Below are 66,804 nucleotides of genomic sequence, written 5' to 3'. Positions count from 1 at the left end.
AGTAGCCTCTGTATGCACCGCCCCCCCCCCCGAAACGCATGCCGCGCTCCAAGCTGCATCCAATCAGAGCTGCAGCAGTGAGCGCGTCATCCTGTTCTTCCCCAGTGATTTGCTTGCTGGCACCATTGAGAGCAGTGCTGCGGAGGAGAGCTGAGGCAGGACAATATAAGTCCTCCCCTGAAAATAAGCCCTCTGGTGTTTTTCTTTCCAAAAAAAATAATAAGACTGTCTTATTATCAGGGAAACACGATATGTTGATGTTGATAATATAAATGGGCTTGTCATAAGTGAGTTAAAAACAATAGAATGTTAGACCAGGGTTTCTAAACCTGGGGTCTGTGACATGGTTTTAAAAAATATTTTGATAACGTCATTTCAATATAGCTGCTTCCCTTTTTAATCTTATCTATTCATTTAAAAACTATTCTAAAAAGGGTTCCATAGGCTTCATCAGACTGCCAAAGGGGTCTATGACTTAAAAAAGATTAAGAATCCCTGCTTTAGATTATCCCGTCCAACCTTCCTCCACCATCACTTCGATTTTAAAGAGAAAGAAATGAGGAAGTGACTTGCGTAAGGTAATATAGCCAGTAGAGACCAGAGTTGGGAGTAGAATCTAGGAAATTACAGGTGCATCACAGGCCATAGCTCTGAAGGGATCAGAGAGAAGATCAGGAGAGCTGCTAACAAAAAAGGACCTAGACACACAGACCAGCCAGAGTGGCTTCTAGCCATTCCTTGCTAGCAATGCTAGCATATGTCATTCCCAATTGAAATATTCTGCAGAATAGTTTCAGGTATCATGCTTTTTGTTTAACAATAGTTAGGTTTGACAATGGTTTAACATCTAGTTAGGAACCGTGAAAAGAAAAGGACAGTGGCCTTGGAACCCCAAGGCTTAGGCTGGAATCCTCACTCATTGTATGACTTTAGGAAACTCTGGGACTTAGAGCTTTCTCCTCAGCAAAATGGAGAGTTGACTAGATACTCAAACACCGCAGTGATGATATTCTATGGTTCAGTCTAGGAACTAAATTCAGGATCAGATCAGCACAGAGGGATCAAGTACACTCTTGCCTCAACCTACAAAAAATTCTGCAATCTTTCTGCTTTATTTAAATAAAAATGAAAATGAATAATAATCATAATGTTAACTTTTTCTAGACTTGGCATCTTTTCCCAGTGCTGAATACGGTACTCAGTCCATAATGGACAATATAACTTCTACTACAGTTTACAAAGTGCTTTGTATGTATTCTCTCATTTTATCTTAAAAGCCTGTGAGGAAGAGAATAATGGGTATTGTCCCCATTTTACAGATGAAGAAATAAAGGCACAGAAAGAGGACTTTCCCAAGGCAAAACAGATAGTGAATGGCTTTCAATTAGTAGCAGAGCCAGGAGTATTCTTTCTGCTCCGTCAGAATTGTACCTTCCCAAGTCTTCCCAAGTGCATGGATTTCCACCTCCCCAAACCATAAACGTACCAACAATTGGGTAGGTTGAGGGTTATGCTGGCTTGTATGGCTGGTCCAAACTTCAAGTAGCCCAGGCATGCCAGGCTGATGTAGAGGAGGGTAACTAGAGTCATCCCCCCATACAAGATGGCTGGAAAATGATCATTCTTTTTCATTTTGTTTTCTAAGGGAAGAACCTATTGGAAAAGAGGGTAAGGGAAAAACAAAAACAGAAATGTTAATCACTAGCAAGGGAGATAACACCTTCATGCCCAAGAGCGTTTCTATTCTTCCAGGACTCCACAGAATGCAGGTCCTCCCTTTTCTTCCTTGCAACCCTCAGCTCTGGGCAAACTCACCTTCTTGTTTTGTGAGCCCTCAATGTGGATTAACATTAGAAAAGCACTTTGAAGTGCATCCGCTGTTTGATCAAGGTGGTTGCTTGTTCCCTCTATGCAGCAGATCAGGAGAGCTCCAGCCCTTATTGGCTACACTTCATGAATTGCTGCCACAAAATGTATCCCCCCGGTGGGTAGCCAGGTCTTTGATGGTGAGCCTTTCTGCAAGGATGGTCCTCAGGTGACACACTTAGAGTCCACCCCCAGCTCCTACTCAAAATTTTGCCAGCTTTGTGTGAACTGTCAGAGATTGTGCTTCCCTGACATTGTTTTTGAGAAGTTGGGGAAAGCACCACATCCAGATATGGTGCCGCATATGTTATACTAATCAAAATCTTGTGCCGACAACTTGATAATGATTGGTGAAAAGGCTTACAGAAGTTCCCAAAGTGGATGATACTGCCCCTGGAGGATGCTGGAATGACCTAGGAGGGTGCATTTAGGGGGGTGGTAGTAGCCTTGGGTGCAACTGGAGGGTGTTGAATAAAAATAAAGGGGCAGTGGAAGCATAAGGAAAGAAGAGAAGAGAAGAAAATTTTGAAAAACCATTTGTATATTTTCATTTGTTGTGTGAGAGTTAAAGTCATGGTCATTACTTTATTTTCCCAACAAAAACACAAAATTCAAGTTATAACCTATCTTAACAAGCAGGCAAGTGTGTAGCACATTGGAGAAGTCTAGCATGCATCGGTAGGAATATATGCATGTAATGACTTGTTTACAATATGATACTATATGGTTACATGACACAATATTGCATCATCAAAATTTCAATGCATGAAAAGCCCCAAAAATTTACAGTAATTTACATCTTATTAAATTTAAGATGCATCATTTTTAAAAAACTTTTTTTGCTTTTTTTTGTTGGAGGAGGGAAGGTAGGGCAATTGGGATTAAGTGACTTGCCCAAGGTCACACAGCTAGTTTTTGTGTTAAGTGTCTGAGGCCAGATTTGAACTCAGGTCCTTCTGACCTAGGGCCAGTGCTCTGTTCACTGTACCACCTAACTGCTCCAGATGCATAAGTTTTTTGTTTGTTTGTTTTGTTTTGTTGCTTTTTGGAGGGGGGAAGGTAGGGCAATTGGGGTTAAGTGGCTTGCCCAATATCACACAGCTAATAAGTGTGCCAAGTGTCTGTGGCAGAATTTGAACTCAGGTCCTCTTGATTCAAGGGCTGGTGCTCTATTTACTGTGCCACCTAGCCACCCCATGCATCATCTCTTTTAAAATTTTTTTTTTGGGGGGAGAGGATGCAAATTTTTTAAAGAACCGCTAAAGGGTTAAAGAAAGTAGATTTTCAGGGGGGCGCTGAGTAATTTTTTTTTTTAAAGGGGGCAGTAGGCCAAATAAATTTGAGAACCTCTGTCTTGGAATCCAATCTCAACATAGGATTTCCTATCTCGAGTTTTGCTAATGGGGAAATAAGCATTTTATTATATGCCTATTATATTCCAAGAATTGTGCTAAACAATTATTATTATCTCATTTTATTCTCACTTTATTATCTCATTTATATTTTATATTATCTCATTTTATTCTCACAACAACTCTGAGAAGTAGGTGCTATTATTATTTCCATTTTATAGTTGAGAAAACTGAAACAAACAGATGTTAAGAGACTTACCTAAGGTCACACAGCTAGCAAGTGTCTAAAGTAGGGTTTGAACTCCAGGTCCAGTTCTCTATCTGCTGTGCCACCTAGTTTGTGATTAAACCTGCAGCCTGACTCCTCTCTTTGGAATCTCTTCACCTTGGAGAACTATCTATGTGTACCTAACCCCTGACCCCTTCAGAGATTTCAAGCTCACTTGACAGCTCTTGTGCTTAGACCACTCAACACAGGATACTGTCTGTCAGGTCTGTAGCAATGACAGGTCAAGACTCCCCCAAATCTTAGAGCTATTGGGGCTTGGAATACAATCATTCCCAATCCCTCATTTGATTGACAAGGAACCTGAGGCCTAGGCAGGGACAATGATTTACCCATAGCTACATTTTCAGTTAGTTATAAACCTAAGTCTAGAGTCCTGATAGCCTAACTTCCAATTCAATACTCAGCACTGATTGGTATTAATTAACCAAAGTGCAAAGCACAATTAACTCTCAAACCTCTATCTTCAACTTTTGACTTTTTCTTCTGATTTCCAGACTCACAGCAGAGACAGTTATGGTCTAGCAGCAGCAAGATTACTGGCTCTGGAGCCAAAGGACTTGGGTTCAAATCCCAAATCTTATCTAAATTGTGCATACTCTCCCAGTGCTCTGTATACATACAGCAGGTGCTTAATACTCAGAAGTGGAACATCACGGAAAAGTCTTAAAGAGAACTGGTGAGATGATGTGAAAAGGAAAGGTGTAATCTCCATTTCAAGGAAGAACGTTTGCATTCAAATACCCATCCGGCCAATTACTAGTCTCTTAATCCCTCTGACTTTGTTTTCTTATTTGTGAAATTTCTTACTTTCATACTATCTACCTCCTAGGGTCATTGTAAGAATTAAATGTAATAATATATATTGAAGGGGCAGGTAGGTGGCTCAGTGGATATAGTGCAGGGCCTAGAGTCAGGAAGATCCGAGTTCAAATTTGGCCTTACCAGCTGTGTGACCCTGGGCAAATCACTTAATCCCTATTTGCCTTAATCCACTGGTGAAGGAAATCCAGTATCTTTGCCAGGAAAACTACATGGAAGGTACTGGCATGCTGTGGTTCATGGGGTCACAAAGAGCTGGACATGACTGAACATGTTGAAGTGCTTTGTAAACTATAAAATACTGCTGCTAATAACATTACAAACCACTACATGAGAGCTCTACCACTCACGGAATGCTTCATGCCATTCTCTGTCTCCTCCCCAAGGCTACCCTGGATTGTTTATATATAATCTTATACATTGTTTATGTATTTCTATATTAATACAGGAATCGTTTAGCCATTTTGGAAGATGCAGTCATTTATTGAATCCAAGATAATAGGCCTACCTTGAGGGTCCCATGACTAGTCAGAAGTAAGGCAGGATGCTGGGCTTGGAGTCAGAAGACCATGGTGTTGGGACCATGGAGCAGATATCTTCTACCTTTTTGGGTCTCCGTTTCCCCCTTATGTGAAATGATGGCTTTGGAGAAGATAGCCTATAGGGTCCCTTTCAGATCCAAGATTCTATAATACTAGTTACAGAATAATTTTACATCTGTGATTGGTATATAGATGGATTCGACTTAAGCTACTTCTTACAAAGGAGAGCTAGAAAAGATAACTTGAAGGTGTAGAGAGGCTCCAAGGACCTGGGTTCAAATCTTGCCTTTGATGTGAACTTGGGACAAGCCACTTAGTCTCTGGAGGCCTCAGTTATCTTGTATGAAAATGAGAGGTTTGGAGAGGATGGCCTTTACTAGCCCTTTCAGTTCAAGCCCTACAATCTTCCTATCAGTTGAAGCTATCAAAGGAGGAGAATGGGTTACCAGGGGGTGCAGGTCCCCAAGGATCCCACCTTGTCCAGGAATGGGTTAAAATTAGATGCCTCTGAGATCCCTTCCAACTTTCCAATTCTGTGATCCAGTTACCTATGTAACTTTGGATAAATCACTTAACTTATGGGAACCAGTTTCCTCATCTATGAACTGAGAGGGCTAGACAAGATAGCGTTCAAGACAGTGGTTCTTAATCTTTTTGTGCCATGGACCCCTTTGTCAATCCTGTGAAGCTTTGGACCCTTTCTCACAATAATGTTTTTAAAAGCATAAAATAAAATACATAATACTACAAAGGAAACAAATACACTGAAATACAATTATCAAGATATTAAAAATCAAGTTCATGGATCCCCAATTAAGATTAAACTTAACTGCCTTAAGTTTAAGGCAGACCTGCACTACTTAGCCATAGGTAGGGGCCAACATTAAAATAGGCTAAACTTCTTCAGACTGCAGATAGATTTCTAATGGCTCACCTTCCAAGTAAAAGTATAACAATGGTTGGATGCCACAGGTCACGTGACAAACAGGAAAGCGTACACAGTGGCAACCTACCCACCCAGTTACATGACAGGCACAATAGTGACTAATGGAAGGAGGGTTAAGCAAGGCATGAACAAAGCACTCATTACATCCTTACTTTCTTTTATATCTTCTTCATTTTTCACAGGCTGCCTGAAATCCTTTGGCAGGCTGCAAGAAGCTCATAGGCCATATGCTGTGGAGGTCTGGTCTGATACCTCTTCTGGTTCTAAATGTATGAAACTAACTTATTTGACATACTCCAGTCCCCTCCCTGGTCCCCTACCTCAGTTTTACCATAGGTCAAAATTTCTGTCTCATGACTGCATGATTCCAGCCTTCCCTAAAAGGCCCAGCTCTCATTGATTGGCCAACAACAGGTCCCAGGCTAAGCTCTACTTGGTCACTGTCTGGGCCCTGATTGGCTCAGAATGAATGTAAATAGTAATTATTTCTGTTTTGGCCAGAAACCCTGAGGGTGCTCCCCTCCCAGATCAATTTGTTTTTTTTTTCACTAAAGAGGCCATTCTTGGGCCTCATTTCAGATTAAGCCTTAATCACTGAATGGGTGTTGCCTAAGTCAAACTGAGACTGGTTAAAGACTGTAGCCTCCCACTGCATCCTGGGCCATCTCCAGTTGTTCTGATCTATATCTTGCTACTGGACCTAGATGCTCAGTGGTAGAAAGTGAGGCTGGTGACTTTGCACAGCCCTCCCTCACTTAAATCCAATTCCCTTGCTTGTCATGGCGTCACCTCCCTAATGTCATGGGTCGCCTCCCTGACGTCATGGCGTCACCTCCCTGATGTCATGGTCACCTCCCTGATGTCATGGCGTCACCTCCCTGATGTCATGGCATCACCTCCCTGATGTCATGGCATCACCTCCCTGATGTCATGGTTCTCTTTGAGAATGAAAACAAACAACAGCCTTACAAGGAGCCCCAGGCTCCTCCCTAAGAGCTCATCATGGTCCCAGGAAGTAGTTAGTCACTTCAAAGCTTACCACACCAATGCTCTCAAAGGCAAAAACAGCAGTACCAAAGAACAAAGGGTAGGTCTTCCAATCGGCCATAAGAGGTAGGTTTTGGGGATCCGGGATATCCTGAAAGATAAAAACAGGAAGCTAGGGTGAGAAGAAGCCCTAGGACTCTCTAAGCAAACAAGCCCCATGAATAGTCCTGTGAAACTCTAGGGGAAGATGGCACAAGTTAAGCTGACCTCAGCATTGTTCTCGAACAGTTGGTGATGGTTTCTCTCCTCCCAGAAATATTTTATATTTGCTTATCTGTACACATGTTGTATCCCCTAATAGAATGGAAATTCCTTAAGGTTAGGGATTGTTGTGCTAATTTATTTTTTTCTATGCCCAGGGCAGTGGTATGTATGTAGAGGGTGTTTAACAAATGTGTATCTAACTAAGTAAAATTATGAAGTTCCTGGCCACCAGTCTTTACTGATTTGTGAAGGAAAGGTCAATAGGTTCCTCTGGAGAGGAAAGAAGAAGACAGACATAAATCAGGACTAAAAGTCCTAAGCAACAGTGCTGACAGAGGAGATGGGAGAAGTATGGGAATGGAGGGACCTTCAGGTGATCTCAGAGAGTCATTGATGAGCCCTCCTCTGCTTTGGGGAATTTTTAAGGCTCAAGCTCTCAAAAAACTTTGGGGTGTTATATAAATGGCACTGAACTAGGGTTCAATAAATCTCGATTCAAGCCCCACCTCTACCATTTTCTACCTGTGGGCCTCTGGGCAAGCTTCTTGGTCAGTTTGAGCACTGATTTCTACATTCACAAAATGAAAATAAGGCTATTACTTATACTAAGTGTTTTATAAACTACAGAACACTATGGACAGTAGTTATTATTTTGTTATACATTATCATCACTTTTGATCTAGAAGTAGTGTTGCAATTATTTCACAGTGAGGAAAGAGGAAGCATTTTGTTAGGAGCCTATGGAAATGATGCACAGATGAAATGTTAGCAACTACTGCATTTCCAAATTTGTTTTGCAGGACACTTTACACTTGCTATCTCTAAATTCACTTCAAGCAAAACATTCATTAATGTGCAAGGCACTATGTTAACTCCTGAGAATATAAAACAGTCCTTACCCTCAAGGAAATTACATTCTACAAGGGGGATCTAATCTGTACACAAGTCAGTAAATATAAGCCATAAAGAAGAAAATTTATTTAAAGTTATTTTTAAAAGGAAGTTATTTGAAGAGGGAAAAAATTTTTAATATTGTGTGTGAGTTGGAGTGATAAGGGGAGGAGTAAAATTAAGAAGCCCTGTGTAGGATGTGATACCTGATCTGTGCTTTGAAAGAAGTTAGGAATTTCCTTAGGTGGAGGAAATACATTCTAGATAGGGGCTCACCTATGCAAAGGGATGGAGGCAGGAGATGATGTCATCTACAGGTAATAGATAACAGGCCAGTTTGACTAGAATAGTGCGAGAAGGGTGTAATATGAAAAAAAAAAAGGCTGGAGGTAGGAGACAGAGTGTAGACAGTTTTAAATGCCAGGTTGAGGAGTTTGCATTTTATTTAATTTATTCAGAGAGTCACTGAAGATGTGAGTAGGAGAGTGACATGGACAGATCTATTAGTAATATCAACTTGGTGGCTTTATGAAAGATAGATTGGAGAGGTGAAGGGCTAAAAGCACAGAGTCCAAGTGGGAGTATATTGTAATAGTCCAGGTGTAGAATAATGAAGGCCTGAACTAGATAATCTGTGTGGGTGAAGAGACAGGAATGGTTGGAAAAGTTATAGTAAGACGAAATCAACAAGGTTTGGCAATAGATTGGATATGTGGAATGACAGAAAGGATGGTCCTAGAGGTAGAAACCTAGATGGTTGGTAAAAGTGGTGTCCAGTGGAAAGAGGGGAGTTTGGAAGAGGTATGCATTTTGAGGAAACTGTGAGTTCTGTTTTGGACTTGCTGTGTTCCAGGTGCCATATTAGGATGGAGATGTCCAAAAGGTGGTTGGTTGTTTATCTTGGACTGGAATTCAAGAGAGAATGGCACTCTACATATAGATGTGGAGTCATCTAAATAGAGTTAAATCAATCTGTGGTATCTGATAGATGACCAGGAGAATCCATATAGATGGTCTAGGACAGAGCTTTAAAGGATGTCCACATTTAGTGGACAGACGGAGGATGATCCAATACACTAAAATGAAAAAAAGCAGGAGAAAAATCAAAACAGCAATGTTGCAGAAACCAAGGAGGAGTCAGTCAGCGACCAGGAGGAGGGGGGTGGTCAACACTGTGAAAAGCTGCAGGAAGATCAGGTAGAATAAGGACCGAGAAAAAGCCAATGAATCTAGTAGTTAAGAGATGATTGAAGAGAGCAGAGAGCAATTTCACTTAACTGGTAAGGTCAGAAACCAGATCTCAAAGACTGAGAAGTGAGTGGGAGATAAGGAAATGAAGGAAATGGAGACAGACAGTCAATTCCAGAAGTTTAGCTAGAGAAAGATGAGATGATACCTTGAAGTCAAGTTTTTTGTTTTTGTTTTTTTTTTAATGCTCAGGGAAGAGACTTTGGCATATTTGTTGGTGGCAAAGGAGCCAATAGAAAAGGAGAGGTTGAATATGAGAGAGGAAATAATTGAGGACCTAGAACAGATGGATGGAGATGAGATCAAGAGTATAAGTGGAAGGATTTGCCTTGACAAGGACAAAAGTCACCTGTTCAGAGACTGAGCAAGTACAGGAATGATGAAGAGGGGGTTTGAAGTGTGAAATAGAAAGAGAAGCTTGGGACAGATAACATCAATTTCCTCAGTAAAATAGGAGGCAAGATCCTTTGTTCAGAGAGAAGGGAAGAGGTAATATGCAAAGTTTGATGAGAGAGAAGGTTTGGAGCTATTGTGGAGGGTATTAGAGAGGCAATCAAGGAAAAATTAGGGTACTATTATATGGCAATGTGGGTTGAGAGTAGATAACAAAATTTTAGTGAACCTACATGGCACGGTTGCATGATTTTCTCTCTTGCACCTTCAACAAGATGAATAGCAAAAGCAGATGGTAGTAGGGGCAATCCAAGGTTGAGGATTGACATGGTAAGATTAGGACAAAGGAGGATTTAATGGTAGCTAATGATGTATGCTTGAATTGGTCAGCAATGGAGTTAAGACTGACATAACAGAGAGAATAAAGGATATGGTGAGAACAAAGATTGGACTTGGGTGGGATAAGGGAAAGAAAGAAATTGAAGAGTAGACAGTCTCTCAGAGAGAGAATTTCAGAATTCTAGATCATAGTGGTAGAATCCTAATGGGTGTTGGTCAGATAAAAGGTTTTATCTCTGTGCATGACTGTGGTAGAGTGAAGATACTGGTCATGGAAGTTGAGGCTAAAGAAGTTGGAGGTCAAGGTATTCAAGGAGTCATCAATAAGTATATCCAATTCCTCACATTGTGAGAGCAGAGTTTGGGGTAGATCCAGGTACTGGACTCCTTGACAAAGGAAGAAGACTTTAAGGATTTGGATTGGACAATAGTGATAGGGTAGAATAAACTATCAAGGAGGAGAGGCTGCTAAGTGATTGATGACTAAGGAATAGTTTAGATGGGAGAGTGAAGAGTAAGGAATTTCTTCCTCCTTCTACTGCAGTACTCCTTGCAAGTCTTTTTTTTGGTGGGGGGGGGAAGGGAAATGCAGGGCAGTTGGGGTTAAGTGATTTGCCCAACATCACATAGCTAGTAAGTGTTAAGTGTCTGAGGCTGAATTTGAACTCAGGTCCTCCTGACTCCAGGGCCAGTGTGCTATTCACTGTGCCTCCTTACAAGTCTTCCAGAGAGAGATAGGTTTCCATTAGTGCAAGAAGAAAGGGTGTAAAAAAAAACAGGAGTATCAGGAAAAAAGGAGAGTTTGTCAACAAGAGAGTCCCAATGTTTACCCACATAAAATGTTCAAACCTTCATTATCATTTCAGCTAATTACTCTTAAAAGCCATTGTATTGAACAAAAAGGTTCCTAAGAAGGGCAAAGGACAAGTTCTTGCTGGTACTTTACCCACCTCAGAAGCTAAACTTCAAGGCCAAGTCTCTTAAACCAGAGGCCCAAGGAAGACTGATGTTCCTTTATGTGAGAGACAGATCTAGGAGGTATTGAATTCACTCAGGAATTTCTGAGTTGTGGCAGAGACAGTGTTCAGGAATGTGGGCTGTACTGATATTCCCATAGCTCACCTCTTTTCCAATAATAGGTCATGACTTCTTGCCAAGAATCTCCATTCTTGCTGATTACTGACTGTTGAATCTGGGCCACATCTGTGTGTAGCAATATTGTGCTAATGGGGCTCTTGATATAGATAGAGAGGGCACAAAAATACAACTCTTTAAACTAGGGTTGGTAACCTGAATGCTACAATGAGACACTTGAGTATGATCCTCAAGCAGTTTCAGAGGAAATGGATGCAGAACCTTTGTTCTGGTCTCTTCTACAGAAATCCTTCCCTCTATGTCATGTCAGACTAGCCAGCATGCACACTATCCCATGAAAGCTGGAATAACAATCAGTTAAAGCTGGCACTAACTGATCCAATGTCGATGGATTGCTCAGTCACCCAGGGACAGGGATGCAAGAATTTCAGAAGATATCCTTCCCTTCTACTCTTCGTCTTCTTTTTGCTTTTTGGAGGGCAGTTGGGGTTAAGTGACTTGCCCAAGGTCACACGGCTAGTTTTTGTGTTCAGTGTCTGAGGTCGGAATTGAACTCAGGTCCTCCTGACTCCAGGGCTGGTGTTCTATTCACTGTACCACCTAGCCACCCCTACTCTTCTTTCTTTAATTGACAAATGAAAAAAAAGGGCCCAGACAGCCATCTGAGGATGCCTCGGATGCACTGTTTTTCCTGAAATTCCAGAAACTACAACAATCTTTGGGGGTCTCTCTTAGCACTTTGTAAATAATTGGAATGGTAACAATGGAGGGAACTTCCATCTGGGAGCCTGGTGTTAAAGGCCCCAGTGAGGTTATGACTGTAGTCTGTGTACATACCCGAACAATGTACTGGTAGATCACAACCAGGCTGACAAACATGCTTATATTGGCCAACATGGAGAAGATGGACAGGACTCTGAGGTTACGGACAAATACCAGCAGCACTACAAAGGGCAGGAAGCTGAGCATGTAAAGTCGTGAGTCAATGGAAGGTGTCAAGGTCACGGTCTTATTGGCATAGCAGTTGGTGGTAGTTGTATTGGCTGCTTCTATCACCTGATAAGAGGAATAGGAGGTTATACATTTCCCCCAAAGAATCAAAAAAATGTGACCAGGTCAAAAACTGGTCAAAACTCTTTCAAGGACTTCCATTATCAACAGGACAAAGTCCAGACTCCTTAACCTGGTATTTAAGGTCTTCTATTATCTGGCTCTGGCCCACCCTTCCACATTTGCCCCAGTCAAACTAGTATATCCACTATTCTCCTGTAGTGACTCACGCTTTCCCACCTCAATATTCTCACTGCTCTGAATTCTTGCTACCTCAAATATCCCACCTACCCTTTTGAGTTCCTTCCTATCTCGATCCTACTTGTCCATCATTCAAAGTCTAGCTCAGAGGTGGGGAATCTCTGTGTTTGGATTCAGTGAAAGGGCCACACTTGAGGACCTAAAGGGCCACATGTGGCCTCAAGGTCAAAGGTTCCTGTCCCCTGATCTAGCTCAAGTCGCATCTACTGACCTGTTTTAGGAAGACTTCTCCAAGAATTATAGCACATAAAATCCTTCTCAATTTCCTTACCATCTGTCCTATTCATTGGGTGATTAATTACATATCACCTTGTGACATCTAACAATACCCTGAACTGTTTCTGAACTCCTACATTGTTATTCAACTTTTCATATTAATATGAACTCAATTGTAAGCTCCTTCAAATCAGAAATTGCATATTATATTTCTTAGTATTGCCCACAACTATCAGGGAAGGGCTTAGTAAGAACCAGATGCTTACAATACTAAGTGTAAATAGATGCAGAACATGCTAACACAGGTTCTGTATAAGGCACTATGCTAGAGAGACAAAGGCAAAAATCAAACAGTTCCTATTCTCGCGGAGTTAACTGCACAGAAATCATACTCTGCCCAATTTATATTCTCAATAAATTTGTTGATTTGGTTTAGTGATGAGGACTCTGGATTTGAAGTCAAAGGGCCTAGATTTTAAATCTCTCTCTCCTAGCACAGTAGCAATGACTTTGAAGTCACAGGTCTGGATTTAAATCCCTTTTCTGACTCTTAATACTTGTATGACCTGAGGCAAATTATTACCTCCTTGGTATTATTACCTCCCTTCCAAAAATGAGATCACAGATCTAGAGTCGGAAGGGATCTTAAAGATCATCTTGTTCAATCTTTCACTTTACAGTTGAGGAACTGAGGTCTGTCAAGGTCAAGGTCCATATAATGACTTGCTGAAGGTCAGTGTCAGAAGAGATTTGAACCCAGGCTCTCTGATTCCAATGTCAATGCTCATCCATTGTATTGTATAGCCTTCCTTAAATCTATAAACCAAGTAATTGTTAAGTTTCTTTTTAGTTCTTAATTCTATGATTTATAAAAAAAATTGTCATGAAATCAAGTACAATTTAGTTAACTTTTTTTGTGTCTATTTATTCATAGGATTACAGGATTTAACAACTGGAGGGAAACTTAGAGGTCATCTAGCCCAACCCTGTCTTTCTGTAGTTAAGAACCTGACTTCTAGAAAGGTTAAATGTTTGATCCAAGGAAATGCAGGTATTTCTGCAAACCAAGAACTTGATTTGTGATTCTAACATCACTGTCATCATATGACTTTGGTCTTGCTTTTAAGCCTCCATCTTCCTAGATCCACAAGTAGCAGAGTTTAGAGTGTGTAAGAGGGGTGGGGAAGAACCACAATTATTTTGCAACATTTTGATGGACTAACAATATAGAAATCCCTCAGCTATATGGTGGCTTAATATCAGAAAGTCCCTAACCTCTATGCAAGGACATAGTAAGGCAGATGATCTCATCCACTGTTGTAACAACTAATTGCTGGCCTTGGATAAGGGACTCTACAGTTTTCTCTAAAAGTACTTCTTTCACAGTTGTAAAAGTATTTGGTCCCTTCACCCTTGTCTCCTATCCTTGAACAAAGTTTTCTTTTTCTGATAATAAATCCTGCCAGTTGCATTCCAAATACTTCCCTTTTCTTCCTTTACTGATCCCCCTATTTCTCTACCCTTTCCTCTTCTGTGAAATGTTTTACTTGTCTATTTCAAGCAGCCACATGTTGATTGGCTATGTATATTAAATGGGACCTGAAAGGTTAATAGAAACAAGATCTGTACCCTAGGAATTTGAATTTGTTATCAGCTAGAGCAGATTCCTTAGCATGCTAATAAATCTCTTTTCTTTCAGTTTGGCCATTTTTACCCACAGTCATCCAACCCCAACTGATGCATATACTTGTCCTAAGGGGTCAAGAGAATTCCTTAAAAGTGGCCAAAATGTTGAGTTCCAAGAGTCTCTTTGGGGGGCTAAGGAATAAAAAAGAATACTTACATCTGTCGTTAAAAGATCTAGGGCTATGCTTCAGCGTCTACCACTTAGTAATATCACTCAGTGGCACTCAGTTTCCTCACTTAAGAAATAGGAATACTATTTTTTGAACCACTTCACAGGTTAGTTGTTAGGACCAAGAGTAATAAAGAATATAAAGTACTTTATTAACAAAAAATTACATAAAATGTGAGCTGTTATTGCTATTAAATAACAGTGAAACCGTTTTGTCTTACTACTACCATAGCAATGACTAATGTAATTTTTAAAAGTTATATAAAATCCTAGAAAATCATAACTATTCACTCTAAATTCGAGGTACCCCCAAATTGCATCCTAGTTTGTGTTCACTTAGCAAAGATGCCAAAAGACTGCAGTGAATATCTGCCCAAGACCTGAAAGTTATGGGTCTCCCATCCCTGGCTTAGACCTCTTAAGATTCATTCATCCCAACTCTAAAACTCTAGGCCCCAGCCAAATAGGGCCACATACCAAAATTAGACAAATGCTTTGGGTAGCTGCATGCTTCAGAGGCCTTTCATTCAGTAAGAAGTCTGACTCTAAGCAACTCTGTTTTATCAAAACAAGAGCAAGAAAAATCCTACCTGTTTTAAATTATCAGCCATAAAAACAAAATATACACAGCAGAATCCCAACTGAGTTAGGATCAGGAAAAAACCTATGAGATGCCTAGGAAAGAGACAGAAAAACATAGCCACTTTAAAAGCTATCATGTTCATTTAGATTTTCTTCTACAAATTTCACCCCGAAGTCCTCTGCTAAAGCCCCCACCACTCCAGCCCCATGACAAGATAATGCTATATTAACCTTCTTCAGGGATCACTAATAATGAAAATGTTTCAATAAGAAAAGGCATGCCAAAAGTTTATTTTTAAGAAAGCTGAGACAAGATACATTCCTTATAATCAGGTGGCACTTCTTGTACCCCACCCCTCCCTCAACAAATGATCAGCAAGGCAGTATTATTGTGTTCAGTGTGGTGTCTCAGATGGCAATAGCCATGTGTTTGCTTGACTGAAGTCAGGCCTGCCAATTGTCAACTGTTAACAGCTCTAGCTATCAACCCAGGGAAGGAAGCAGTGACCTAAACCCAGGAAGCCAATAAATCATGATGCCCTGCCTGGAAACAGGTTAGCTTCGAGGAAGACCCTAATTTGGGGCATCTGATAGTGTTACCTTTCTAAGACTTCTGATGGGGATTATCTCAGAAGGAAGACCATGGAATTCTGGAGGTAGGATGACTATATCCTAGGAAGTCCTATCTCTACAGCATTTGGCATTCTTACTTTGATTGGCTCTCTGAGTTTTGACCTCTGAATCCTTTATAGCTTGGGTTGAGGCAGAACATGGACCATGGGGGTCCTCACAAGTGGAACCTACTAGTCTGTGGGCACCTAGAGGAGGTTAGGAGGCTGACTACTAAGGGGGGATGAGACTATAATAAAGAGTAACAGAAGGCAAAGCTACTCCTGAGAAGGGGAAAGATCTTTGGACTGGGAAAAATAAATGTGACTACACATAGTTGACACCCAAGACAGGGGATACCCAGGAGAACAATAGCTGCCCTGATGAGTTCAAGTCACCTAGACCAAGTGAATTACATCCTCTGATACCGAAAACAAGACAACAAACAAAAACAACTGGCAGATTTGATTACTGAGCCATTATCAGTCATCATTGGAAGAAAAATGGAATCATACCATTGGTGACTGTTACAATGATTTTCAAAGAAGAAGAGAATGGGGTCTCTGTAAATGAGTGGTCAGTAAGACTGACTTGGCATTGTTGCACAAATCTAGAATGCATTAAGAGAAGGGTAGTGAATATCTTGAAAGGAAAAATCTGATTACAAAGAACTAGCATAACTTTATCCAAAACAGGTCATGATCGTCAAACCTTGTTCCTTTTTTTTTTTTTTTGACAGGAGTGATAAACTGGTAGAAAAGAGTAATGTTGTAGAAAGTTTTACTTGTATTTTAAAATAAAGTCTCTTATACTGCTCATATGGCAAAGATGGAGAGATGAAGGCTAGATCTTTAGATGGATTATTTAATGGAAAGAGGTTGTCATTAAAAGTTAAATTTCAATTTGGAAAGAAGTCCCCAAGGGAGCATAGGTGTTTGACCCTGCTGTTTGATGTTTTTAAGTCAATGATTTGGATAAAGGCATAGATGCTTACCAGATTTTCAGATGACACAAAACTGGTAGGGAGAGCAAACACACTGGATGACAGTCAGGATTTTTAAAAATTTGAACAGGTTAGCATCTGGGTTGAATCAAATAGGATTAAATTTCAGCTTTCTACTTGGGTGAAAAATAAATCAATCTCACAATAGAGGATTGAACATGCAGCTCATCTCACAAAGAGGCAGGAAATAGTATGATATGTGATCTAAAGTGACATTGAGAGACAAAGCTTCAAGAAATAAGGAAGAAATATTTCTCTGTACTCTGCCCTTATCAGGCTACATTTGGACTATTTCATTCAGCTCTGGACACCAGAGTACAGTATAACCCAAAATTTCTTAACTTGGGCTCTATGAATTTTTTGAAAAATAATCTTGGTAATTTTAACAGGTTTCCTTTTTTGTCCTATGTATTTTATTTTATGTACTTAAAAATATTGTTCTGAGAAAGGGTCCATAGACTTCATCAGGCTGTCAGGGGTCCAGGGATTCCAAAAATCAAAAGGTTAAGAACCCTCAATCTAGACTTTCAGTTCCCTGGAGATGGGGCAGAAAGATCACTAAAATTTCCTTTTTATTATAACAAATATGGCCAGTATTTATATAGTACTTGAAGGTCTGTAAAGCTACTTATATGCTATCTCATTTAGTCTTCACAACAACCTGGAAAATAAATACTATTATGGTTCCTATTTGACAGATATGAAAAACTAAGAGCGGCAGGGGTTAAGTGACTTGCCCACACTAGTAAGTGTCTGAAGCAGAAATCAAACTCATGTCCTTTTTTTTTTTTTTAAAGCAATCGGGGTTAAGTAACTTGCTCAAGATTACACGGCCAGTTATTTTTGGGTGTGGTGCTAAGTATCTGAGCCCAGATTTGATCCCCAGGTCATCCCGACTCTGGGGCTGGTATTCTTACTCGCTGAGCCACCTGGCCGCCCCTCAAACTCATGTCCTTCTGATTCCAAGTGTAGCACTCAATTCACCATACCACCTCCCTATGTACACATTCAAATATAGCATAGTGTATGGAAAGAGACTGGCATTTCTGAAACTTGAATCAGCACTTGTCTCTATAAAGTATTTTTGTAAGAAGGATATGTCAGCTGGGAAGGAAATGGCAAACCATTCCAAAATCTTTGCCAAGAAAACCCCAAATGGGATCATGCCCAATCGGATATCAAACGACTGAGCAAAGAGGTAAGCTGGAAACGTGAGGCAGTGGATCACCAGGATGACCAAGCGCCTTGGGATCATGTTATGTGAAAACTGAAGGGGTCAGGTGTTTAGCCTTCCAAAGAGAAGATGTAGGGGAAAAGATGCTCCCTGCCCTTTGAAGGGATGTCATGGGAAAGATGAATTAGATTTGTTTTCCTTGACTCCAAAGGGCAGTACTAGGAGCAATCACAGGAAATTTCAGAGGGATAAAGGCTGGTGTGATGTAAAGAAAAAGTTTCCTGATAATTAGAGTGATCCAAAGAGGAACAGGCTGCCTAGAAAAGTATAGTCTGGCTGCAAATGTCTCTCTAAAAATCTTTATTCTAAGCTCCCATGATGCCCTGTTTGAGTAGGTACCCAAGAAGCAAAAATTCCAATTATTTCCATGGAGCTGAAAGTCTTTAGAGGGCAGCCAGGTGGCACAGTGAGCACAATACTGGGTCTGGATTCTGAAAGACCTGAATTTAAATCTGGGCTTAGACATGACTAACTATGTGACTCTAGGCAAATCACTAAAAAAAAACCCAACTGCTATTTGCCTCAGTTTCCCCATCTATAAAATGGAGACGATATAGCTCCTACCTCCCGGAATTGTTGTAAAGATTAAATGAGATATTAATTATAAAGCGCTTAGCACAGTGCCTGGTACATAGTAAGTTCTATATAAATGTTAGCTATAATTATTATTATAATTATTAGAGAACAAGGGCAGAGACCAGGCAAATTTAGTTTCCTAGGAACTATATGTAATTTACAGAAAAAAATTTTCATAAATCTAACATTAAGTGCCCACTGCTTATAAAATCCACTTAGGTGTCAAGAATGATATATAGTTTAAAGACATGGTCCTTGCCCTCAGGGAGCTTACAATATAGGAGCGAGAAAACTCCTGTACAATTTTTTGTGTTACCAGTGTTTTCTCCCATCTGGTAAAGAAGCTTCACAAAGAGCTCCCTGGAACCCCAAGGTATTTTATTCCCTTCCACGCAAAGGGATTGTGCCTACTGTTACCTTCCCCACAGTGCATGATTCTGGAGCCAGGAGCTGGGACTGGTCTTTAGCCCATACATCACTGCATCTCCATAGTCCAAAAAGGGCTTCTGTAACCTGAGGGGAAAGGATAATACAAAACATTAGTTGTCAGCTAACATTTCTGTAGCACAAGAAAGTTTACAAAGTCTTTGTGTCATAACGAGCCTGAAGCAGATAGTGGAGGTGCAATTGGCCCCATTTTATAGATTATCTCTGAGTTTCAGTTTCTTGAAGTGGTTTAGTCCTGGGTCACAGAGCTAAAACTATAATAGTCAAAATATGTCACCCTCTAATAGTCACATCCCTATGATGTGACTATTATTGAATTAGGAGGGGTTTGAAATCATATGTGACTTTGCAGGCAGCTAGGTGGCACAGTGGATAGAGCACCAGGTCTAGAGTCCAGAAGATCTGAGTTCAAATCTGGTCTCAGACATATTAGTTATATGACCCTGTGCAAGTTACTTAACCCTGTTTGCCTCAGTTTCCTCATCTTGTAAAATGAGCTGGAGAAGGAAATGGCAAACTACTCCAGTATCTTTGCCAAGAAAACTCCAAATGGGGTCACAAAGAGTTGGGTGTGACTGAAATGACTGAACAACAAAAATATATGAATGTGACTGTAATATGAATTAGGGAGTTTTGAAAGAAAAAGAAAAATCTACAGCTATACGATATCATCATACAACTATAAGATATTCAGGTTGATACAAACTCAATTTGGGGAAATAGTGTGGCCTAGGTTCAGATTACTAAGGGTGATGCCAGGCTGACACCCAAACTCAAATCTTCTGAACCCAAATTCAGTGCTCCTTCCATTGTATGACCTGCCTCTGTAAAATGGAGCCAACAAACTTGCTTTTTCTACTTAAGGCTTATTGTGAGGCAAGGACTTAGTAAACGAATGTGCTACAGAAACCATTCAATTAAACTAGAAAGACATGTATTAAACACCTATCTTTGTTTATCTTTGTTACCTAGCAAGTATAAAAAAGAATACCTGACTTCAAGGTTCTTACAGTTCTACAGTTTAGAGTCTGGCAGGGCATCACATATTCTAGTAAGTATCATGCAAAGCAGACTATGAGAAGGGCAAAGTCAAAATCCAGTCAAAATATTTTAGGAAAATGTGAGAACATAATTATTTTCAGTTAATTATAGTCAGTTAGGTGAGTTGAACCTTTATACTTGGAGTCAGGAAGCCTTGAATTCAAATCCTGCTCTTAGATGCTTACTTCTTGTGTGACCCTGGGCAAGTCCCTAAACCTCTCACAGACTCAGTTTCCTCATTCATAAAATGAGAATAATAACACCTACCTCCCAGGGATTGTTGTAATGATCAGATGAGATGGTTTTTGTAAAGCACTTTGCAACCTTAAAGTACCATATATAAATGCTAGATAGTTAAGTGGATATGGGCACAGCTGAACCTCTAGACTGGGAAGAAAGATATGCATATGTTCTCATTGCAAGATAAGCAGAGGTGGTGTGTCCAGGGAAAGTTTGGCCCTGGAAGAATTAAGAGAGTTTAATTGGTATTGCCAAGCATTGACCTGTTTCCTGTGTGTCGTTTCCATAGAATGGGGGCACCAAATCCTGAGGTGCCCTAGATGAACTTTCTGATTCCTGAAGATTCCAAGTTCTTGGAGAAGCTAGAGACCAGACTAGTTCCGAAGTAGGGTCAATGAAGTGAATTACAGTTCATAAAAAAAAAAAAAAAACAACTTCTTTGTACTTGTATCCTAAGTGCCAGGCACAGGGTAAGCACTTAATCGATACTTGAATAATAATGCTCACTATAATGAGGTGTTATTGTCAGGCAAAAGTCAGGTGTGTAGGGCACTATCCATGTCTATGGGACCTCTGGGCAGGATACTTATGGAGAAAAATTGCCAAACATGATGTTGTTTCACTAGTGGAATCATGCAATATAGTAGCTGAAAGGATCCTTGAATATTCTATTTATTCTAATCCCTCACTCTAGAAGTAAGAGTTGGGCCCAAAGAGAGCAAGCAATTTGCTAAAGGTCACATAGCCAGTTAGTGGTAGGTAGGGGATTAGAACTCCAGCCACTACTCTTTCAATTATACTATGCTCCTTCATGGATACTAAATTTTAGGCTAAACAGATCACTAGTCTGGCACAATCCTAATAATAATAATAGCTGACAAATGTCAGTGCTGTTAAGGTTTGAAAAATACCAACCCTATTAGATAAGTATGATCCCCATTTTTTGATGAAATAAATAGAGACCTAACTACTGAGTGTCAAAGGTAGAATTCAAACTTGGATCTTCTTAGGCCAGGTCCAATCTGTTATTCACTTCTAAAGGGGAAGGTAAGAGTAAGTAGAAGTGAGGTGGGGACAGTTTTGAGAGAGTAGGACATTTGGTGACTAGACAGGGTCTAGTTTTGTTTTCTGTGTTTTAGAAAGTTTTTGAAGTAGGAATGGCTCAACAACTTTTGTTCTACTTGAGAAACAGTAATGAGACAGTTTCATTTAAGTTCTGAAAAAAACATACATATGTCACATTAAGACCAGATAGGCAAATGAAACATGGTCACATCACACAGGGAACATAGACCTAAATACAGAACCTTTCATTCAAGAGCAGGGAGAAATAAATGTATCTTACCTGTGGCACAAGTGGTGAGCACATTTCACAAGCATGCCCATACAGTGAACAGCCACAATGCCCATCAGCAACAAACTAAGAGGACCCATCTTTATAGAAGGTTTTGTTGTGGGAGGAGGAGAGAAAAGGAGACATAGTTATTAAAACCATAAGAGGCAAGGATGGCTGAACAAAGACAACATTGTTACAGTTTACCCTTAGGAAACAATCATCTGAGTGATCCAATGAAGGGGAAAATGGTGAGATTGAAGAGGAAATTGCATGAAATGGATACAGGTATGAACTCTAGTAAGTCTCCTCAAGAAAAAAAGAAAGTAGTATGTTCATAACATATCAGTGGTGTAGTAAAAACAGACTTAGACTAGAAGAGACCCCGATTCTAGCTCAAATCCTTCTAACTCACTTTGTGATCTTCCCTTCTCCAGGCCTTAAGTCCATCTGGTTAAAAAAATGGGGGAGGGGAGGAGGAAGTCTAGATAATCATTATCTCTAAGGTTTTTTTCAGTCCCTACATTCTGATTCTAAGTCTATCACTTCAGGGACCAGCCAAATATACCCAGTGATTTTTTTTTAACTTGGTTTAATAAAGATTTAGTGTTCTGTTTACCTTCCAAGTCACTCTCAGTGTCCAAAAAGTTCTTATCTTTTGGAAGTTCAGTTAAAGAACAAGCTTTCCCATTTCATTATTGTAAATGAATGAATATGAATAAACAAACAAACAAATGAAAGTGACACCACCCCCACTAACTGCTTCCTACAGTGATGGGGTATTCCTCCCTCCCACAGCACAGCTGCCTCTTACCAAAAGCCCTGCATTCTTCACCGCCAAGGGCAGTCCCAGAAGACCTGTGCCAATATTCCCTTTCAACAGGTGAATCAAAGTTTGGAGCCATCTGCAGAGAAGTAGACAAGAGATGATCAGTGTGGAGGGAAGGGTGACCCATTCTCAGTTCCCTGACTGTAGTTCCAACACCCAGTTGGACAAAGCAACAGAACTGGTTTAGGTGATACCTACTGGTGCAATCTGTGAGCTCCATTGTCCTCTCCTGTAATATCTGCAACTGATGCCAATTACTACACTGACTATACTAGAGCTCTGTCCCCACAATTAGAGCACAGGCAGCCAAAGTCAGGTGCAAGGAATGTCCTACTGCATTCCAACTTAGAATTCATGTGGAGACACCTTGAAGAGGGAGAGTCATTCAGGATAAAGGTCCTGGGGGGAATCACCTTGACCATGGAATTGATCTCAGGTGACTATCCTAATAAATCAATTCCCTATGAGATTGAAGAGGACAAAAACACGTACCTGAGCAACTGCAGATCTGACTGCTAGACCTGCTGTGTTGACTGAAGGCAAAACAAACACAGGGAAATATAGTCTAACCTTTATGTTATATACCACTCACTCCCAGGACTGTAGGTATTTTAAAAGAACAAGACATCTTTTCCTGACCATTCTGCATCCATAAGCAAATTCCTCTTTCCAATGCAAAACCTATCTTATTCTCTTGCTCAAATTTTTCAATGGCATAGCATGACCTAAGGATAAAGTCCAGATTCCTTGGTTTGAAATCCTAGGCCCTTGACATCTGGTCCTATGTGACCTCTTCATCTTTTGTATCATACCACACACACATACACATACGCCTCTAATATCCTGTGATCTCCAGCTAAGTTAAAGAGCTCAGTTTCTTCCTGATGCAACCTGTGCTTTGCCGTCTCTGTTCCCAGAGTTCTTCATCCCTAGAATGACCTTCTCCCTATCTTATTTCCCTGTCTGTCCCATCAAGGTCCAATTCAAAGGCTGTCTAGTCTATGAAGCCTTCTCTGATTATTCTTCCCTCCCCACTGGATTGGAACTGGAATTGATTTCTCTCCTTCTTTGAGATCTCATAGCACTTAGGTGCATGACAGGAGCAGAACATATTTTATTCTTCATCATAGTTATTTGTGTGGGAGCAAAACATGTTTTATATCATAGTTGTGTGTGTGTGTACGTGTGTGTGTTATCTCACCTGGTGCAAGCTCCTTGAGGATCAAAGACTGTGTATAAATGAATTAGCGCATGCTGAATGTATGGAAGGGTGAACAAGAGAACAACAAAGAAAAGATTGCTAAAGTAAGAAGATGTGCATTTGTGTCCTGGTTCTGCCACTTGTATGTACCTTAGGCAAATCACTTTATTTAGGAGCCCCAGTTTTCTCTTATGTAAAAAGGAAGGTACTATTTGAACCTCTTACCTCACAGGGTTGTTATGAGATTCAAATGAGATAGGGCCTATGGTTCTCTTTTCAAAAAAAATCTCTAATAATCTTGAAAGAGTTGTGAAAAAAACAGTAATATTTCTCGAATGTGGGAGATATGTTACTGAAGCAAGAGAAATATAGAGTCCCAGAATCCTAGGGTTTGCAAAGATCTTAGGAGGTCTTGCAATACATTTCCAATTTCTGAGAACAAGGGACCTAAGTCAGCCTACAGAAATGACCCTGTGGGGAAGGAAGCAGGAGACCCCAGCATTTGTAAACAACCAAGAAAAGGGCCTAGAGCCTTAGTTCTCAAATTGAGTGGGTGATTAAGGAATTACAGTGACAGGTACAAGTTAACAGCTGCTTTTGGCCTTAAGGCTTCTCATACAGTGAGAAGTCTTCTCTACAGACAGACAGTGAAAAATCAAGACCCAGCCTCCTGCCCTAGAGTGACCCTAGTGCTTTTGAGTGGATAGAGATTCCTGTTGAGCTTCACTCCAACTCAGGTGCAGTAGGTTGAAATGTCAGAGCAACAGGAGCCCTGAGAGCAAGGAACTCAGCTGGCTCTTAGAACAAGGAATATCCCGGCTAAAAGGGACCTTAAAGGTTGTCTGGTCCAATCCATTTTACAGATGAGAAAACTAAGGGCCAGGAGTTTACAGGAAATATCTATGATCACCCAGGTAGTAAGGAGAACAAGCATTTGAATTTTGATCCTCTGATTTGAAATTCAGTGTTCTTTCCTTTGTGAACCATTATACTATCTTCCAAAGGCCCAGAGAGAGGAAGAGATTTGTTGAAAGTTACCAGTCTTGTTCCCTGAGCTCTCACACACACACACACACATACATGGTGAGGGAGAAGGCAGAAGATTGGTAGTATTCCTGGAAAACCCATAATAGGTACTAAGGACAAATTGAGTCTAAAATAAAATTTCAACAAGTGTACCCTTACACTTTGTTAGCTGAAAAATAAATATCCACCATGTCCCTCCTCTTTTGGCTCCATCCACTCGGGCAAAGTTAAACTGAAGTGGGCTTCAGTTCATATGTAAAAATGGTATTTCTGAAGACATGGTAGAGAACTGATCATGGGCTAAGAAAACATATTTGTTTTGTCAGTACAGTGATTCCCTTTATCCTAGCAACCCCAGACTCTCTCTTTATACATCTAAATCCTCTAATGACTGAGGAACAATTATTCGGCTTGTTAATTGTTAAGGAGAGCAATGAACAAAGATCACAACTAAGCAGATGCCCCTTTTTATTTCCATAGGCACAAATATCACCCATATAGCCCCTGTATTACCAAATGCTGGAGACAGGTTTCTTTTGCAACTAAGAAAGGGTAAATGGTTCACTTTTGAAATGTTTACCTAAGAGCCTGGGAGCTTAAACTGAGCTAATATGTTTCTCTTGGGAATACTTAATCTTAAACACTCTTTCTGCCCCTCTCCAGCAACAATTAGAAAAAACCCTCGACTAGCAATTGGGAAACCTAGAGTTTAATCTTGGATGGATCTTTCACTTCCTGTGTGATCTCAGTAAATCTCTTTTCCCTCCCCAGCTTTGTTATGTGAAGAGATGGACTCGAATAGACCATTTCTGTGGTTTATTCCAGTGCTGTCAATCTATGATTCTAGGTCAGCCCTGTCTACTGCACACTAGTAGCCAAGTGTCAGTTTGCGCTCCTTGTGAAATACTTCTCTAGGACAGGGAGCTAAATTAGATCTCAAGTCAGAGCTTGGGGAATGTGCCCTCTGTCCTTGAATTCACTATAGCCCCAGGGGCTTTCTTTGCAGGTTACCAGCATATGCAGATGTTGAAGAAACAACCTTCTCTTTTGGGCAGCAATTCAAACTGACTATTTTCAAAGACTGCCCGGTTGGTTAAGAAACAAAAAACATTTCCCGAAGGAAAACCCTATCCTTCTGCTTAGGATAGATCCAAGATAGAGTCTGAAGGGGAGAGAGGGAGTCAGAATCCAGTGACCCAGGACTTTCTAAGAGGAATCCTGCTCACTGACGCTTGGTGGAGTCTCTATAATTCCTATCCTATGAGAAGGGGGTTGGGTAGTCAGACCTCACTGTCATCTGCAAAATGGCAGTTATCATAATATTTATTCTCTCTGCTTTATGGGATTATTTGAGCTATTAGCACTAATACCAGAAGTCCTCAGGCTCTCTCTGATGCTCTAATGGTCCTAAATTCAGATACCATTTTTCTCTAGATCAGCCATTTAACCTGGGGTCCATGAACTCATTTTGAAAGTCAAGTCAACAAGCATCTATTAAACACCTACTATGTGCCAATCACTATTCTAAATGCTGGAGATACACAGAAAGGCAAAAAATAAAAATGGTCCCAATTCTCAAGAAACTCACAGGCTAAAAGGAGACAAACAGCATGTAAAGAATTCTAAACAAGATGCGCGTAGCATAAATTGGGGGCACTCCGAGAAGAGGCAATGAGATGAAAGAGGCATGGGAAAGTCTTCTATAACATAGGGAACTTTAAGACACAGAAAGTCAGGAAAACTATGCATTCAAAACACTATTCTGAGAAGGGGTCCAAAACCCAAAAAAGGTTAAAGACCCAGGCCTGGCCTGGACGCTTTTCTCAGAGCAGCCTGGGTTTCTGCTCTGCACTCAGAACCTTGCAGGGACAGCACATGCAGGAAGAACTAAGTCTACAAAGCAGATCGGATCGTCAGGGGCAGGCAGTTCTGATCTTAGCTTTGCAACTCACTTAGTCTTCCCACACTTCCATTTCTCCATTTGTCAAATGGGGAGAATGAGACACACTTGCCTCTGAACACCACCTACAAAGAACCAAAGGACAACCCAAACAGTATTGCAAACACAACACAGAGCAGGAGCCAGACCGAAAATGAGAGACAATGAGCCACTTACGTTATGCCCTTGACCTTCTGGTAAGAGCTTGGGCCAGAGCCATTGCTCCCTCCCTCAGGGGTGCTCCCCTCCTTTGAGTTGTTGTTATATTCTTTCCAGGTGTTGTCTGGTGGGTTGACTGGACTAGAACTGGAGGTCACGGTGGCGTCGGTCTTGAGCTCCAGGTTCCAAATGGGATCTTTATTTGGAGTAGCCATGGCTGCAGACTCCAAAAGTAGCTTTTAAAAGTATTGATAAAGTATGGGGAAGGTGCCTGGTATGGAGGCAAACAGGTGCTTAGTGCAGATGGACAATCACAGCTCAACTGACAGTGCCTTCAGAGGCTGTCTTCAGGAGCTTAAATAAGGCCCCACCCATCTCTCCTGGGCTAACACCTACTCTCCTTCCCTGAAGGGACCCAATGGTAGTGCCTTTTGATTTCAGACTCTCCCAGGGCCCTAAAGATAAGAAACCAGAAGTCTCTAAAATCAATTAGACTAAAGTCCCTCTGTCTCCATGTCCAACTTCTCTACCCCAAATCCACATCCCACAGTGATTCTGGGGAGGTCAAACCTAGAGCTTGTTTCTCCTGAAACAATCAACAGGTGTTTATTGACTACATACTATATGCTGTACACTGTTCTAGGGGATAGAGATATAAAAAGAACGACATGTATATATATATATGTATGTATATATATAGGCATATACAAAATGGATACAAAGTAATTGGGAGAGGCTGGCCTCAGACTATGTGACCTTGGGTCAGTCACTTAACCCTGTTTGCCTAGGTTTCCTCATCTGTAAAAGGAGCTGGAGAAGGAAATGGCAAAACCACTCCAGTATCTTTGACAAGAAAACCCTGAATGGGGTCACAAAGAGTTGTAGAAAGCTGAAAAATGACTAAATAGCAAAAATTGGAGGAGGAGTCCCAGCAGGTAAAAGGATGAGGAAAGATTTCAAGTAGAATATGATACTTTGAAAGAAACAAGAGATTCCAAGAGCAATCAAAGATCTTGTTCAAGAGGCCCTTCCTGACTCCCTCAGTGGTTGGTGATCCGCCCCCCCCCCCCCCTGCCAATTACTTTGCTTCTATTCCACAAACCTTCTGTATTGACACATCTCTCTGGACATGTTCCCTACCTTCCAGGAGAAGATGAGGTTCTTAAAGGCAGAAACTCCATCCCTTTTTTATCTTCAGCTCCTTCTTCTGAGCCTAGCACTAGGTAGGTACTTAAAAGATGCTAACTGGTTGATTGAATGGGACCCCCAAGGCCTGGGTTTGAGTCCAGATTCACTAAAACGTCTTGGAGGAATTATTTTAGCTTTGGTACATCGGAAAGTATTGGGATACTAGAATTTAAAGTAGATCTCAAAGGGAAAAGGAAAGAGCTCCTTCAGCTTCTTCCTGGGAATCCTGCTTTCTTTCCCATTCATCTGATCCACATTATACAAGAGTCTCCTTCTTCCAGGTAATTCTTAGGCCAGATCCCACCCACTTCCTTCCCTAAAGTCATAAGGCCAAAAAAATCACAAAGAGTTTTATGCCAGTGATGAGAAAGGTAGTCATTCATGCTTCTTACTTCTATACCATCAAAAAACACAAGCGAATCCTACTACTAGAAAGGAATATCACATTTAGAACTGGCAGAGTCCTTCAGGATCATTTAATCCAACCCTTCATTTTACAGATAAGTTAGTGAGGCGAAGAAAAATCGAGTGACTTGGCTAGATTTACACAGGTAGTAAGTAGCCTGTCTGGGACGGTGACCTCAGTGTTCTGACTCTAAATTCACTGTTCATTCTGTTCTACCATGCTGCTGCCAAACATGGAATGCCAGAACTACAATGGACCAGAGAGATCGAGTCCAATAGCCTCATTTTACAGATGGGGAGGCTGTAGAAAAGAATGCTGAATTTTAAATCAGAGGACCTGGATTCAGTGCCAGTCTCTTGTACTTATTTCCTTATTTGCTTTTAAGTGGACAAATCACTTCACCTCATTGGACTTCAATCTGTAAAATGAAGGAGTCACAGAGATATTATCTAAGGTCCTTTCTGGCTCTACAGCTTATGGTTCTATAAAGTGATTTACTAAAGATCACGAAGCTACCTATTGAAAAAACTGGGATTAGAAGCCCAATTTTTAAATTCTCAATCCATCTCCAACGGGATCTATGGGGAATAAGGGTAGGGGCAAGAAGATACAAGAGTCCATTTTTCTCCCACCTACATGAAGAAGGGATCTCTAAATAACACAGACACAAAAAGCATTCACCAAGGTGGAGACATTGCTGGTTAGGTCTAACAATATCGGAGGTACAAGGACTGATGTTATCTTGCAGGTTTCCTTTAGCAAATATTTGCATGTTCTCAAGTTAGTTCAGGGAAACAGTTACTACCTGATGTCTGTTCCAGTAGTGGTGAGCAAACAAGGCCAGCCTCAGAGAGGAAAGGACCCTCAGAGGTACCAGGATGCAGTGGAAGAACATTAGATTGGCAGTCAGGTCAGGTCAGTCCTGACTTTGATGCTACCTGTGTGACATTGAGCAAATTATTTCTATTCTCTGAGCTCACTTTCATCTACAGTGAAATGGAGGTAACTCTGACCCTACTTCAGACAAAGTGTGAGAAAAGTGGTTTAGAATGCTACATTAATTTACTGCCAATCTTGTATTTAATCTTGATGAAGAGATGGATTTTGGTTTACCAGTGAGAAGGAAATAGATGCAATGATGATAGGCCCCTGGTCTGACCAAGATAAAATTGTTTTGCCAAATACATTCCTGGATTTGCCACACCCAGCGACTGGCTTACTATTGGCATTTGCAACACTAATTGCTATCTTCTGGAATTCACCAAGGGCTGGTATGATTTTTTTTTTTCCAGTATTTTCACCAGACTCTGGTGAACACTTAAAACCTAACAGCACTGACTGGGAGGTTTTTTTTTTCCCTGAGTCTCCTGCCCTCCTGAACAAAAGCATGAGGACAGAGAGGCCACTGTTTAGGAAAATACAAGAAGAGTCAGAGCTCATACAGTGGTATAACTAGACCCACTGGACTCCCAACTGCCCATTTCATTAGGATTCCTCCCTGTCAATAACCAGATAGATGCTCATTCCTTGATTCTTCTTTCAGCTCCACTCCTGATTCTCTGGACTTGTCCACCATGCCTCCTTCACCTTCTCACCCTGGAAGATCTCTCTGCTCCTGTGGTCCCTTCCATTGATTGGTGAATTCCTCCATGAATTTCCATTTGGAGATTGTGCCAAGGCCAGCCATATTCACTCCACTCCTCTCCCAACTCCTGACTCTTCAGCCTTCTCCCTCCATGTTACTTCCTATCTTTTCTTTCCTTCTCTCTCCCTCTGCTTCTCAACTGTCTTTTAAATATTCTTTCCTGATTAGAATATAAGCTCTTTGAGGGCAGCTTTCTTTTTATTCGTTTGTATTCCTAATGCCAGCACATTGTATTAAATGCTTGTTGACTTCACTTGAATTTCTCTTTCCAGTCATCTCTTGCCCTTCTTAAACTCTTTGGAGTCCTGGGAACCCAAGTTGCTTCCAGGCCTGCCTGTTATCTGTTTGCCTCTTACTGAAGTCCCAACCTGGGACCTAGCACAGAGCTCCACTTTAATTCTATGCACACCTTCTGTTCTGCCTCAGATTGTCCAACTGCCTCAGGCCTTCTTGGTAGTGTCCAGCAGTTCCAGCGAGCTGGAGAGTCTTAGAGTCTGGGCTCTGGGAACAAAAGCAAAGCCTCTATAGCACCTGGCTCATCCTTATGGCCCTGAAGTTACTCAGTCTCTGGACAAAGTCAAAAGAACTTCTGACAACCCAAGCTAGGCCATTCCTTTTCCGTAGCCAGGAGTTAGGGGCCAGGGGCTGACAGCCTACCTTGCTGCATCGGCTGTCCACCCTTCAGGGATATCTTTCAAAATAAAGCTCCAAATGCCACATTGTTAGGACCCACCAGAGCTTGTGTCCTGCTAGCATAGCCTTGAAAAACCCAAGTCCCCATAATATTAACAGCCTTCTTTCCTATTGTGCTTTAGTGTTTATAAAACTGACCCTGAAAGTAAGCAACTCAGTTAATTAAATCCTTGAAGGGCAGGGCCTTGCATAAATACATTGTGAATGGTATAGTGGACAATGTTTGACTATTAAATCTGAACAATGGGGCTTAAACAGAAAGGAGCTGTTGGATGGAGTACACTCCTCTCTCTGTGGCTGAGCTTATAGAGTTGGATGGAAGCCATGTTACATCAGTAAATTACTCCTACTCACTTGAGGAAAACCGCCCTCTGACACCAATGGGTATCATCTGTAATGTACTGGCCCTACTATGGCAAACATGGAGTTAAAGATCAAGACAAGATGCCTTCCCTCTACAGTGTTCTGACAAGCAGTTACATTGATTGGGAAGGCACTTTTTCACTATGCAATTCATTTTCAGGGTTGGATAGCTGTTAATGCTAGTAAATTCCTGCTTAGATTGAAGACAAATCTATCACCCTGGACATTTCTCCTTTTGGACCCAGCCTGCCCTTCTTGGGCCCAGTAAAATAGGTCTAATTCCTTTCCAACATGAAAACCTTTCAGATATCAGAAGACATAATCATATTTCCTCTGAATTCATTCTTTTTCAGGTTAACTAACCCAGTGTCCCCAACCAGACTTCCTGGTCAGCCACCTTTGGATGTGTTACAGAACATACCTGAGGTGGTGTGTTGTTGTTCAGTCATGTTTGACTCTTTGTGACCCTATTTGGGGTTTTCTTGGCAAAGATATGGGGTCATTTACCATTTCCTTCTCCAGGTCATATTACAGATGAGGAAACTGAGGCAAACAGGGTTAAGTGACTTGCCCAGGGTCACACAGCTAGTAAGTGTCTGAGACAAAATTTGAACTCAGGTCTTCCTGACTCCAGGTCTAGAGTTCTATCCACTGCACCACCTAATTGCCCCTGATGTGGTATAGAGAGGTGGAAATAACCACGGACATGGAGTCAGGAGACCTGGATTCAAATATTGGTAGTAATACTTACTAGATTTGTGACTCTGAGCAGGTCTTGTCATAGTGAATGAACAAAGAGAGAATGGGTTTCTGTTTATAATTGTCCACTAGGGTAGCAATTGGGTCTATCCTCGTTGAACTTGGAGTCAGGAAGATCTGAGTATAAATCCTGCCTTGTTCATTTACTAGTTGTGTGACACTGCACAAGTCATTTAACTTCTTTGTGCCTTAGTTTCCCTACATGTAAAATAAGAGGACTGGCTTAGGTGGCTAGGTGGTACAAGTGGATAGAGCACCAGGCTTGGAATCAGTTCAACTCTGACCTCAGATATTTACTACCTGTGTGACCCTTGGCAAGTCACTTAACCCTGTTGGCCTCAATTCCTCATCTGTAAAATGACCTGGGGAAGGAAAAAACAAACTGCTTCAGTATCTTTGCCAAGAAAACCCTAAATGGGGTCATGAAGAGTCAGACACAACTAAAAATGACCAAAGAACAACCTCTAAAGACATGAACTTATGATACTAATAACGCTGACAGTGGGGCTGCTGGAGGGTCTGGAAGTCTGGTCAGTTCACTTACACGTGCGTTCCTGAAAATGTGATTTGAGGTAAAATGTCTTAGCATAAAAGTAAAAACATGAAGATGGTATATCTCTAAGTTACTCTCCAATACTTTCCAGGCTATAGGACAATTGGCTGAGATGATGTTTTAAGTGAGACAGAGGAACCCAAGAGACCTATAAAATGTTTCTTAATGTTATCAAAGATGAGATAATTCACTAAAATCATAGATCTTAGAGCCATAAGGGAGTGAAATAATTTTTTTTTGTTCTAGTCCTGATTTCAGGAAGATAAAGTATTATTCCTATTTGCAGATGAGGCAACTAAGACTCAGCTCAATATATGAGGACACATGGTTAATAAGGGGGAAGAGAGGTGGTCACAACTAGAAGTGAGATCTCTTTACCTTCAGAGCAGATTCCAGTTACCATACACATAATGAGCTGCCTCTGTCTCAAAGCTTTTCCATCTATTGGGAGGGTGTGGGAGGTGGGAGTGGGGATCACTTGAGGAAGTGACAGAAAGTGGCAGAAGTCAAGGAGTATTGTCCCTTCTTTGATAATTTTTGCATTTTTCAGCTTCATGAGTTAGTGTTTCCTTATTCTCTCCCCACCCCAAACAAATGTTTCCCATAATTTGTCACATAGTCCAGCAGAAAGCCTACCCATGGCTTCATTTCAAGTGAACAATGAACCAAGGAGTCAAAACAGCATCAGAGCACATCTAGAGTCTAGATGTTACTATTTCTCTCATGGGAAATCCACAGTTAGAAATGAGAACCCAGGGGCGGCCAGGTAGTACAGCGAGTAAGAGCACTGGCCCCAAGTGTCAGGATGACCTGGGGATTGAATCCGGGCTCATACACTTAGCACACACCCAGAAACACCTGGCCATGTAACCTTGAGCAAGTTACTTAACCCCAATAGCTTAGGGGAGGCCAGGTGTCTCAGCTAGTAAGAGCACCGCCCCCAGTGTCAATCCAGCCTCAGATACTTAGCACCACACCCAGAAATAGCTGGCTGTATAACTTTGAGCAAGTTACTTAACCCCAATTGCTTAAAAAAAAAAAAGAAAGAAATGAGAACCCAGGCCTCACATGGTTCCCCTGGGATGTGAGGTAGTAGCTACTGGTTTTGAATCCTAACTCTGTTGTTTACTCTTTATATAACCTTGGGCAAGTCACTTCCTCTATTGGGACCTGACCTCAGTTTCTCCATCTGTAAAAAAAAAAAACGCAAAATGTCCTTGTAGATCCCTTCTAACACGAATCCTATAGGAATTTTCACTTCTCAGTGTTCCCATTAGTTTTAAGTAGAAAGGGTCAAATGGGGTAGCCTGATCAGTTTGATGAGGTTATGGAGGTGAGCTCCTGGTTTGGGATTCTAATTATATCTCCCTTTAAAGGGAATAGGTATATACCCCTAATATTTGGCTGAGAAGACTAAGGGCATGTCCTGATCCTGAGTACTTCCCTACTCCTTCATGAGGATGAGTAATTAAGTCTCAGCATCTGGGAGATGATTTGATTGCCTGAAACAATTGTGGATAATGTTCTCTCTATCTACTTAATTTAACAATTTTGGATAAAGTTCCTTTTTTAGGTCCCTTTGAACTGGTCCTAAAAAAGAGAGAAATGACATCTACTCAGTCAGTTGGAGAGATCCAGAGATACCAGACGGTGGAGACCAAACACTAAACATTGGTCACTGTGGGGCTGAAGTCTGGGCATCAGCATAGACCAACGTATGTGACACCTACTACACATATACACCTAACAATTCAGCCCCAAAGCCCATTTAGCAGCATTCATTTCATGGATTTAATTTCTAAACTCCTTCTAAACACATTTAATTTCCAAATCTGTAAAATGAAGGAGTTAGTCTAGATTATCCCTAAAGGCCCTTTCAGTTCTCAGTTCTTTAATCCAGTCTCCATGGTCAGTTATGGGAAGAATGGTATAGTGGAAAAAATTAATAAATTTGAACCCTTAAGCCAAGGGTAAGGAGAGGCCTGACTTGTAGCCCGAGGCCTAAGGTTCTCCACCCCTGCCTTAGGCTATTTGTTTGAGTCCTAATTTAGATACTTAGTACAGTGTGACCTTTAAATCAAGTCATTTAAATACTCTGACCATCAGTTTCCTTACTTGTAAAATGGGATAAGATCTACCCTGCCTACTTTATAAGGTAAAGAAATAAAATATTATACAATCTTAGAACTGATCTAATCCTTATACCCTAAAAGATGGGCATCTAGCTTTCACTTGATGGCATTTTATTTTGGCTTTTTTTTTGGAGAGGGGAAGATAGGGCAATTGGGGGTAAGTGACTTGCCCAAGGTCACATGGCTAGTTATTGTGTGTGTTAAGTGTCTGAGGCCGAATTTGAACTCAGGTAATCTTGACTCCAGGGCCAGTGTTCTATTCTCTGTGCCACATAGCCATCCCTACTTGATGGCATTTTAAGAACATTTTCAGATGGCACATATTCAGAGGAATAGCTAATTAATTGTATGACAGAATCAGGGTTCCAAACAATGTCAATTTAGAATGAGGGCTTTTAAAATTTTTGTGTCTCATAGATCCCTCTGGCAGTCTGGAAGTCTGAGAAACTCCTGCCAGAATAATGTTGTTAAATGCAATAAATAAAATACATAGGATTACCAAAGAAACCAATTTTCAAATTTTTTTAAGTTCACAGGCTCCAGGGTAAGAACCCATGAGTCTTAGAATAATTGGCTAAATCTACTTAAATGGAATTTAATAAACATATATTCCTACACTTAGATTTTAAAACTTAGTTCTACAAATTCAGGATGAGAGAGAACTGGTTTGATAAAAAATCATGAGAAAGAGACCTGAGTTTTTTGTGCTTTTTTTTTTTTTTAAAGCTCAATATTAGTCATCAGTGTGATAAGACTACCAAAAAAAAAAAAAAACCCACTGTGGTCTCTTAGGCAGTCGGTAAGAATTCCATTGTACTTTATCCTAATAAGACCTCACCTGGAATGCTTAGTGTTTAGTTCTGGGCACAGTACTGATGACATTTAAAGGTGTCTGGAGGAAGTCAAGACATATAGAAATCATATCATTTAAAAATATATTACAAAACCCTCAGAGATTATTGAAAAGACTAAGGACATCTCCTGATCCTGGGTACTTGTCTATTCATTCACACTTCATTGAGGATGAAAAATATGGATGATAGCACATTTACTGTCCTTAAATATCTAAGAAGTTATCATCTAGAAGAAAGAATCCTACCTGACTCTAAAGGGAAAAAATAGAAATACTATTGTGGTTTAAGAAATGATGAACAGCATGCTTTCAGAAAAACCTGGAAAGACTTATATGAACTGATGTAAAGTGAAGTGAGCAGAACCAGGAGAACACTATAGAGGGTAAAGGCAATATTGTAGGATGGTCAACTGTGAATGACTTTGTTATTCTCAGCAATGTAATGATCTAAGACAATTCCATAGAACTCATGATGAAAAATGCTATCTACCTCCAGAGAAAGAATTTAAAAATCTTAATGCAGATTGAAGCATACTTTTAAAAACTTTTTTCATTTTCTTTATTTTTCTCTTTTTATTCTGGGTTTTCTTTCACAACGTGACTAAAGTTGAAATAAGTTTTGCAAAACTGCACAAATATAGCATATCAACTTGCTTCTCAGGGAGAGAATTTGAAACTCGAAATAAAAAAAAATGTTAAAAATTTTTTTTACATGTAATGGGAAAAAAAAATTTCAAAACCAAAGGAAAAAGTAGGACAAATGGGTAGAATTTAGAGTAAAAACAGGTTATATGAAGATGAGATTTTTCATAATTAGAAATGTTGGAAATTAAATGGGTTTCCTTTTGAGATAGTGAATCTCCTCTAAGCAAAAGCATTAAAGCACAAGTTAGATGACCACTTACCAGGAATATTGTAAAATGAGAATGCCTAGGTGAGATAGGGCGAGAAATTGTATTAAATGACCCCTAAGATTCTATAATTTTAGGGCTGGTATTGCTATAGCCATGCAGAAACCATTTCAGAAGATTAAGTGACTTGTTTAAGGTCATACAGCTAAAAGAACTCAGACTTGGGTCTTCTTCCTAGTCAATCCAGTGTTCATTTCAGTACCCTCAGATAACACAGGATCAGCTCCTTCCCACCTCCACCTGGGGCCAATCCCAGTTAATAAATTCTCTGGAAGTGGAGAAACAGGTTAACCAAATTAGTACATCTTCCCCACAGTAACAGGAAATACTTTCAACTCACCTGTTATTCTCAGGGCCTCCCTCATCCTCAGCCCTTAACTGAAGATGAAGTTGTTCGTCCAAATCTGTGTTGAAAGCATTGGTTGCTTAAGTTTTTCCTCCTCTTTCCCCCTCATCTTCACATTTACCTCATCATCAGATTTCTCCTGATGCAAAGTGAGATTGCAGTCCAATAGAGCCTTACAAAGCATTTGCTAAAAGGAAAATTTAGTAGGGTAATTCTCTTTCCAAAAAGGAATAGAATTTTGTTTTCTTGAAAACCAGGCGCTTCTAATGTTCCCATTATGCCGGTGAATGAGAATGTAATGTAAAAAATCCAACTTACATAAATACTGTACTTAAGCACTTCAGTCAAAGTGCTAAATTATCACTAGGACAATGAGGTCCTCTTCCCATTACGGATTTTTATGGCCGATTGGCAAACTCATTCATTCATTCAACGACTGCTGAGCAGCTGAGAGGGCTCTAGCCATAAATAAGACATATTCCATGCCTTCTACTCCTGTCTAGTGGAGGAGACGTGATGTATACATAAATGCAACAGGCAGTAGAATATAAGGGCTTGAGAGATTAGACTGGGAGCTGTTTGAGGGCAAGGACTGTCTTTACCTCTTTTTATATCCCCAGAGCTCAGCAGAGTACCCGGCACATGTTGCTGTTCAATTGTTTCAGTCCTGTCTGACTCTTCATGGCCCCATTTGGGGTTTTCTTAGAAAAGATACTGATTTGGTTTGCCATTTCCTTCTCTAGCTCATTTTACAGATGAGGGACTGAGTTGAGTGATGTGAGCAAAGAACAGAATTAAATAATTTTCCCACAGTCGTATAGCTAGTAAGTGTCTGAGGCTAGAATTGAACTCAGGAAGATGAGTCTTCCTGGCTTCAGGCTTAGTGCTCTATCCACTGTGACAGCTAGCTATCCACCTGGCACATAGCAGGCCCTTAAGAAATGTTTAGTGACTGCTTATTAAGAGGGATATAAAGTACCTCAAGATCAAGTGCAGAAATCATTTCAAGTTGGAAGTATTCAGAGAGTACAAACCACTTGTCCAAATCTCAAAGCGAGTCAAGAAGAAAAACTTCTTATAACATTTGCGGATGATAGGAAGCTGGGAGTGATAGTTAACATCTTATAGTCAGGATAGAAGATGATCTTAACAGCCTAGAAATGGGTCAGTAGAGGTACATGTAAAGTCTTACGCTTGCTTTCAAGTAAATCAAATGCACAAGTGCAATGTACCTAGATAACAGTTTTTGTGAAAAAATATGTGGGGATTTTAAGCTTATTAGAAATCCACAGTGTGACATGGCCCACTCAGGCTGCATTAAGAGAGGCTAGGAGGCTCTAGAGAGGGAAATAATAGTCCCATTGTTCTCTGACCTGTTCAGACCATAACTATAATATTGTTCAGTTCTAGGTGTTGCTGACATTGGCAAATTTGAGCACATCTGGAGGAGGGTAACCACAATGGTGAGGGAACTAAATGACATGTGAAGATTAATTGAACAAAATGGGAATGTTTAGCCTTGAAAAAGAAGATCTAGGTGAGACATGATAGCTATCTTCAAGAATCCAAAGAGTCATCATGCAAAAGAGAGAGCAGATAGTTTCAAAGTTGGAGAAGCTATAAATTGGTCCAATCATTTTGAAAAATAATTTGGAAATATCTTTAAAAGTTAGCAAACTGTATACAACCTTTGACCTAATAATACTACTTCTAGGCATATACCCCAAGAATATCTAAGACAGAAAGGAAATATTTATAGCAATACTTTTGTAGTAAGAACAAAAACAAAACTGAAAACCTAGTAGGGTCCCATCAGTTAGAGATCAGCTAAACAAACCGGGGTAAATGAATGTAATAGACTATAGTTATAAGGGAAAATAAACACAAAAAAGTCAGAGAAACTGGGGAAGTGTTGTACACACTGATACACTGTGAAATGAGCATAACCAAAAGAACAATTTACTTATGCAATGGTCATAATAATGTAAAGGAAAACAATAGTGAAAGATACTGGCACTTTGATTAATGCAATGACCAATCGATTCCAGAAGACTGATGATGAAATGTATCTTAATGCAGGAGAAAGATGGTAAACTCCAGGTACAGAATGAGGCATATTTGGCAGACATGGCCTAATGTGTGGTTTGTTTTGCTTAACTGGGCTTCCTTCTTGTGATAGGATTTGGTTGGGATACAGAAACATTGGGAAGTGTCTGTGATATGTTTTTTAAAAATATTGACTTTTTAAAAAAAATAAAAGTGATTAGATTTGCTGTATCAGCAATGCCATATTCACAATGCCTATAGAGATTACAAATATGCTGATATAATTATCCATCACAAAATATGTCAGGTTTGCCATTTGGGGAAATAAACTAGAAAATTTATTAAGATACCAAAAGACTGAGTCCCAAAACCAGAAAGTGAAAGCCATCAGAGTAGTTATGACATTGGCACAGGTAGATAAAGTAGAAAGCACCCACATTTTCAAGCCTTTAAAACAGAACAGGCTATCTCAGGCAAAGGTCCTCCTCTCCCCACTCACAGCAACCACCCAGTGTCCTGGAAGAGCGCTCCCAGCAGCTCTGGCCCCTGGCAGTGCTCAGCCGGAGTCCTAACTCAAAAAAAAAAAAAAAAAAGGCAACCGCCACCAACTGCCAACCGCAGGACCGTTAGCTCGGCTTTTCACTTTCTCTTGCTCTGCTATGTCAGCACGTCCATGGGGCATGGGAGATCTTTAAATCCCATAACCCTTACATTCGGCCCCAAGATCTCTCATGTCCCTTACTTGGCAAAAATACAGTAGGAATAACTGGTGTCAACAAAATTTCACAACAATATAACAAGAATAGCACACAATAAACACAAAAAACCATATTTTAGGGTGGGGCTTGAGCATAAGCTCCCCATCATTCCCCCCACCCCAAACAAATGGGGCCCCAAAATCTTGTGGTAAAGGGGTGAAGATCTCGTCTTCTATGGCTACTTGCTGCTGAAATCGGATGTAGAGCTGTCCCTGTCCTTAGGGGTCCCATTTGAGAGGTCAGTTCTTAATATTCTTGATGCCAGGTCCAAGGGTGACACATCACAGTTGCAGACAGGGGGTGACATCCAGCTTAAGCTATCAGGCATCTACAGATGGAGGGTACCAAGCCTGTGGAAACAAATCTAACAAACAAGGTGAACAAACAAAAAATCAAGAAGAAGCAAAGAGACAATAACCAGACTATTGTAGCCTCACTCACGGTAGAATAAATGATTTAAGGGTACAATTTTGTAATCATCTTCTCCAGAATAAACAATAGTTACAGTGTTATCCTTCCCATATGCTATAATCTCTGCAGCCTTTGGAACATCATCTGGCTTCCGTTTTACCCATACTTTAGCTCCTGATTTTATTCTATCAGTAGAACCAAATCCTTTAGTTCCTGTGACAGTTATTTTGGAAGGAGGGTCAGTTTTTACAAGTGGCATTGTTTTACAAGGAACGATAATCACTTGAACTATCCTATCATTCTTGTGAATCTGTATGGGCCCTTCACCTAAATTCTGGAATGTTACAACAATTTCTCCTTGATAATTAGAATCTATTACTCCAGCCAATACATGTATTCCTTGAGCTGCTAATCCTGATTTGGGTAAAATCTGTCCAAAGTGATTTTTAGGGATTCTTATGCATATCCCAGTGGAAATTTTTATTACTTCTTTCCTGTCCAACCAAAAGTCCTCTAAACAATGTAAATCATACCCCACCGAACCAGGTGCTCCTGGGTACGGTGCTGGGACATCTGGCCTCAAGGTCCAATACTCAATATTTGGGATCTTGTGTGTTTGTTGTTTTCTAATTTGCAGATTGGGGGTCATCATTCTGGCTAGAGGTGTACTTCCTCCCAATGGTCTATTATTCAAATTACGCAAAGCCATGAACAAATTATCCTTCCAATGTTGATATGAATTATTGGAACTTAACTTCCTCAACTGTTCTTTCAGTAATCCATTCATTCTTTCAATTAACCCAGATGCTTCTGGATAATATGGAATATGATATATCCATTCTATATTGTTTAGTATACAGTACTTCTTCATTTCATTGCCTTTGAAATGTGACCCATTGTCACTTTGAATCTGCATTGGGATTCCATAATATAGACTTATGAGATCTAGGGTTTTACAAGTGTTTTTCTGGGTTGCTCTTATAAGGACAAGCTACTAGTACACCTGAATAGGTATCAACACAAGTACATATAAATCTGCATCCTTTATCCAGTGGTAGTGGACCAATATAATCTATTTGCCAGATTTGGGCTGGGACTTTTCCTCTTGCTATCTCTCCAGTTACTACCCGAGGAACAGTTCGCTCCTTTTCCAATTGACATATATGACATTCTTCTGCTATCTGTTTTAACAGTGAATGAGAGATACTAATACTTCGATCTTGTGCCCACTGGTGTGTGGCCTGGACCCCCAAATGGCCTGCTGTTTGGTGGACCCATTTTGCTAATACCGGATCATCAGTTGTTGTCAAAGTAGGAACAATATGTTCAGTAGCAATCTTTGCCAGTCGATCAGCATGAGCATTGTACTCACGTTCTGGTGTGGTGGGGGCCACGTGAGCATCTACATGAAAAACTGACAAGTCAGTGACCAAAGACATGTTCCAGATATCTTCCCATAATTCTTTGCCCCAGACTTGTTTACCATGAATTTCCCAATTTTCATTTTTCCACATGGGCATCCATGTAGCTAACCCATTAGCTACTGCCCATGAATCAGTGAATATATGACACTGTCCTCCTTGTTCTATTTTGATGGCTTGATATACTGCCATAAGTTCAGCATATTGGCTACTTGCACCTATCCCAGTACTTTCCAAAGTCCTTCTAGTACATGGGTTATAGGCCACTGCTTTCCAATGTCTTTTTTGCCCCAAATATTTTGCTGTCCCATCAGTAAACCATGCATGTCTCTTTTGTTCCTCAGTTAATACATCATATCCCTCATTCCATTTTACAGTGGACTGTACCAACTGTTGCTTTGGCTCAGGGGGTGTGTCATTCCTCTCAATTTCTATGTTTGCTATAGATTCATGTAGAGCAGAGACTCCGCTTTTGCCTGTTTTCGCTCTATTTTGAATATACCACTTCCATTTGATTATACTAGCCTCTTGGGCATGTCCAATTCTGTGAGAAGCTGGGGTACTCATTACCCAGGTCATAATTGGGATTCCAGGTCTTAATATCACTTCATGGCCCACAGTCAGTTGTTCAGTCTCCACCAAAGCCCAATATGCAGCTAACAACTGCTTTTCAAAAGGTGTGTACTGGACTCCAGATGAAGGGAGTTTCCTACACCAAAATCCCAAAGGTACATTTCAGCTTTGTTGTTTTTGCCATAAGCTCCAGTTTGCATAATCATCTTGTACAGTCACTTGCAATTCCACTGGACCATTTTGCATGGGCCACAAATCTAGGGCCAATTGTATGGCAGCCTTGGCTTCTTCAAAAGCTTTACTCTGGTCAAGTCCCCAATCGAATTCATATTTCTTCCGTGTGACTCTATATAAAGGTTTTAAAATCTGTCCCAAATGTGGAATGTGGTGCCTCCAGTATCCAAACAATCCTATGAACTTTTGGGCCTCCTTCTTATTGGTAGGGGTAGGAAAATCCTGAATCTTTTGTCGGGCTTGAGGAAGAATCTCCCTTAGCCCCTTGTTCCATTGTATACCCAAAAACTTCACATTCTGAGCTGGTCCTTGAACCTTTGCAGGGTTAATTTCCCACCCTTTACTTCTCATATGCTCAATTAGAAGGGTCAAACTCCTTTCCACTACTTTCACATCTTTTCCCTGTATCATGATATCATCAATGTAGTGGGTAAGCTGTACACCAGGTAGCTTTAATTCATCCAACTGTTCAGCCACAATCCTGTGACAAATAGTGGGGCTATGTATGTACCCTTGTGGCAAGCGGGTGAAAGTATATTGTCTACCCTGCCAAGTGAAAGCGAAGTGGTCCCATTGTTTAGGGTTCTATTGGGATGGTGAAGAAGGCATTTGCCAAGTCAATAACTGCATACCAAGTCCCATCATATTTCTGGATCCTTTCTATTAAGGTGATGGTATCTGGAACAGCAGCATACAAAGAAGGAGTCACCTTATTCAACTGTCTATAATCCACAGTCATTCTCCATGTCCCATCTGATTTTCTTACTGGCCAGACAGGATTATTCCATCTTGTGGTTGTAGGGACTAACACTCCTGCTTCAACATATTCCTTTATAGTAGTGGCAATTTCATCTTGCCCACCTGGCACACGATACTGTTTTAAAGTAATTACTTCAGAAGGTTCAGGTAAAGTGATTGGGTCCATTTTTAGTTTTCCTACTAAAACTGTATTAATTCCTATCTTCCTCACAGCAAATTGGTATCTTCCTTCAGGTAAATTCAGAGTCATGCCTCTCAATACATCTATTCCAATGATGTATTCAGGAATGGGTACAACAACCACAGTATATTCCTTCTTAGGTAACTGCCCAATTTTCATTGTTATTTTAACCTGTCTGGCTGATATTTCAGCGTCTCCTAGACCTGTGATGGTAATAGGAGTTCCATGTTTAAACTTATCAGGGTTTCCATAGATAAGTGTGGCCTCAGCCCCAGTATCAATCAGTGCCCTAGTCACAGTAGTTGATCCATTCTTCCAATAGATTGTTAAACCAATATGGGGTCTGCAATCTCTTCTGCATATTTCTTTTATCTGGGCTGGGGCTTGGCCTATCTCCTATTCCCCCTGAAGGTGGGGCAAACTTGGATACAAAGATTCAGATTCAGAAATACCTGTGGGGGTGGTTCCTGCTTCCCTGTTCATTCTAATGCTAAGTACCTTTTATTGGTACAGCTTATGCAGCTCTTCAGTTGGAATACCATCTATTCTTCTAAAGTCCACCCCAGCTCTTAATAGAGCAGTGAACAGTTCCCTTCTTGTGGGTCTATTTTGTCTCTGAATCCTCTGGCTGTTTACTCTTCTCTCTCGAGGCAATTTGTCTTTTTCCCATTCCCCTAAATCGCTTAATTGTGAAATCTTATCCAGCACCTCTGAAAGAGGGTGCCCTATTTCTCCAATTAAAAGAGTCAGAATTAGGTGCTTATATGCAGGAGGAGCCGTCTTCACTATGATATTTCTATGAGGAACTCCTAGGGGGGTATCATAATATGCATTTGCATCTCCAATCAGGATAGCAGTTTTCATTACCTCCTCCTTTAGCTTTCTCATACAGTCTCTAAGTGAGTACCAGGGTCTGTCTCCCCTAGGCCACATAGATTCAGTTGGATATTGCTTTTTGCAACCTTCTGCAGCTAAAGCTAGAAGATTCATTTTGTTATTTCCTCCTTGCATATGGTGATCCCTAAAAGCCTGGTGTACAAAAGGATTCTGACTGATACTTATGAATTTTAAACAGTCCTCATTGTCCAGTGTTATTCCTCCTGCGCCTTCATCAGTGATTCTTACTATCCAAGACACTAAAGACTCCCCCATTCTTTGGGTAAATCTACTCAATATATCAGTGATCTCCTGTTGAGTGAAATCCTCAATTATCTCCCTGGACTCTGTTTTGCCTCAGTGGTTCTCCTGCCTTCTTCTTCGTATGGGGAGAGCTTCTACATTAGGAGACTCCTCATCTAACCTTGTTCCATTCTCCTCACACACATTCTCCTGGAAGCTGTCAGGGCAACTCTGCCCAGCCTGTACAAAAGCTGCATGCACATTCCTTCTGCTAGTTTTTTGCTTCCTTTTAGCTACATGAACAGTAGCTTGCTCCTGGACCACATGAGTCCCTCCAGTTTGCTCTTCTGAGTGCTGTGACACAGAAGAATCCTCAGGCAAACCAGCTGACTCCCTAGCCATCCTAGCTCTTTCCTTCAGCAGCTTATCCCTACTTTTACACATAAGGCGATAACTTGTTAGCAGCACCCAGCCTCTCCTGCACACTCCTGCCAGTTCTTTGCCTGGTTCTATGGGTATTGCTTTCAAACATCTTTCCAAATCTCCAGGTTCTCCCTCTTTTAGCCTTGGTTCCCAGTTTTCACAGGGCCCTGTGCTTTTAGCCCATTCTCTGGCTAGAGAGGAATAAGGCAAATCCTCCCATCCTGGAATAGCCATTTCTCCCTCTAAAGCCCCACTGCTTCCAAATAGAGGCCTGACATTTTGTGATCCCATCCTCGTCACCAAATGTATCAGCAATGCCATATTCACAATGCCTATAGAGATTACAAATATGCTGATATAATTATCCATCACAAAATATGTCAGGTTTGCCATTTGGGGAAATAAACTAGAAAATTTATTAAGATACCAAAAGACTGAGTCCCAAAACCAGAAAGTGAAAGCCATCAGAGTAGTTATGATATTGGCACAGGTAGATAAAGTAGAAAGCACCCACATTTTCAAGCCTTTAAAACAGAACAGGCTACCTCAGGCAAAGGTCCTCCTCTCCCCACTCACAGCAACCACCCAGTGTCCTGGAAGAGCGCTCCCAGCAGCTCTGGCCCCTGGCAGTGCTCAGCCGGAGTCCTAACTCAAAAAAAAAAAAAAAAAAGGCAACTGCCACCAACTGCCAACCACAGGACCGTTAGCTCGGCTTTTTTTTTTTTTCTTGCTCTGCTATGTCAGCACGTCCATGGGGCATGGGAGATCTTTAAATCCCATAACCCTTACATTTGCTTTGCTTGACTCCAAAGTCAGCCAGTGAATCACTAAGCATTTATTTAGCACTTACTATGTGCCAGGCACTGTACTAAGCAATAAGGATACAAAGCTAGGCAAACACACAGTCCCTGCCCTCAGGGAGGGCAAAGGAGAAAGACAACATGCAAACAATTATATGCATAAGAGATGCATACAAAACAGATGAAAGATTGTTTCAGAGGAGAGGTACTTACAGAGGAGGAAAGGACCAGGAAAGGCCTCCTGCAGAAGGTAGGATTTGAACAGTCTTAAAGGAAACCAGGGAAGACAGGAGGTGAAGGAGGGAGTAGAACATTCCAGGCAGGAGACATCACCAGGGAAAATGCACCGACTCTGGAGACAGAGTATTCTGTTTGAGGAACAGCAAGAAAGCCAGTATTTCTGGGTCTTGGAGTACATGGAGGGGAATAAAATTTAAGAAGAGTAGAGAGAAGACTAGGAAGGGGTCAGGTTGCAAAAGACTTTAAATGTCAAACAGTATTTTAAGTTTGGTCCTGGAGGTAATAGGGAGCCACTGGAGCTTACTGGATGGGACTGGGGATGGCGGTAAAAGGGTGACATGGTCAAACCTTTGCTTGAAGATAATGACTTTGGCAGCTGAGTGGATGACGGGCTGGAGTGGGGAGACACTTGAGGTGAAGGGCTAATCACAAGGTTATTGCAATAGTTCAGGCACGATGTGATAGGTGTCTACACCAGTGTAGGGGCATTTACCTGATATGTTATAAACATAAAAACAATGAGACTTGGAGACAGATTGGATATAGGTAATGACTGCAAAAAGAGAGCGAGGACTACATTGATTTTGTGAGCCTAGGGACTGGGAGGGATAATGGTAGCGCCCTCACCAGTAATAGGGAAGGGGGAGGAGAATAAACATTTACTGAACCCTACTTTATGGCAGGCATTGTACCAAACACTTCACAAATATTATCTCATTTGATCCTCAAAACATTCCTGCAAGACAGGTGCTATTATTATCCCCATTTTACAGCTAGTAAGTGTCTGAGACCAAATTTGAACTCAAGTTTTCCTGATTCCAGTCTCAATGTCTGCTGTGCCATAAGCTGCCTTAGCACGGAAGAGGGGAGGGTTGGAGGGAAAGATAATAAATAAGTTCTGATTGGACGTGTTAAGTTTGAGATGTCTACAAGACATTTAGTTCAAGATGTCCAAAAGGCATTTGGTGAGCTCAGGAGAGTGGTCAGGACTGGTTATATAGATCTGGGAATCATCTATATAGAAATTATAATTGAGCCTATGGGGAGTTGATGAGATCTCTAAGTGACAGTAACATAGAGGAACATAGAGAGTAACATAAGAGGACCTAGGTCAGACCCCTGAGGGACATCCATGGTTACTGGGCATGACCTGGATAAAGAGCAAGCAAAAGAGATTGAGAAGGAACAGTCAGATATGTAGCAGGAGAGTCAGGAGAAAACAGTGTCATGAAAACCTAGAAAGGAGAGAGTGTCAAGGAAAAGGTGATCCACAGTGTCAGAGGGTACAGAGAGGTCAGGGAAGGGTACTGAGAAAAGGCATTAGATTTTTAAATTAAGTGATCGTTGGATACCTTGGAAAGATAAATTTCAGATCAACGATGAGGTGGGAAGTCAGATTTCAGGGAGTTTATAATTGAATGAGAGAAGTGGAGGGAACAATTATAGATGGCTTACTCAATTTAGCCAAGAAAGAGAGCAGATATGTAAGTCAATAGCTATCATGAGTCAAGTGAGGGTTCTTTAAAGATAGGTGAGATGTATGCATTTCTAGAAAACCAGAAAGGAACCAGCAAGTAGAGCCTGAATATTGGAAAGAAGGTGGTGAGGAGAGCTGGAGATTAGTAAGGGATGGGACTGAGGATCCATGCAGAAGGGTTGGCCTTGGCAAGGAGAAGGGCTTCTTCCTCTTTATGATAGACAGGGGTGAAGGAGGACAAAATGGGGCATAGATGCATTTTTAAAATCTCCCTTTTTAGTTTCTCAGGAAATATTAAGAAATTATATTTCTTCAGCCTTAAACCCTTCCCAGACTTTTCCATTTAAGAAAATAGGAAAAACAAAAGCTAAATTACTCTGTCTGAAATGGAGTAAAAGCGATAACTGAATTTAACTCAAATTTAATGGTCTAGGACTAGGTAAAACCATTGCTTGTACATCTATAGTGAATGGCGCCATGCCCCACCTAAAAATCATCTCTCTTCTTTTTTTGAGAATTTTGAAATTCAGCGTTCTGAAACTGACCACAGGAAGGAATTGTTTTCAGTCCTTAAGGGGAGTGGTCTGGGAAGGAACTGAATGTTGACTCTTCGGGAATGTTACTGTACTTTAACATATTGTGATCTTTTCTTCATTTAAGATCACTGTAAATATAGCTCGTCATCATCCTCGGCCGAGCGTTTGCCTATGAGCGCTCAGCCGAGGGATCCCAGCGGCCGAGACATCAGAGAAGCCCGGGTGAAAGCACAACGCTGCCATTAGGTGAACGTCCCTGAAACCCACAGAACTTTCTGCAAAAAGCGGGACAAGCACCAGCCTCACAAAGTGATGCTGTACAAGAAAGTCAAGGATTCCCTATACGCACAGGGGAAAAGGCGATACGATTGGAAGCAGAGTGGCTATGGTGGTCAAACAAAACCAATTTTCCGGAAAAAGGCAAAGACCACAAAAAAGATTGTACTGAAGCTTGAATGTGTGGAACCCAACTGTAGGTCTAAGAGGATACTTGCTATTAAGAGGTGTAACCATTTTAAACTGGGAGGAGATAAGAAGAGAAAGGGCCAAGTGATCCAGTTCTGAACTTCATTGTTTTTATCTTAATAGAAAAAAATCATTCCCTTCCATTCCTTGGTTTTGTGTTTTCTGTCTTGGAAAGGAGGAGGCTTGAGTAAAACCAAGTCTCATACTATGTGAAGCTTTTCCTGTGTAGGAAAAGTTCTTGAGGATGTGACTGAGTGTTGTGACTTTAACCATCTACTTAATGAGATTTTTGTGTCATGGAGAGAAAGCCCAGCTGGACATTTCTAGGGGGTCTGGGGACCTTGGTTATTAGTACTATGGCTAAGATAGTTACTGACAGCCTGAATTCCTAGGCAAATCGGGAGTGGGGATATGGGGGTGTGATAGTAATGGCAATTAAAGATTCCCCTGTATTGGCTTGGTTTTCAAATTGATTGTGTTAAAACCCAGAGCTTGTTAATCCCACCTGTGGGATGGACTTTTTGATGTGAAAAGAAAGTCCTGAACTGGGAGGAGCTGGTGACGTAGATTTGGAGAGACAAGAGAGAGGTGGAAGATCTTTTTTGGAAGCAGCACTTCATGGAGAGAGAGAGACTAAGAGAATTGCTGGTGGCCGCTTTGAATTGCCCTGGACTTTTGAGACCTGCCCCCTGAGCTGCCAAGGACTGAGGAGACATGGCTGTTTTGCTGGTACTTTGTCTGTCTGTTTTGATGTTGTTTTGCCAGATTTGTCCACTGGTGAAAGACAGTCCTTTTGTTGAAGAAGTCCTGGAACCTGGCTGTTCGCTAAGAAGCCCTGAGACTGTCCTGCAGACAGAGAGTGAATACTGTCCACTGGTGAGGGACAGTGCTGTTGTTGCAGGGGTCTGGAGACTGTCCTGCAGACAATGAATACTGTCCACTGGTGAAGGACAGTGCTGTTGTTGCAGGGGTCTGGAGACTGTCCTGCAGACAGAGTGAATACTGTCCACTGGTGAAGGACAGTGCTGTTGTTGCAGGGGTCTGGGAGCCTTTCTGTTGGTTCAGAAGCCCTGAAGAAGGATTTTCTTGTTGTATGTTTACAGAAATCCTGGGAGAGGGCTTTGCTAATGTGTTCAGGGGTTCTAGGACTGTTCTACAGACAGAGGATAAATTCACGAAGGGATTGGCAATGTATCTTATGGCCTTGCTAAGCCTTGTCTCCCCAGGAACTAAGATTGCTGAGAACTTGCCTCGTGTCAAGATGAAGAAAAGACCTCCATTTGGGTATTAAGTGCTGTGTTTAAACTTGATGTAACTCTGGGGTAGATTCAATTGTGATCCAGGGGTGGGGAACTTTTGACCTTATGTTTGGAAACTAATCTCCATTTGAGAAGAGGGGCTTTGTGGTGGATTAAATGAAGGTATAGCCTAGGGGTGGAGAAGTATTTAGAACAGAGACTTTGTAATTGATTGATTGGAAGGTCCTGGGGTGGGGTAGTGCTTGGAGATTATTTAATCACTGCTTAGTAAATGCTGGTATTCTGAACCTGGGAAGTTGCCTTCTTTTGGTATTATATTACAGGGGGATACAAAGTAATAAAGAAAGAGATAGCTAGCCCCTGTTTTATAGGCTTCCAGCATCAAAAGTAATTAATTCAGGCATTGCCCTGTTTCCAAAATATTAATGAAATGGTTCCCCATATCTGTTTGGGTTGTTAGGGTTCTTTGTGGAGAACTAATTAATAATGATTTAATTGCCTGGTCATTAAAGGGATGACCTATTAATTGAAAACTCTTTTGTACCTTGTTTTCAGAGTATTAATCAAGTGCTTTCCCCTGTTGATTGAAAACTGATAATTATGTTTAGGGGTGGGTGGGAATGACAGCTGGTCAAGATTTAAAACAGTAAAGAATGGAGGTCATTGTTGCTTTATTTTACATCGTTTTTTTTGTATTACATAAACCCATATTAGGCTTTAAGCCCTCTCAAGGGCAGAATGTTTGTCTGTGTCAATCTTTGTACCTCGTGCCTTTCACAGTAAGGTGCTTAATAAATGTTGAGTCTTCCTTAAAAAATAAAAAGATTACTATAAATGTTACTTAAAATTGCCTTGGGGCAGAGAGACTCATGCCAGTTTAGAAATATCTCTCTTCAAGCTAGAAAGAGCCTAGATATAGAATGTTAAATTAAATAAAAATTGTTTCAGCGTAATCACAGAGTCTAGCATTGGCATCCATTTTTTTTTTCTTCAGCAGGCAGAAGATGTCTGAGTGATATGAAACAAGGAGGGAAAAAGAGCTCTTGTCAATGGGAGATTATGAAGTGATAGCTTGAAGTTACAGAGGGAAAGAGACTTAAACTCAAAGTGAGTAAAAACTTCTCAATAACTAGATATGTCCAAAAATGTACTGGACTTCCTAGGAAGGTAATATGCTTCCTATCACTGGAGATCTTTATGCAGAGACTGGATGACCATTTGTCAAGGATGCTTTGAGAGAATTCTTGTTCAGGTACAGGTGAGACCAGATTTCCTGCGAGTTCCCTTCCAATTCCAAGATTCTGTGACCTAACTCTCAATTCCATAAGTCAATGGCCAATTCATATTTTTTCAAGGAGTCACCTCATTGAAAGGAAGCAGAGGAAGAAGAGAACCAAGCTTAAGCAGCTACATGGTAAAGTGGAGAGAGAATGGACTCAGAATCAGGAAGGCCTGAGTTCAATTCCCTTCCTGGATATCTGACCCAGGGAAGGTCATTTAGCTTCTTTTAACCTTCTTTTCCTCACATGTATATTGGGGGTGATGATATACCTACTTCACTAGATTGTTGGAGGTCCTAATGAAATAAAACTCTTTACAAAACTTAAAGTGCCATAAAAATACCATTATTGTTTTAGCTACTGGACTGTATAAGCACATGAGGAGATCAGATTTCTTTCACTTAGGTTTGGGCTGGAGGAAAGGAAAATTATAAAGACACAGATCCAGGGAATTAAAGACTAAGTGTTCCTCATTATAAATCTATTTGTGGAGTGAAAAGAGAAGTGTTCAATTAGAAACAGATAATAACAGCTTCCACTTAATTTTTGCACAATGCTTTACAAATATTGTCTCATTCTATTCTCATAAAAATCCTGGGAGATGCTATACATCATTTGACAGATAAGGAAATCAAGGCAGATATAGGCCAAATAACTTGCCCAGGATCACACAGCTAGTAAAAATCTAGCACTGCACTTGAATTCAAATCTTTTTGACTCGAAGTCCAACTCCCTATCCACTGAGCCAATAGCTGCCTCATTACACAAATTATAACACCAGATCATTATACAAAGGCACTGCTAGAGCTGGAGAAGAAGGAGGAAATGCTTGACTGAACCAACTTTTAGAGTGCTTGGTAAGGCCCTACCACCAACCCAGTGAAGCCCAGGACACTGATCAGGATGTCATTAGTGATGGTGACAGAGTTTATGCCTTCTGAATAAATAGGGAATGATCTTCAGAAGAGGTGGGATGATCAGTGTGAGGGCACTGATGCTCATAGACCCCACCAGGGCTATTGCCAGGTCTACCTAGGGATCAGGATGGCCAAGATACCTATGAAGGAAAAGACACTTGCATTCATGACCAGACTGGGACAGAGCAGATCTCTTGGCCACACTGGTAATAATAATCCAGTATTTGGCCACTTTCTAATTAAACTACTTGCTACATATGTCTGTAATTGTCCTGTCCCCTAAAGTTTCATGACTCTCAACAAAACACCTCAAAAGGAAAAACTGCTCTAAACAAAAAGAAGAAGCTATTCTAACAGAAATCCAAATAGAACTGCAGAGTGACAGCATTGTAAGGGACCCAAGTAAAATGTAGGGTGCTAGATCGGGAAAGGCCTTAAGAGCATACAAGGGGTGGGGGGAGGAAGGGGAAGGGAGAAAAAAGGGGAAAAAAGAAAGTTACATGATGACTTTATTATATGTTTAAAAGGAATAGCAAGTTGTACACAACAGATTTGCAGTTTCATGTACAATCATATTTTTGTCTATTCTGCTATGTTATGGAAATGCTTGTTTTATTTCTTAAGTTCAGAATAAAATAAATAATTTTTTTAAAAGATCATGTAACGTCTGAGATAAAAAGAATCTTACAGGTCAACTAATCCAATCATTTAATTTTACAGATGTTAAAAACAGATAGAATGGGGTAAATTATCTCACATAAAAGAGGCAAGAAAAAGCTTTTACAGTGAAGGGGAAGATGGAGGAGGTGATGGGAGAGGCTTGAACTTTACTCTCATCAGAATTAGCACAAAGAGTGAATAACATACACACTTAGTTGGGTATAGAAATCTATCTTACCTTGCAGGAAAGTAGGAGGGAAAGAGGAAAAGAGAAGGCGGATTTGGGGAGGTGGTAATCAGAAGCAAAATACTTTTGAGGAGGGTCAGGGTAAAAGGAGAGAGATGATAGAATAAACAGAGGGGAAATAGGATAGAGTGAAATATATTACCCATCTTACCGGGGGCTAGAATGGTCGTTTATAAAGAAACAATTATTACATTGCAGCCAAAGACCTTACTCTTTTTATAAATTGGTATTAAAGGTAAGAGATACAATGCTAAGAATATTGGTCCCAGAATCAAAAGATTAGGCTTTGGGTCCTAGCTCTGCATTTGCTGGGGGTGGGACACTGGTCCATTACTTCAATCCCCTTAAACACTTCTGGTAATGCTTACTTTTAACTACTTTACATGGTTATTGTGAAAAAAGAACTTCACAAAATTAAAACCTCCAGAAAATGAATTATTTCCTTATGGTGAGGCAGCACCATATAAAATTACCTAGTGTTAGTAATGAGGATTGTAAGCAAACTATAGCAAGTAGCTGCCCTTGAAGCTGAACTACCTGGGCTCAAGCCCCACCCTGAGCAAATCAAACCTTTCAGTGGTCAGGAAACTCTCTTAGACTATTCATCACAAAGAAAGTGCATTGGTTGAAGGGATTTTCTTACCTTGAAATTTCTTATGCCGGTGAAATCACTGGTCAAGTCCCCATCTCCTATCCAACCACCATCTTATACATCAAAAATCTAGCCATACTCTAGTTCTTAGATATATTTGGTCCATTGTTTCCCTAAAAACAAAACAAACAAAAAAAAAACAATAAAAATCTCATTTTATTAAAAAAACAAAACAAAACAAAGCAGTTGTCCAAAGTTGGGAAAGGTACAATTTCCACAGAGCTCTGGGAAAATACTGAGGCCTAGTGTAATGTGTAGAAGGGGAGGGAGGCTGATTAGAATGAGAGTCTCTGTAAGGGTTCAGGAGGCAAATTTCTCTAACCCTCCCTTCTTCAAAAGGCTGGAGCAACCAGTTGTGGTGGCCACTTGCCTGTGATCCCTGCTACTAGGGGAAGCCCGAGCTGGTGAAAGACTTGGTAGCAGTATGGTTGGTTGACTGCATTCCTACTAAGTCGGTAGTCATATCAAGGAGCCAACTGGCCTAAGGCAGGGCTAACCCACTCAATCAGAAATGGAGCAGATCAAAACTTCTGGGCTGATAGCGGTGGAGTGGGGCCAACAAGTGGCTTCTGAACCTCTAGCTAGGAGATTTTTGCTAAAAGAAAATTTAAAAAGAGGTTGGAGGAGTAGCTAACCAATACATCCAAGGCTTTGAGCTTGCAAAAATCTGAAAATGGTTTTGAAAATCTCAAGACTTTTAAATTCCTGTTCTCTTTTTCTTGTGTTTCAGAAATAATTAGATGGAATCTTAACTTCAGCCTTTTTGTTGTGAGCTAGATGCTGGTGAAATATGCCTGAGCCTCCTTAGTGAACTATTTCTGTAAAGTGCTCAAGAGCTCTCTGGGATATTAAACAACCCAAGTAGAAAACAAAGGCTTCACTTGGGCCCCAAACAAGGCTTTACTTGGGTTGGGCTTCTGGGACTGCCCAAAGGACCAGAACTCTAGATTTAGGGTAGAGTTTGATACAACATGCTTTTAGATCTAAATCTGTGAGGGACCTCAGGGGCCATCCAGGGTTATCACTTCATTTTATACTTGAGAAAAAACGGTTCAGGAATGTGATGTAACTTGACCAAGGTCACACACAGAGGGAATGTGAAGAGACAAGATTTGAACCTAGGTCCACTGACTCCAGAGCCAATATTCTTTTCATCTTACTAATGTACTAAACTAATATTCAATAAAACATTATTAAATTCCTCATTAGACATTATCATGAAATTATGCTGGGGTGGTTAGGTGGCACAGTGAATAGAGCATGAGCCCTGCAGTTGGGAGGACCTGAGTTCAAATCTGGCCTCAGACAATCAACACTTACTGGCCATGTGACCTTGGGCAAGTCACTCGACCCCAGTTGCCTTGCTCTCCAAAAAGCAAAAAAAAAAAAAGTTTTTGGGGTGGCTAGGTGACGCAGTTAATAAAGCACCAGCCTTGAAGTCAGGAGGACCTGAGTTCAAATCCGGCCTCAGACACTTAATACTTACTAGCCATGTGACCTTGGGCAAGTCACTTAACCCCAATTTCCCTAAAAAAAAAAAAAGAAATTATGTTGATCTGGGAAGACCAACATGTGGGACGCTGAGTGTATTGTTGACACTTCCTTAGAGTCAGTAAGACTTGGGCCTGAATCCTGCTTCAGACACTTACTAGCTATGTAAAACTGGTAAGTCTTTTAACTATTCTGAGCCCCTGTTTCCTCTTCTGTAAAATGGAGATAATAGCATCTACCTCATGTATGTATGGTGACATTTCCTGCACTTCATTTTTCTCCAACAGGCTGTTAATGCTCCATAATGTTTCTTTGTCCTATCTGATACTGTCTTCTCTGGAAACTCCCACACCTGGAATCTTCCTTGATGGAAGCTCTCATTCCCCATTCTATTTTATTGTTTTCCCTGACCCTACAGCAAAGATGAGGCACCAGTCAGAGAAGCCTGAGTCAGATCGTAGTCCTCCTGATGGAACACCTGATTCTCATCAGCATCTCTCTTTCTCTCTCTGAGTCTATTATATGGGACAACCCAAGTGTCTCGAAACAGAGGCCTTGAGGAACGATCGAGAGTTTAAGCCAGGGCAGGAGGGCATCTTCTGTTTGATCACTGATCTCCATCCTGTTTTTGCCAGGTCTGATGATCAATCCACCAAAGGCCTGGACCCCTACCTACCTATCTTGTCCTCCCTACACATCTACCTCTATCTTTGTTTTTCAGGTGGCAGCGATCCCAATGTATCCTTGTCCTATCCTCCTTTACCCTGTCTTCTCATGCCAACAAAGTTAAGGACCTTCCCTTATGTGATATAAAAAATACCACTAAAGAAAAGCAAACAAATAATTTTGCTTTAGCATTATTGGTTGATTTGTTTCTCCCATAGAAATCCATAAGGACCTCAAAAGAAAAAGCAGATGCAACAGACTGTAACAGTGAATATGCAAAATACTTTGCAAATCTTAAAACTTATATCATCATCATCATCATCACCAGTCTCCTTCTTATACTCAATGGAACTCAAATAGAAACAATCTTGGGTCAAGTCATTGTGCTACTATTGTTTCTTTATGTTTAGTATTTGGAAGACCATTAGTATTATTTATTAAGTTTCTCTCTTCCCTCCTTCTCCCTTTTCCCCTGGTCACATGGGGGAGACTCTAAATTGCATGGACATTCAGAAAAGAAAAGACAAGAGGGAAGATGAGAAACAAAGGACCTGATAATCTCAAACGGAAAATCAGTAACTAACTTGCTGAGTTGACTGTAATAATTTCCTTTTTCTTCCCACTAGGGAAAGCCTCATTTAGTAGAAAATTCTATGAAACTTTGCCAAAGCAATTCAAGGCTTGAAAAGCACAAGGGAGCCACAGTATCTAGTCTTAGATCTTCTACCTGCTGTTTTGTACCCTTGAGAAAATCCCTTAATCTTTCCTTATCTATGAAGTAAGTATGGGGTAACTCCCTGACCCCCCTTCTCTGGGGTTGGACTAGGAATTTATTAACATCCATAAAGGGCTCTGGGGCTTTAAGGAAAGGTTTCAGAAAGTACAAAGTATGTCTTTTGCCTGAAGATTGACCAGCCTTTCACTGTTTTTTTTTAAGACTTTAGCAACATCCACCCAATCCCCAGGGCAGGGTCTGGAAGATGCAGGCATATTTAGGATGAAGGAAAATCACTAAAGAGCAATAAAATAATGTTTGCAGGTTAATGTTTACCTCCCGCTGGTCCCTCTGCATGACCTGCATCCCCTTAAGTCATTCAATCATCAAGCATTTATTTAAGGGCTTACTATGAAGCAGACTTTGTGCTAAGCACTGGGGTTATAATGAAAGGCAAAATCACTTCCCTTCTCTAGGAACTTATCTGTTCTTATGACCTAGCTACAATCATAAAGGAGAAGAAAGGAAATTTTTCAATGCACTCTTACTACTATTACTACTGTGCTTAACTAGCCCACATTTACGTAGTTTTATAATTTACAAAGCATTTTTCCCCACAATACTCCTGTTGGGTGTACAAGCACAAGTATCCTCAACAGAAGATCAGAAATCATGAAATGATTTGTCCACAATTATGGAGCTGGTGATTGAGCCTTCACAAATGTGTTGCTGATCTACCTTGCTTACAAGGTAAGCATTGGATTGGCCAGTTATCTCTCCAAGCTTATATTATCCAAATAGCAATAACACCTCAATATTGAAAGGATATACAAATTCATTGATGTCAGTCCTCTCAGGGATGTGTTGGAGCTGGCTCCTGCAGCTACCGATTATCAGATTACTAAATGTTCAGTGTGAGTGTTTATACTGTGGAAATTAGCAAACTACACATCAAGGTTTGGTTTTTGTGGGTTTTTTTTTTATCACCTAGACTTAAGAAGGTGGTGGTAAAACTGTTATCAACAGTTAATTAAAAAGCAGATTAAACTTAAAAGTATATTTTTCATCTTTTTTTTTGAGCCAGTTGTTAAACATTGCTCAACTCAGCCCTCTCCTCAGAATTTCTGGGGCTAAGACTTTCTTTTTTTTTTTAAAGCAATCGGGATTAAGTAACTGGCCCAGATTTGATCCAGGTCATCCTGACACTGGAGCCGGTACTCTTACTCACTGTGCTACCTGGCCGCCCCTGGGGCTAAGACTTTCATCACCATATAAACAACCTGGTAAGAAGTCTCTCCATATTAGCTAGGCTGGTCCTCTGTCAGCTGCGAAAACCCCAGGGATTTGGGATGAAGCTCTCTCCATTCTGAAAGCAGAGTTTTACTGTGGCAAAGAGTTCAAAAGTCAAGTAATTGACTGGCAACATGAGCAAGCAGAGAAAATGCAATCCTACCACAGATTCCTTTTTCGGGGACAAAAAGGATCAAAGCATGGAATGGGAGGAAGACAATAAAGTCAGAACTCCTGCATCAAAAGCTCCCAAGAAAAATATGAATTGGTTAGAGGCCATGGAGGAGCTCAAGAAGGATTTTGAAAACCAAGTAAGAGAAATGGAGGAAAAATTGGGAAGAGTAATGAGAATGAGGCAAGAAAAGCAAGTCAGCTTGACTAAAGAAAATAACACCTTAAAAAAATAGACTAACTCAAATGGCAAAAAAGGCCCAAAAAGCCAATGAGGAGAATGACTTAAAAAGCCGAATTTGCAGATAGAAAAGGAATTTCAAAAACTCACTGAAGAGAATAATTCCTTCAAAATTAGCTTGGAGCAAATGGAAGCTAATGACTTTATGAGAAATCAAGATACTATAAAACAGATCTAAACAAATGAAAGAATAGAGGGCAATGTGAAATATCTCATTGGAAAAACCACTGACCTGGAAAATAGAGCCAGGAGTGATAATTTAAAAATTATTGGATTACCTGAAAGCCATGATAAAAAAAAGAGCCTACATAACATCTTTCAGGAAATTCTCAAGGAAAATTGCCCTGATATTCTAGATCCAGAAGGCAAAATGAAAATTGAAAGAATTCACTGATCACCTCTTTTTTTTTTAACGATACAACTTTTATTTTCCACAGATTTTAAAGATACTTTTGCTACATAGTTTATGTATATCTCTATGAGATTATACTTTTCATTTATATGAAGTTCAACATTATACAATTTTAAAGTGATATGTTTGGTAGTGTATCTATAACATTTAAAAAAGTTTAGAGGTTTCTTTTTTGGAATGTACAGTATATGAGGTAAAATTAAGATTACATTAAAAATTGTTTTCTCCTCTGCAGTAATTTGCAGTGAGGCTCAAATGGCAAATACACTATTAAATGACATTTACTACCAAAAATAGGAGTTCATTTGAGTTTTACTATGAAAAACAAGCCACTGGAGCTTGACCACAGTGGCAAATCTTACCATTTTAGACATTCAACTGTATAGGAATCTCTGGGGTATTACACTCAACCTCATTTGTACTGCCAAACATGGCACTTTTAATGAGTTTCTAGAAAATGTTTGCTATCATTCTGTTTTATGGGAAGGTATCAGCCTATACAGAAGTGTCAGAATTAAAATAAAAATGTAAACATACAGTACATTATAGTGACAGGTCATTCTTACCTTGGGAAGGCCAAGTTTATCCATTTCTTTTTTAAACAAAAATTAATGTTATTCAACAACACAGATCATTGGATGTGAAACAAGTACAATACATGCCCATTCTAATAGAGAAATTCTTCAAAGATCTTCAAAGCACAAAATATACAGTTTTTTCCAAAGACTGACAGAAGTGCTTAATCACTGATCACCTCTTGAAAAAGATCCCCAAAAGAAAACTCCTTAGCAATATCATAGCCAAATTCCAGAGTTCCCAAGTAAGGAGAAAATATTACAACCTGTCAGGAAGAAACAATTTGAGTATTGTAGAAACACAATAAGGAAAACACAAGATCTAGCAGCTTCTACGTTAAGGGATTGAAGGTCTTGGAATATGATATTCCAGAGGTCAAAGGAGCTGGGATTAAAACCAAGAATCACCTACCCAGCAAAACTGAGTATAATGCTTCAGGGGAAAATATGGTCATTCAATGAAATAGAGGATTTTCAAGCATTCCTGATGAAAAAAACCAGAGCTGAACAGAAAATTTGATTTTCAAATACAAGAAGCAAGAGAAGCATGAGAAGGTAAACAGGGGAAAGAAATCATTAGGAACTCATTAAAGTTGAACTATTTACATTCCTACATGGAAAATGATAATTATAATTCATAAGACTTTTCTCATATGAAGACAGTTGAAGGGAATATGTATGTTTGTATATGTATATATTCATGTATATATATTTATAGGAGGGTATAGGTGTGTGTAAATATATATGTGAGAGTATGCATGTGTGTGTACACGTATACATAGACAGAGGGCACAGGACAAGTTGAATATGAAGGGATGATATCTAAAAAATAAAATTAAGAGGTGACAGAGGAATATATTGGGAGAAGGAGAAAGTAAGAGATAAATTAGGGTAAATTATCTCATATAAAAGAGGCAAGAGAAAACTGTTTCAATGGAGGGGAAGAGTAGGAAGGTAAAAGAGAATGGGACAACCTTACTCTCATTGAATTTGGCTTAAGGAGGGAACAACATACACACTCAATTGGGTATCTTACCCTATAGGAAAATGGGGGGGGGGAGGTGATAAGAAGGGGATAGAAGGGAAGGAAGATTGGGGGAGAGGGAAGTTAGAAGCAAACACTTTTGAAAAGGGACAAGGTGAAAATAGAAAATAGAATAAGTGAGAGGTGGGATAGGATGGAGGGAAATATAGTTAGTCTTTCATAATATACCTACTATGGAAATGTTTTGTATAACTACACATGTACAACCTATATTGAATTGCTTATCTTCCCAGTGGAGGTGGGTGAGGAGGGAAGGGAAAAAAATATGGAACTCAAAGTTCTAAAAACAAATGTGTACAAAAAAAAAGAAACCACATAGCCCCTGGAAGGAATTTGTGTTGCACTTTTCCTCCAAATATGAAAACATTTAAAACCTTAAAAAAAAAGAGAGAGAGACCTTGAGAGTTTCCTTGTATTGCTTCTTCTGACCACCATGTGAATGCTCGCCCTGTGTGAGTTCTCCATTAAACAGTCTTTTTGTTAAGTGTATGTTTTACATTCCAACAATATGGCCAGCCCATCAGAGTTGCACTCTCTGAAGCAGAGTTTGAATGCTTGGCAGTTTAGTTTGAGTAAGGACCTCAGTATCTGGTACCTTATCCTTCCAGGTGATTTTTAGAATCTTTCTAAGATAATTCAAATGGAAGTGGTTCAGTTTCCTGGTGTGGTGCTGGTAGACTGTCCAGGTTTCATAGGCATTCAACAATGAGGTCAGCACGATGGCTCTGTAGACCTTCAGTTTGGTAGTTAGTCTAATATCTCTTCTCTCCTATACTTTCCTTCAGAGCCTCCCAAACACTGAGACAGCTCTGCCAAAGCCTGCATCAATCTCATTATCAATGTTAACATTCCTGGAAAGTACACTCCCAAGGTAAGTGAACTTATCCACAGCATTCAGAACTTCTCTGTTTGCTGTAACCAATGGTTCCACATATGGATGGTATAGTGGTGACTGATGGAGCATCTGTGTTTTCTTGGTGTTAATTGTTAGGCCAAAATTAGCACCAGCAGCAGAGAATTGATCCATACTTTGCTGCATCTCAGCTTCAGAGGCTGCATTGAATGCACAACCATCTGCAAACAGAAAATCATGCACCAACATTCCCTCCACTTTGGTCTTGGCTTGTAGCCTTTCCAAACTGAAGAATTTACCATCAGTTTGGTAGCTGACCTTGATGCTGTGTTCATCCTCATTGAAAGCATTTGACAACCTGACTGAAAACATCATGTTAAAAAGCACAGGAGCAAGCACACAGCCTTGTTTCACTCCATTGTAATTGTAATTGTAAAGGCATGAGAGCATTGTCCATTATCTAGAGCCCAGGCAAGCATGCCGTCATGGAATTGACATACAATGCTGATGAACTTCTCCAGGAAACGAAGTTTTGACATAATTTTCCATAAGCCCTCATGACTAATGTTATCAAAGGCCTTGGTTAGACCTACAAATGTTATATACAGACTTCTGTTCTGCTTTTGGCATTTTTCCTGGTGTTGTCAGGCAGTAAATACCATATGGTATATAGGTGTGTGTGTGTGTGTGTGTGTGTGTGATATAATATATGTAATCTCTACACAAGCAAAACACATTGATATCAAAGACAAGAAACATAGAGACAACTTAAAGTTCTCCCATAATATGACTAGTCAAAAAAACTGAACACCATGGTATGAAAAATATTATAAGAAAACTGTCCAGGGGTGGCCAGGTAGCACAGTGAGTAATAGCACTGGCTCCAGTGTCAGGATGACCTGGGGATCGAATCTGGGCTCAGACACTTAGCACCCACCCAGAAACACCTGGCCGTGTAACCTTGAGCATGTTACTTAACCCCAATTGCTTAGGGACGGCCAGGTGGTTCAGCGAGTAAGAGCACCAGTGTCGGGATGACCTGGGATCGAATCCGGGCACAGATACTTAGCACCACACCCAGAAATAACTGGCCACGTAACCTTGAGCAAGTTACTTAACTCCGATTGCTTTAAAAAAAAAAAAAAAAAGAAAACTGTCCAGAACTTCTCAACACAGTAAATGAAGTGACAAGGGAATGAATCCACAGATCACCTCCAGAAAAAATCCCTCCATTGTAAACTCCAAGATCCTTATAGTTACATTGAACAATTCCAATAACAACAAATTCTATAAACAATAAAGAGGAAAGACCTTTGAACATGGACTAAGCCTTGTTCCATCTGGCCTACAGGTGAATCATTATTTTTTTAAAATATATATGTATATTTATTAATTTTTACTTTTCAACATTCACTTTTATAAGATTTTGAACTTTACATTTTCTCCCTCTCCTTCCTCTCTCCCCCGCCCCACCAACACAGCATGCAATCTGATATAGGCCATACATGTACAATCAAATTAAACAGGAATCATTATTTTTTTTGTAGGACTAAAGAAGAGTGGGAGGGGATATAAAAAGGAAGAGGGGAGGAAGAGAATAAAGAGGAATGTGTGATACACTGAATTAATAGTAAACAATGAAGGCAAAAGACCTCTAGTAGCCTTTCAGGAAGAAAAGGGACTATAGGTGAATGGGTAAGGTGGCCAAAGGAGGAATTGAAACTGGGCTAAAGAAAGGTGGCACATTTGGGGCGGCTAGGCGGTACAGTGAATAGAGCATCAGCCCTGGAGTCAGGAGGACCTGAGTTCAAATCTGACCTCAGATACTTAACACACCCAAAAATTAGCCGTGTGACCTTAGGCAAGTTACTTAACCCCAATTGCCCTACCTTCCTCTCTCCAAAAAGCAAAAAAAAAAAAAAAGTGGCATAGTAGTTAGAGTGCCAGGCCTGGAGTCAAGAAGACTTACCTTCTTGAGTTCCAATCTGACCTCAGACACTCACTATCTGTGTGACTCTGGGTAAGTCACAACCTCATTTGCCTCAATTTCTTTATCTGTAAAGTGAGTTGGAGAAGGAAATGGCAAACCATTCCAGTATCTTTGCCAAGAAAACCTCAAATGGAGTTAGGAAGAGTCAGAGAAGACTGAAATGATTAAACAACCACAAAGGGCAAAATCTTAATTTGGTGGTGGGAGGGGGATCCCACTTGAAGAATGCTCCCATGTGGGAAAGAGATATTCTATAATGAAAGATAGGGGTCTTACAGTGGGTATAATCTTCAGGGCTTTGATGCTTAGAGAGAACACTATGTCTATGAGAGTATTGTGCCTTCATGGATAGCATTCTGCCTCGAGAGAAAGGGAATCAGAGCTCCTGAGGGCAACTGATATCAATCAAAAGAGTGGGAAGGTATGGAGCTAGAGAGAAGATTTCATGTTAAATGGGGGGAGGGGCTTATGCTAGAAAAAGGGAAGGTGTAGTCATTCACTGTATAATTGGGATCACAGGAAAATTTCTACCATGAAACAATATTCTGCAGGAATTGATATTTCTAAGATCACAGAAACTAAATAAGGAATAGATAAGAATAAGGGCCATGAATCAAAGAATAAAAGTCTGGAACAGAAGGGGAAGAGAAATGATGAAAAGAACAAGGTAACACAATCCTTTTTTTTTTAAAGGCACATAAGATGGAATTAAAAACTAGCAAATAAAACTAGTTGAAGGGAATGAGAGGAAGGGGGATTTTAATCAACTATTTAACAGGGAGAAAAAAGAGAAGGAAAAATTAAGTACTTAGATAAAAGGAAGAAAGAAAAAGGAATTAATGTTAAACAAAGCTAGTGAAGGGGCAGGACAAAGTGGAAGGGGCTTGAGAAGAAGGAGAAAGCTGGTGGGAATAGGCTTGCCTTAAAATAGATTAAGAAAAATAACTGAAGAATCAAAGTATAGAGGAAGAGAGGGAAAAAATTCTAATTTTAGAATTATCAAAATGTGAATGGATTAAACAATTCATTAAAAGGAAAAGATAATAGACTGGGAAGAAAACTAAATCCCATAATTTGTTGCTTAAAAGAAACACACATTTTAAAAAAGACACAGACTCAAAATAAGTAGCTGGAACAATTTTTACTCTATATCAGATTAATAAAAATAAAAGCAGGAGTTGTAATCATGTTGTCAGACAATGCAAAAAATAAAAATTCACAATTTAAAAAGAGATTAGAAAACTACATTATGCTGAAAGAGATCATCGACAGAGATTTCATGTTTCTTAGAGTTAAGCAACAAAGCAGATGGTAATAATTTCTTTAGTGCCATGTCTGCTGACACAATCATGTTGATCAGTTTTACACATTCTGTTCTCCTCTTTTTCATTTTGTCTTCTAAAAACATTATTTGTTATATGGAATGGCTCTCTCAGAGGAAGGGAAGAGATGCTGAAGGAAATTTTGAGATATCTGTTTTAAAATATTTTTTAAATACGGCAATTTCTCAAACACTATCCAGCCTATTCTCCTAATTCAATTCTGAACCTAGTTTACTGTCTATTCACAGTATCTGTCCAAGATATATGTGCTGGCAGATTAGCTCTGTGTGTTCTACATCCAACTGGATATAATCACTTGGATCATAAAATAATTTTTAACACTTTTTAACCACTTGATTTTTCTTGTGCAGTTAGGTGAGCTGACCTCTGTAAAGTGATGATGGGTCTCATTTAGCAGGCTCTGAATGCTCCTTGATACAATTAACACAATGATATTCACAAACAGAAGAATCTAGAGTACCTCACTATTGTCAAGTATAAATACAGGTCTATTTCTTCTCACATCTTCATCAAGGATGAATGATCCACATGTAGATTCTCCCAAGGATTTTGTAGACATGGGAAAGTAGATGTATGGGTTGGCAATTATTGATATTTTATTGGCTACCCTTTTTTTTTTTGGAACTAAGGTCCAACTTTGATATGTAACTCTTTTTTTTTGTATATTTGGAGAATCAATGGCCCAATGGACTCAAACTATGAAGCTTCCAGCATGAACCTCCTTCATGTATACTTGATCTATTTCAGTTGCTCATACTTTGTTTTTTCAGTGTCATTTCCACTTCCCCGTGTAACACATCAGAGATTAAGATGTTTTATGTGGTAATTCCACTCTCATTGAAGAAGAAAAGAGATTCTTACAGAAATCTTTAAAGATCTTTTCCATTTTTTTGTCTGTTTATTGTCCTTTACACACCCCTGGTTTAAGCTAAGCTCAGTTGGTTCTTTTGCTTTCTATCATGTTTTTGCCTTCCCTGGTCTTTTATGATTGTAGGTGATACTGCTCAAAATCTTCCATCATTCTCCTCCACAGCATTTTAAAAATGAATTTATATTCTAAATTAGTGTTGTCTTTGGTTAAGTTATCTCTCTGCTTGGCAAGGAGATCGAGTGTTTGTTGACTGAAGTGGTTTCCAGGCTCTTTTGCTTTTATTGTGGTGATTAACTTATGTTGGTTAAACTTCCTAAGGAAATAGGGAAAGTCTATGTTGATGCCCGAATTTTAATCTATTTTCAAATAGTCAGGGTCAATAGCTTACTTGAAATAGGTCAGCTTTAAGTTGCTCCAATTATATCCCAAATCTTTTCATATTTTTATTCTTCTAATTTAGTATTGATTGTGATTTTTGCCCTAATGAGTCAGTGGCCTAACTATACATATTGCTGGTTCATACATACTCCCACACAACCAGTCATTTCTCTTAAAACAGAATTTAGTTTTTGTTTTCTCTACTTTTTTCTTCAGAGTATAGTTTTAAAAAATCTTTCTGTTTCTCTAGCAACATGTTCAAAAATAGGCTATTCACAGGTTGCTGGGGTACCATCTGGTGGTCAAAAGGTGTATTACCTCCCACATCTCAGGCTAAACAAGAGACTGAGCATGGGACAGTCCGATCTCTCTGACTGCCCAGAAGCAGTTGCAGTGGTCACCAAGCGCACCTTTTAACCCATCATCCAGCACCTCCCTTGTTTCTTACTCCTAAACCTTGTTTTCTAACATATTTTTGCTTTCCTCCCCTATACCTATAGCAGCAAGCACCCCAAGCGTCCTCAGGGTTTGCAGCTACCACAGGTTCTTGGATCTGCTTTGTTAAAGGAAAGCAACTCAAAATGGGTTAACAAGCTTACTTTAATCAGTCAGACATATATCGTTTACCTTGTTCAGGAGAAAAGGTCAGCACCCTGAACCTCAAAGTATACAGGCATAATTATCAAGACAGAAACATCAAGTAGACAGATTTCCAAACTGTCCAACCATTACATCCATACCCAGTCAACATCTGGGTTTCCACATTCTGGGTTTTTCAAAGCCGGGGGACTCTCAACAACGGCTTCCCAGAATTCAGATCAAATCACAGAACACTTCTCAAAGTGAGTCCCAAAACAAAGCTACACATCAGGGCTTATATAGCCTTCTCCTGGCTCAGAGAATGTAACAACCTTATTGACCCACTGGCCAATCAAAAAGTATCTACTGAAAAACAAGCCTCCCTCCCCAGGCTTCTGGTGCACTTTAGCCTAGGGGCAGGGAAGATCTTTAAATCTGCATTTCCATTACATTCGGCCCCAAGATCTTTCATGCCCATAGCACAGACAATTTACTTTTTAATTAGCACTGAACATTTCTTAGGTCACATTTTCAAAGTACAGAACTAAAGTTACCAAAGTGGCCACTGGCCCTTAAACAAACACAAAGTACATTCTTAGGTTACATTTTCAAGGTACTCTAGAACTAAAGTTACCAAAGTAGCCACTGGGCCTTAAACACAAAGTACATAGCATTATCACTTCAATTCAGAACAAGAGTTCAAATAAAGTTCTGGGGGGAGGGGAGCGTCCTTCCCCTCACACAGCTCCAGCCCCTGCTTCCAAGCACAGAGAGGGGGCTGGGCAACAAAACCAACACCAACAAGGTGGGGTCCCTGGGGATCCAAGGCATTTCATCCCACCCACCATAGTCACAAGTCCATCCTCCCCCTGGGTCCCAAACTGTGGGATGCAGCCAGGAAACACATTCAGTGCCCCTGCTTTGCTGCTCAGTTCTTATCTTTTCCTGTGGCTGAATTCCGAACTCCTGGGCTCCTTCTCCTCCCGCAGGCGGCAGCCGCTCCTGGCTTCTGCCCAGGTCCCGATGCAGGCAGCTCACCATTCCCGCTCTCAGCTCAGCGAAGTCTGCATGCAGGCCACTCTTCTCTCCTGGTCCATGGCTCCACAGAGTCACAGCTACCACAACTGGGAAACAAACGATTATCCCAGTCCCCATACTTTCCTTTTACTCTGCAGATCCTGTTCGTGACGCCATTTTGTAGCAGCAAGCACCCCAAGCGTCCTCAGGGTTTGCAGCTACCACAGG

General features: G+C 40.4%; 2 protein-coding genes across 3 annotated transcripts in view; one reads left to right on the top strand and one right to left on the bottom strand.

Moving 5' to 3' along the window:
* LOC138172754 (proton-coupled amino acid transporter 1-like) overlaps positions 1–26,960 on the bottom strand; it is a 32,311-nt gene extending 5,351 nt beyond the window's left edge. Inside the window, exons 1-8 of one of the 2 annotated variants that reach the window (XM_069102570.1) lie at positions 26,651–26,960; positions 22,293–22,383; positions 21,491–21,579; positions 18,835–18,930; positions 15,004–15,088; positions 11,869–12,087; positions 6,854–6,952; positions 1,487–1,653 (exon numbers count right to left, since the gene is read on the bottom strand). In XM_069102570.1, coding sequence (XP_068958671.1) covers positions 1,487–1,653; positions 6,854–6,952; positions 11,869–12,087; positions 15,004–15,088; positions 18,835–18,930; positions 21,491–21,579; positions 22,293–22,383; positions 26,651–26,847 — 1,043 coding nt within the window. In that variant the 5' untranslated portion in view covers positions 26,848–26,960. Of the gene's footprint in view, positions 1–1,486; positions 1,654–6,853; positions 6,953–11,868; positions 12,088–15,003; positions 15,089–18,834; positions 18,931–21,490; positions 21,580–22,292; positions 22,384–22,505; positions 22,549–26,650 lie in introns of those variants that run through there. The other variant, XM_069102571.1, reaches the window with a different exon arrangement.
* Positions 26,961–45,765: 18,805 nt separating this feature from the next.
* On the top strand, positions 45,766–50,791 carry LOC138172871 (large ribosomal subunit protein eL42-like). The gene is made up of 3 exons (XM_069102727.1): positions 45,766–45,771; positions 47,706–48,327; positions 49,820–50,791. The coding sequence occupies exons 1-2, from the start codon at positions 45,766–45,768 to the stop codon at positions 48,021–48,023; spliced, it is 324 nt and encodes a 107-aa protein (XP_068958828.1). The 3' UTR covers positions 48,024–48,327; positions 49,820–50,791.
* The last annotated feature ends 16,013 nt before the right edge of the window (positions 50,792–66,804 follow it).

This window comes from Petaurus breviceps, unplaced genomic scaffold (assembly GCF_028583685.1).
Source record: "Petaurus breviceps papuanus isolate PSGF00001 unplaced genomic scaffold, PetGlider_PUasm1.0 551, whole genome shotgun sequence".
Lineage (NCBI taxonomy): Eukaryota > Metazoa > Chordata > Mammalia > Diprotodontia > Petauridae > Petaurus > Petaurus breviceps.
This window is presented reverse-complemented; position numbering and strand designations above follow the sequence as displayed.